Source organism: Coptis chinensis, chromosome 7, assembly GCF_015680905.1.
Source record: "Coptis chinensis isolate HL-2020 chromosome 7, ASM1568090v1, whole genome shotgun sequence".
Lineage (NCBI taxonomy): Eukaryota > Viridiplantae > Streptophyta > Magnoliopsida > Ranunculales > Ranunculaceae > Coptis > Coptis chinensis.
The window spans coordinates 21,802,263-21,874,351 of NC_141462.1; the positions used below are offsets into that span (position 1 = coordinate 21,802,263).

General features: G+C 37.9%; 2 protein-coding genes, 2 long non-coding RNA genes and 1 pseudogene across 7 annotated transcripts; 1 reads left to right on the top strand and 4 right to left on the bottom strand.

Moving 5' to 3' along the window:
- Positions 1-4,696: 4,696 nt before the first annotated feature.
- LOC147486607 (protein DA1-related 2-like) lies at positions 4,697-9,520 on the bottom strand. The gene is made up of 12 exons (XM_086572705.1): positions 9,349-9,520; positions 8,999-9,159; positions 8,717-8,798; positions 8,083-8,178; positions 7,677-7,822; positions 7,419-7,502; positions 6,808-6,927; positions 5,809-6,021; positions 5,662-5,724; positions 5,406-5,521; positions 5,262-5,320; positions 4,697-5,175 (listed from the first exon to the last, which is right to left on the bottom strand). Exons 1-12 carry the CDS (start codon positions 9,392-9,394, stop codon positions 4,853-4,855), a joined length of 1,509 nt encoding a protein of 502 aa, XP_086428831.1. The 5' UTR covers positions 9,395-9,520; the 3' UTR covers positions 4,697-4,852.
- Positions 9,521-22,855: 13,335 nt separating this feature from the next.
- Positions 22,856-26,582, bottom strand: LOC147486608 (endoribonuclease Dicer homolog 1 pseudogene; annotated as a pseudogene).
- Positions 26,583-36,057: 9,475 nt separating this feature from the next.
- LOC147486609 (uncharacterized) lies at positions 36,058-36,750 on the bottom strand. The gene has a single exon (XM_086573784.1). It carries the CDS (start codon positions 36,748-36,750, stop codon positions 36,058-36,060), a length of 693 nt encoding a protein of 230 aa, XP_086429910.1.
- A 3,428-nt stretch (positions 36,751-40,178) lies between these two features.
- LOC147486610 (uncharacterized) lies at positions 40,179-44,049 on the bottom strand. Of its 2 annotated transcripts, XR_015203007.1 has the most exons (5): positions 43,798-44,049; positions 43,641-43,724; positions 43,446-43,512; positions 43,255-43,337; positions 40,179-40,830 (listed from the first exon to the last, which is right to left on the bottom strand). It is a non-coding gene; the product is annotated as an uncharacterized LOC147486610 (long non-coding RNA). The 2 variants fall into 2 exon arrangements; XR_015203008.1 differs by lacking the exon at positions 43,446-43,512.
- Positions 40,830-42,890, top strand: LOC147486611 (uncharacterized). Of its 3 annotated transcripts, none has more exons than XR_015203010.1 (4): positions 40,830-41,272; positions 41,359-41,448; positions 41,548-41,629; positions 42,105-42,890. It is a non-coding gene; the product is annotated as an uncharacterized LOC147486611 (long non-coding RNA). The 3 variants fall into 3 exon arrangements; XR_015203011.1 differs by having other exon boundaries at positions 40,839-41,272; positions 41,548-41,654; XR_015203009.1 differs by having other exon boundaries at positions 40,839-41,272; positions 41,548-42,890.
- Positions 44,050-72,089: the final 28,040 nt, after the last annotated feature.

Genomic DNA, 72,089 nt, shown 5'->3' on the forward strand with positions numbered 1-72,089 from the left:
ATCCGTATCCCTTTCCTCCCTTTGCATAGCCCAAGAATATAGCTATCTTAGCTTTAGAATCAAGCTTAATATACTTCTTGTGATAGTAAACACTAGATCCAAACGCGCGCAAAGTATCATAAATCAGCTGGTTTCCCTGTCCACACCTCATAAGGTGTCTTGCAATCTATTGTCGGAACTAGTGATCTATTGTACAAGTAGCACACCATCGCCACTGCATCTGCCAAGAACTTTTTGCCAATATTGGCATTGGAGAGCAAACATCTCGCTCTTTCAAGCAACGTTCTATTCATCCGCTCTGCCATCCCATTCTGCTGCGGTGTTCCCCTCACTGTCTAGTGTCTAGCAATACCTTGTTGCTCACAGAACTCCTTGAAAGGACCATAGGTATACTCAATACCATTATCAGACCTCAAAGTCTTCACCTTTCTTTCTATGTGTTTCTCAATCATTGCTTTCCACCTTTTAAATGTCTCGAAAACTTCATCCTTGGACTTCAAGATATATACCCACACATAGCGTGTATAATTATCGATGAAAGAGACATAATACCGGTTACCTCCCTTAGAAGCCACTATAGAGGGTCCCCACACATCCGAATGCACATAATCCAAGATGCCTGTCGTCTTGTGCTTGCGTGTACCGAACTTGACTCTGTACTGCTTGTCATAGACACAATGCTCACATAATTTCATACTTAGTTTCTCCAAGTCTTTCAGTAGCCCTCGCTTGCATAACTCAAACAATCCCTTTTGACTCATATGCCCAAGGCGTATGTGCCACAATTTTGTGCACTAAGAATTATCACCACATGTACCCATTGCTACATTGCTTATCACTGTACTACCCAACAAAGTATACAAGTTTCTATATCTTTGACACTTCATAATGACTAAAAAGCCACTAATGATCTTTAGGACTCCACCATTTCCCACAAACTTGTTGCCTTTGGAATCCAAGGTACCAAGAGAAATGAGGTTCTTCTTTAATTCAGGAACATGACTCACATCGGTTAAAGTCCTCACCACACCATCATGCATCTTGACCCGTATAGTTCCAATTCCTACCGTCTTACATGCAACGTCATTACCCATCAAAACGAAACCTCCACTCAAGTTCTCATATGTAGTAAACCAGCCACTTTCTATTTGGACACATGTGGTAGGAACACCCAGAATCAAGAATCCACTTTTCGTTCATGTGGTCGTCTTATGTAGATACTGAAAGACTTACATTATCCCCATCAAAGCCGGAAGCAAGACTTGCTTCTCTCACGTCCTCATTTTCCAACTTACCACTTATCTTGTTACTCTTTTTCGAGATAGGGCAATCACTTAGATAATGTCTCTTTTACTTGCAATTATAGCACCGTACATGTTTTAAAGGCTTCTTAGAACTACCATTCCACTTGCTTTTGGAAGTCTTACAATTCGACCTCACTCTTGCCGTCAATTCTTGTGCTTATTTATCACACTTCTCTCCTTCAAACCTTGCATTTGACATCTTGGGAGCCATTTCTACAAGTTACACAAAACAACCCACAAGAAACTTCACTTTGGAATTTTATCAAACACCTTGTCTTCACAAACTTGAGCACTATGGAAGTTAACCCAAAACTCAAATTACAAGGTCGTAAACCTCGCTCTGATACCAATTGTTGCGACTAATGCGGAAGCTAACAACAACTTGATCACTACCCAAAGTTGTGATATTTCTATAGACAAAGTTATCCAACAACTCACCAAAACTGAGCTCAACAAATAATATCAACATAAACAAGCATAAAAAGACTATGTAAAGAACAAACATACACAAGATAATGATTTATCGTGGTTCGACAATGTGCCTACATCCACACGGCGAGATTGATGATTCCACTAGATGAAGAAGAAAGTTACAAGAGGAGTTACTTTGATTGTACACAACAATCAACTCTCAATCACTCACAAAGAACGAATCACTCACAAAGAATGCTCTCAACAAGTTTTCTCTCTTTCTCACTTTTTAGAAACCCTAGAAAAAGTTATCTCAAACTCTCTCACAAAGATTTTTTTTTTTTTTTTTTTTTTTTTTTTTTTTTTTTTTTTTTTTTTTTTTTTTCTCTCTCTCTTGATCCCTTATATAGTGGGTTACAAAGTTGACTTACGGGTCGATGATATATTATATGTATCATCCTGACATACATGATGATATATTGTATGTATCATCCTGACCAGCAATTCCAGTAACAATGGTGCGAACCAAGACATAATTGTGCCCAACAGGATGATACTTTGTGTGTATCATCCCAACATACTTCCACTATGCCATTCTGTTATAGGCTGACAATGAAATGTAAAGACCATTTTTAAGAGTACCATACTACCATCGGCCAATTAACACAATAACCATGCATGGTCAGGTATTAGAAAGAAACACCTTTTGTTTTCCAATAACCACCTCCATAGGCTCCATGTAGGGCCATTAGGATTTTACCTTATTGTAAAATAACTCATAAATAACTCTTCCAATGGAAAGAGTGTAAAAAAAGCCGATACCGTTGCAGTTAAAAAAAAAAAATTTTGTTTTCCATCCGAAGTTTTAAGTTAAACGACGTTACTAACTAAGTGCCTCTCTATTAGCTAATACACTATTACCTAGGCTACCCCAAGGTTTTTTGATATTTGAGGTGTAAAACAATTGGAGATGCCCTAATGGAACAATATTTGATTGCAATTGCAGAATGCGGATTTATTTGATAGATAACTAAGGAAGACTTATTGTAAAAGACGGAAGTATATGTTATTTTTCCATTTCAGAATAGCCCAGGGGCGGGGGCCATTACATTGTTCCAATTATACTCATGGCTATAGTTAGCACCAACCAGAGTCCTCAATAAAATAGAAGTCCTCAATAAAATAGATGAATGTTGTAAGAGTATTAATACAAGAATACAAAGTATACTCAGCAACTAATCATATCAAGGGAAGATGTTGAATAACAGAATATATTCTTCAAAGTTGGCCTATGGTCAGAGTGAAAGTAAAATTTAGATAAAAGTGATTTCGAGGGAGTTTGTTTGTGTTGCCAAAGTGCTTCACATATAGGATTTCATCTTAAGCAGTGGAGCAGCCCTGCCATCCATCCGTCTGCTAAAATTGGATGGAGTGCGCTTGTTTTGACTCGCGAAAGGCCTTATTAGTTGTCTGGATAAAAACAAGTTCTTATTGTTAAGGGTCGACATTTCTTCCTGTAATTTTTACTTGTGTATAGACTTGTCTGGTGTTTGGTCTGTACGTACTTCTCACTCATGTCTCCGTTAGGTGTCTTGCAACGCCTACAGGTATATCGTTCATTTGTAAAAGAAAATTCTCAAAAAATATCATGTTAAAGGGTGACAGCAATGAAATCATCTTTAAGATTGCCATCGGTTAATGTATATTCATAACTATTACCACTGCAGCTCTCCGTTGAAATGAATATAGTTATAAATTGCTCGCAGATTTGGAAGTGGGGAACATATAAACAAGAGTTATTGGTGTAAGATTGAAGTTAAATGTTCTTTTTCTAGTTTAGAATTCTGAAAGCATATAATGGCAGGGGGCCATTATAGTTTTTAATAAGACTAAAGGATCTCAGTTAGAATCAATAACAGTCAACAGCCCCCAGTAGGATAAATAAATGAGTAAAAGCTACTTATACACAGACAGAATCAACGCATTTGTAGATTGATAACATTCAAGCCAATGAAATTCAAAAATATAAAACCTGTATGGACATATACTGAAGTGCTTGAACAACTTGGTGGAATTTGTCCTTTATGTTATCTTAGCAATTGATGCTGCTACAGGCAAAATACCTGAAAAGCTTGATAACAGGTTCTACTATCTTCCAGGCTTCAAGCCCAATCTGATATTTGAACATATCAGGAGATCACGTATTGGTAGAAGCGAGTTCCAGCCTACAAAAGATGCCTCCTCACTAGACTTCCGACAGACTCTAGTAATGACACTGTTCACTATTTGTTTTTAAACCTAGGACCTACACCTACTGAATGTCGATATGATAAACGACTGGCCTTCGCCTCTGGTGGAAAGACACGTTCCACCCACTCTAGAGAGCTTATATTGAATAGAAAATACACTTCCTATCATGAAAGTTACTTTTTTGCTATAAAAGCAGCGTAGTTTTCATTTTCATTCTTGTCATAACACATTTCCAGGTCATGCCTGTTGTGAACCGTCTGAATGAGGCTATTGGATTTGCAAGTTCTTGCATACTTGGTATTGTTGATAAAAACTCCTGTAGTTGGTCGACAACGTGACTACCTATTCAGTGCCACAGGGAAGGCACAAAACCAGGCATTTCTAGTGAATTACAGGCAGTTTCAGTTCGACAGGTTGCTTCAAGATGCTTCTCCACCTTCTTCTGACAAAGACGCCCCCTTTGTGCAACCAGATGGAGGAGGCAATCACCACGGTGGCAGAGTCGAAAACCACCGTGGAATAGATCTTCAGGCATGGGACAAGCAGCACCCTAGGCCACCACCACCTTAAAACAAAGAAAACAAGTGCATAGGCTCCGTAAGTATTACAAGCCTTCTAGCCATGTTTGCATCCTCTGTCACTAGAATGATTGAACTAGTACAAGTCAAATGTAACAATGTAACAGAAAAAAATCAGCATAATTGTGGAAGTGTATATTGTTACAGCAGAACGCCATTAAAAGTCCCCAAAGGAGTCGCATAATATCAAAGAAGTTGATCCAAGCTTCTGTTAAAACTTGATTCTTACAAGGTGAAGCAAGGTATTAATTGTTGTTGAAACCATAATATAGTAGAAGAATCTCTAACAAATGAAATGAGTATCTTCTCCTACACTGGGAAGCTTCCAGTCAACCGTATATGATCCAGGGTCCTGCACAAGCTGTACTTATTGACAGCAACATTCGCATTTCTGAATCCTCTTCCGTAGGCTGTGGAGGTGTCATTAGCTATCTGATGCATGAAGAATTCCCCCAGCTTCTTTTCAAGATCAGAAATTCCACCCTTCTTAGATAACAACGATGATTGAGAGGAAGAAGCTGATGATGTAGATGGCATGCTTCTTGACCCAGAAATGACTTCTGACTCGAGCCACATGTGAGAGAGAACCTGGCAAATACCTTCCTCCACCTCGGGGTTTAAATTTTTGTAGCCTGCATCAATTACAAAACTAACCAGTGACAATGGCAAAGAACAAGATATTTCCAGAACAAACGCTTACAAATTTTTTATGATGTACCTTTAAGGCGTAAAAAACCATGCATTAGCTCATGTGCAAGAATAGAACCTGTCAATAATCTACATGCAATACCATCATCAAATAAACAAGGTATTTCGTTAGTAATGTTCGTTTCGTAGACAAACTGTGACCTACAACATTTACCTTGGCAGGCCATAAAGGACAAGTATGGCCGTAACCTCACACTTCCGGCTTAACTTCTGTGGATGCGTCCTCAAACCTACAAGTCGGTTTCCCCCAAATCTTGGCCTTCTAAGAATCTAAAATGATAAAATGAAATAACAAAAAAGACATTACACTTTATAGGCCGGTCAATCATGGATTGATGTTATTTATTTATTTATTATTTTGTGTTGTTGTATGAGTACCGAAAACAAATGGTGTAAATGTCGCATCTTACACTGCTGACAGTCTGCTCTTCAGAGAGACATAGTCCTCTTGTCTCGGGCATATGATGATGGCCCTGTAAAAATGTACTGATCCTGAATCAAGATAGAACTTCCATAAAGGCAGCAGATCTTACTACCATATGAGGAAACTATATTACCTTCTTCTCTCCTTGTATAGCTTCATTAAGCGCTTGTCTTTCAACCAAAAGCATGGGAATCTGCTGATCGAGTTTCATGTTCATTCCTTCATAGAAATCTCTGATGGCATGGTAAAGTGGTTGGCAGTCTCCAGTATCCATGATAGCAGATTCCATGCATTCTAAGCATAGGCTCCGTCCATCGCCCAAGGATACATATCTTGCATTCAATGACTTCAACAAAACGAATGAACAACAATAAGAAAACTTAAACTCTTTTTTTTTTTCGATAACCAGAAAACTTAAACTCAGTGACTACGTCATGATGTTCGAAAATATGTTGAACCAGTCTGCTGAAATATTATAACTGCTAAGGGACATATTAGACTTAACCACTTAAGTAGTTAAACACTGAGTATTTTGAAAGGCTGGTTCCACTATATGGTAAAACACGAACAGGGGAAATACTTTTAGATTGAGTTTCTGAAATTAATTTAACAGTGCATCAATCCAACTTTCTGAGACAATACAAATAAATAAAAGGTTCAATGGTATATGAAAGCCACCATAAAAAATAACACAAGTCGTTATATAAAAAAGTAATCACTTCAACAGAGAAAAAACTTCATTCTCATAGCCATTTATTTATTTTATTATTACTATTATTATTTTGTTTGTGTGTGTGTGTGTGTGTTTGTGTTTGTGTGTGTGTGTGTATTTTAAAAGGTGCTCTTAAATATTGTGTGAAGGAACCACTAGCATTCCATTATAACCAATACAGTGACCTTTTAAACATTCAATGCTAACATTCTATCGTGTAACAAGAGACTCCACTTAAATAAGTTTTCCACCTCAGACACCAAGCTGTGTAACCCACACCTAAATGTGGGCGTGCATCAAGCACACATGTGCCATCTCCCTCTCTTGTGCCCAAATTTGAAGCAAAATTCTGGAGAAACAATCACTACAATGATATATAACTCTATATTTACTTAACAAATGTCATGTAAGCCATCATACCTCTAGCCGTTCGCAACTGCAACATCGAGCTGTGTTGTCGTGCTCATGTGAAGGGCAATACTTTTGGCTCCAAAATGGGTGAGACCTATACTCGATTAAACCAGCATCATTTCTTGGGATCTGGAAAAAAATACAAATAAAGAGCAGGAATTTAAAAGTAAATTTTACGTTTAAAAATGCTTTCCAGTAATTTTAGCAGAAAGAATATGGCAAGATACAATGAATCTCAACAGAAGTTTTTCTGTATAAGGAAGTGAAAGTGAATATATAACAATCCAAATAAAACGGTTTTCTAGTGATATCAAAATGTATAGTTTACAAAATGCAATAGATGAAACTCAGCTAAGTACGTGTCTATGGGACTGTGTCAAGCATATGAAAAAAACCCAACTTTGGTAACAATATTATTGAATACTGATTGATATTTCCTTATTTTAACTGGTTGAACTAATTGAAAACTGAAACAACTGGAAAAGGACATAGAATCAATAGTGAAGCATGAATGTAGCATTAAGAACTTGATAGTGGGTTTGGTACTTTGGTTCAATTAATTAAGAACAAGTTATAACACATTACGGATCTAAATTATTTTAAGGTAGTGTTTGTCTTACAAATTGATGGCAGACTTCACATTTTGGATGGTGCAATTCTTTGAAACAGGATTCATGATACGGCTTCCTCCCTGACAAAGAAAACTTCATTCAACAGAAATATCCTGTAAGAGCTAGATGTAAGAATAAATTAGAAACTTGATTTCTGTACATAAATGATCCAATGAAGAACCCCGTGCAACAAGAAGCAATAAGCAACTTCAATATGAAAGAACTACAGAGATTGAAAAATCCCAAAATCCAGTTATAATATAGTACCTCATGCTCCATTATTTGTTGGCCACAAGAATGACAACAAAAGCACACAGGATGCCAAAATGCTCCCATACACGCTAAATAATTCCCATAGCCTATTTCACGGTTGCATCCATTGCAAAATCTGCACACATATGCATATGTATTATGGCAACATCAAGGCTAAGGTCAAAATTCATGAGTTTAAAATGATTCACCCTGACTACAAGATCTCAAGTAGAGATCCATACTTGATTGTATGATATTCTATTACATAAAAAATTGGAAAAACATTCTCCCATTTAGTTATGTTCAAATGCGCTAGAAGTTTGTAAAGGCAATCAGTAGATCTCTTTTTAGATATTTGAAAAATATTAAGAAGGCAGAGGAAGAAGGTGGTTGATAAGCAAACCTATTTTCTCTAGAAAAAACCGTCCAGGAGCATAAGGAGGATATGACGGCGTATTCAAGCTTTCTTGAAGTGATCTGGCAAAGTCTTCATCCATGTCTGTTGGCTCTCTTTGTCCTGCAAGAACCCAATCACTCCACCAGCAGTCATACAAATGAGATGTATGTAAAGGCAGTGTGAAAAAAATTCTCTCTATGCAACAACCAAACACGAGCACAAATCACAAGCTAATGACCCTGTTATCAAATTATGACATGGGACTCCTTTCGGGGATACTGGACTCGTGACATTCTGTTTTCCTATTTGGCAGACCTAAACTCCAAAACATGATGTTATTATATTGAACTTAAGTCTTAAGACCTTTTGTTGTTGAACTTCAACTTCCTGCATTCTCCCTCCTAAATGAAGGATCCAAAAAATGAAGTTCTCGACTTAGTACTATTTCTTGACCCGAAAGCTAGAATAAAAAACATGTTTAATGTGCAGGGCCACCAAAAGATTATTGGTTTTTTTAGGAAGGCATGAAGGAGATGATAGAAGCCATCTTTAAGATCCACTGAATATCACAGGAAACCTGTGGTAATGACAACATCTACATATTAAAAAGAACCTTCAAGCTATTTATCTGACTCATCATAATCAATTAAAAACTCACTACTTGGTTTCCTTAACTCTTCATCCAAAGAAAGTGCAATTGCATGATCCAATTCCTCATTCTCAGATCTAGATGGATGATCCTGAACAACAAGATACAATGAAAACTTAGGTGTACATTTTTGTTTGTGAAATAAAATGAAAAATAACTATTAGTAAATATCATTCATAGTTCATCATACTATTTACGTCAAATTTGTAACTAGGAAATTTCACTTATATTAGAACAAAATCAAGAAGCAAGACGATACAAAAGTCAACCAAGAAGTAAAAATGGAATTACCTTAGATGTACTGGGAGCTTCCCAAACAATGTTTTCCTCTTCAACAAGTTGAGGATGTCGTCGTCCACTCATTATCCTACGATTCGTACCTCTTTTGAATAATTTACTAAGCCATGTCATGAACCGCGATCTTTTGGCATCATAAGATGAACCCAAATGCCCTAGTATTCAAAACAATACGTACCAACTTAATAAAAAAACATGAATTACAATAAAAGCACAAAGTCTGAAATCATACAGCGTGACAGAACAACATAAATATACATCATTCTGGCATATTTTCAAACATATTAAAACCGCAAAAACCAAAACATTTCCACACATGATGATAGAGAAAAAAAAAAGTAAACCTGATATGCAGGACTTAGAGAGATGGTTTATCTCTGAAGAAGCCATGATGGTCGAAACTTGGCTCGAGGTTTTTGGTTGAATGAGGAAAATTAGATGAGAAGTAAGGAGTGAGAAAGAATAAGGAAGAAAGTTGAGAGTTGAGGAAGAATGGCATCATGAAAAGTGAGTGGAAAGCAAAGAGATAGAAAGTTGAAGATTGTCAATTTTTGAGATAAAGAATCTTGGTGTGTTGGACGGCTGAGATTAGATGCTTAAGGCGCACGCTTTTAGTTTTTGTTTATTCCATTTGAATCTTCTTTTTCCCGGGAGAATAACTGAAAGTTTTATAACCCTTTATGTTGGGTTTTTATTTAAATCTGGGCTACCACGAGGATATCTCAACGGTCCGAAAATCAAAAACAAAAAGGAAGAGAGAGAATATGGGTTTGTTTTTTATTTTCGGACCGTTAGATCTCGGATCCAACGGTCTCAGCTGGTGTCCCTATAGGGATATCCTCGTGGTAGACGAACTCTTTTATTTACGTAAATTGCCGCTACTAGTTCTATTGATATGGACTATCCTTAAATCTCTAATTATTTAAAGGTATTTGTTATTGACAGACTCCATATACAAAAAAAAAAAAATTATTACAAGTGTATCATTGGTCCCAAAAAATCTAAAAAAAACAAATATTACAAGTGTGTCATTGGTCCCAAAAAGTTGAATTCGAAAACCCAAACTTAAACAACCCGGTTAGGTCGTTCATTGTGCAAACCCAACGATATAGTCACATCGTTTGGATTAAGTCCCCAACGATGTGGCCACACCGGTCAAGAGGCCAAGAAACAGAATTTTATATTTTTTCAAAGTTCAAATCCCAAACGGTGTGGCCACACCGTTTGGACTAAGTCTCCAACAATATGGCCACACCGTTTGGACTAAGTTCCCAACGATATGGTCACACCGTTTGGGATTTGAACTTTGAAAAAATATAAAGTTCTGTTTTTTGGTCTCTTGACCGGTGTGGCTACACCGTTTGGACTAAGTCTCAAACGATATGGCCACAACGTTTGGACTTTGGCCATATCGTTGGGTTTGCACAATGAACGATCTAGCCGGCTCGTTTAAACTTGGGGTTTTCGAATTCAATTTTTTGAGACTAATGACATACTTGTAATAATTGTTTTTTTTTAGACTTTTTGGGACTAATGGCACACTTGTAATAATTGGTTTTTTTAGGGTATGCCCAACACAATATGGGTCCCTCAATAATAGAACTCTTATTTAAAATACGGTCTACGCTACCCTCCCAGGTCTAGACGGTATTTGAATTTTTTTAACATTCATCATTTCCTAGCTAGAAGGATTATATTTAGTAGACTCTAATACTCATGTCTCACACTCTGCTCAATCTATCGAATTAGCTGTACTTTGGAGCCAGATTTCTTTTGAGACATTTTTCTAGAAGTATATATTCAATGTTGTGCTTGACAGTAAATGTGGGAATTTGGCCCTAACGACCCTAACCCGGACCTGACCGACCTGCCCCAAAGCCCTATAAAGCCCTCACAACTAAAGCCCTCACAGAGTTTAGGGCAGGGCTGACCCGTCCCTAAGGCCTTCTAGGGCAGGGCTAGGGCTAAGGTTTTGAAACATAGGCCCGACCCTAATTCAGCCCTAACCAAGCCCTAGTTATAGTTTTACATTTTCACTATAAATACACGTACTATAATTGTCCAACTCTTTGTTAAATATTTTAATTAAAATAACATTGTCCTTTGTAATTTATCACTTACACCCAAGGATACTTCCAATAACTTATCTTATATAACAAAAACTTGTCAACCTATCTAGCAGCCATGAAGAACAATGAGCACTAGCCTAATAAAAAAATAAGACTTTATTCCTTTGATCATCAAATCAAAGTCTAAAACTTATTATTCTCACTTTATTTTCTCACCTACTTCTTATAAATTATATTTTTATTCACATCAAAGCCAAGTCTAGAACTAAAAGTTTCCGTCCACACCATTAAAGCAAAATACAAAGCAGACATTTGTAACACAGAAACCAAAAAAACAATCTTTGTCTGAAAAATGGCATTTGTAAAACGAAGAAAATATATAGGCCCGACCCTAAATCCCGGCCCTAAAGCCTTTAAAGAGGGCTTAGAATAGGGTCAGGGCTTGAGATTTAGACTTGTGACTCGGCCCGACCCGACCCTATGCTGACTTTAAGGCCGGGCCGACCTGGTCTTAATATCTAAAAGGCTTTTAAATGTTTAAGGTCGGGCTAGCCCGACTCGGCCTATTGCCCACCCCTACTTGAGAGGCGCTTTTCGTCTATAAGAATGCGTTTCTCATTAGGTTTCTTATTAGCAATATAACACGTATATATTCAACATCAAGAACATTCTTTATTGTTTTCAACAGCAAGAACTACGTCTAGGTGTAGTCATTACTCGATTTTGATTGGAACTCCTCAACTTCTTCTTTACGTGCACCTTGTGTAGTTGTGTTATATCATTATTTCAAGTTGTGAAGTGTTTAATTAACTTAAACAGTTTAACTGAGTTACAATAAAATGTCGAGAGCAAGTAATATGGATTAATATAATTATTTATTATTAATATTTTATTTATTTATTTTTGTTAGAATCAAGCTAGGAATAGCAGGCTCTCATGTATATTAGTATATATACTAGATTTTGGACCCGGGCATACGCTCGGGATCTATTAAATATTTTGTGTGCTGAAAAGGCTTTACAAAATGTCTCACACAAATTTTCGAATTAAAATATATTTTTATTAAAAATAAATAGAAATACGTTAATGACCAGCGATTATGGTGCATAAGTACTTGGAAATTAAGGGATCAAATTGAGATAGCATCTTCACTTTGTGGTTTAGGATATTAATCCATAATTTTCAAATAGAATTATCTTAAACTCTATCTAGCTTGTATAATAGTTTTCTTAGATTTATGGTGATTTAGCGACACATTTTCGAATAAGAATATATTTTTATTGAAAATAAACCGAAATACGTTAATGAGCAACGATTATAGTGCATAAGTACTTGGAAACTAAGGGATCAAATTGAGATAGCCTCTTCACATTGTGGTTTAGAATATTAACCCGTAATTTTCAAATAAAATTATTTTAAACTCGATCTAGCTTGTATAATAGTTTTATTAGATTTATGGTGATTTAGCGGTAAATCATCATCATTCGGCTTACGTAATGTGTACAAATCACTAAAACAGATTGATTGTTTCCATCCTCAAAGAATACACTACTCCCACTTGAAAAGATTTTTCACATGAACGTGTCCTACGAACGGGTGTCATTATATTAAATTATTCTAAAAAATATTAGCAACTATGGATAGCTATGAGATATGAAAATTATACTAATTACTCATTTAAATTTCTTGACCACTCTCTATAAAAAGGAAGCACCAAGTCTTGATAAAACTCATCGACTTCTTTTTATTGTTAGGTTTAATAATAGAAGTTTGATTAAAGTTTTGTGAAAATACCCAATATGACGAAGATAATATTGAAGCTACTTGAATAGCAAGACATTCCCAATTACAATAAAAGAATTATAATAAACACTATTTAAAATGCAAAACTATATTTGTTGAGATATTTATTCCCCCTACATATAATATAAATATGTTTTAGGATTATTAGTTCTATGCATTTGCATCAAGTTTTTTATTTTCCATTAATTATTCTTTGAGGTTAGTTTAATGTAGTACTATACGTTGCATCCAGTTTCCAATTTTTCATTAATTATTCTTTGAGGTTAGTTCAATGCAATTGCATCAAGTTTCCAATTTCCCGTTAATTATTATTTGAGGTTAGTTTAGTGCAATTGCATCTACTTATTTATGATTTCCCGTTAGTTATCCATTAAGGTTAATTCAGTACAGTTGCATCAAGTTTTCGATGTTTCGTTAATTAGTCTTTGAGATTAGTTCATTGCATTTGCATCCAGGTTCCAATCTCCCGTTAATTAATTTTTGAGGTTAGTTCAATACATCTGCATCCAGTTTATGATTTCCCGTTAATTGCTTTTCTAGGTTAGTTCGATAGTTTATAATTTGTTTGCATACATGTAAGAGTCTGTTTTTATAAACTCACTTTCGTTTTGGGTTCCTAATTACTCGTAATTGCTAATGTGAGAAGGCTAAAAAAGTGGACATTTATGCTTTGAGGTCAGTGCGATGCAGTTACATCCGACTTCCGATTTCTAGTTAACTATTTTTTTAAATTATTTCAATGCATTTGCATCCAATTTCTGATTTCCCGTTAGTTAAATTTTGATTTTAGTTTAATGCAATTTAATCCAGTTTTTGGTTTTCCGTTAATTATTTTTTGAGGTTAGTTCAATGCAGTTGCATCCAATTTCCGATTTTATGTTAATTGTTCTTTGAGGTTAGTTCAATGCATTTGTATCAAGTTTTTGATTTCTTGTTAATTATTTTTTGAGGTTAGTTCAATGCAGTTACATCAAATTTATAATTTACCATTAATTATTCATTTAGGTTAGTTCAGTGCAGTTTCATCCATTTTTCAATGTTTCATTAATTAGTCTTTGAGATTAGTTCATTGCATTTAGATCTAGTTTCCGATTTCCTGTTAATAACTCTTTAAGGTTAGTCCAATACATCTGCATCTAGTTTCTAATTATTTGAGGTTAGTTCGATACAATTATATTCGGTTTCTGATTTCCCGCTAACTATTCTTTAAAGTTATTTCAATGCATTTGCATTTAGTTTCCAATTTCCCACCAATTATTCTATGAGGTTAGTTCAATGCAGTTGCATTCGGTTTTTGATTTTATGTTAATTATTTTTTGAGTTAAGTTCAATGCATTTGCATCCAGTTTTCGGTTTCCCATTAATTATTATTTGAGGTTTGTTTGATGTATTTGCATACCGTTTCCGATTTTTCGTTAAATATTTTTCAAAGATTTGCATCCAATTTATAATTTCCCGTTAGTTATTCTCTGTCATTAGTTTAATGCAATTTGCATAAAGTTTTCGATTTCCCATTAATTACTCATTGAGCTCAGTTATGTATTTGAATCCAGTTTTCGATTTTCTTATAATTATCCAATGTGGTGTGTAATACAAACTTCTACTGATCCATCTGTAGTGTCCTTGCAAACATGACATAAAAAATAAATTATGCTTAATTTACTATGTGGGATCATCGAAGATTATCCAGTTCCCGATTTCCCGTTAAATATTTTTTAAATTATGCATGACTCATTATGTGAAATCTTCAAAGATTATCTACGAACGGGTGCTGTTATATTAATTATTCTAAAAAATATTTGCAAATATATAAAACTATTATATATTGATATTAAATTGATCACTCAACCAAATTTTTTATAACGTGAAAATCTCACTCTCCATTAAAAAAAACATAACTCGCCTTTGATAAAAACCCTTCAACTTCATTTTGTTGTTTAATAATTGAAGTTTAATTGAAGTTTTATAAGATTGCCTAATAAGAAGAAGTTCATATATATTGAAGCTACTCGAATAGCAAGGAGTTCTCAATCATACGGAAAGACATAATATAAACATCATTTTAAATGCAAAACTATACTTATCGAGATATTCCCATAACATATAACCCAACTATATTTTGAGGTTAGTTCAATGCATTTGCATACAGTTTTTGATTTTCCGTTATTTATATTTTGAGGTTAGTTCAATGCAGTTGCATCCAATTTTCTATTCCCATTATTTATTTTTTGAGATCAGTTCAATGCAGTTGCATCCAGTTTCTGATTTCTCGTTAATTATTCTTTTCGGTTAGTTCAATACATTTGCATCCAATTTCCTGTTAATTGTTCTTTGAGGTCAGTTCAATGCATTTGCATCCAATTTCTGATTTTTCGTTAACTATTCTGTGAGATTAGTTTAATGCATTTGCATCCAGTTTCCAATTTTTCGTTTATTATTTGATAAAGTTGCATATGCATATAGTTTCTGATTTCTTGTTAATTATTGTTTGAGGTTAGTTCAATGAATTTGCAACCAGTTTCCGATTTTCCGTTAATTATTTCTTGAGGTTTTGCATCCAGTGTATTTTTTGAGATTAGTTAAATACAATTGCATCCGGTTTCCGATTTCTCGTTAATTATTTTTTAAGATTAGTTCCACGCATTTGCATTATGTTTCCAATTTATAATTAATTTTTCTTTGAGGTTAGTTTAATGCAGTTGCATCTAGTTTCCGATTTCTCGTTAATTTAATCTTTGAGGGTTAGCTCAATGCATTTGCATCCAGTTTTCGATTTTCCGACAATTATTTTTTGATGTTAGTTTGATGTATTTGCATCCAAGTTTTGATTTTTTATTAATTATTATTTGAGGTTAGTTTAATGCAGTTGTATCCATATTTAGATTTTCTATTAATTACTTTTTAAGATTTGTTTAATGATTGCATTTGCATTCAGTTTTCGATTTTTCGTTAAATATTATTTGAGGTTAGTTCGATATATTTGCATCCAGTTTTCGGTTCCCCATTAATTGTTTTTTGATGTTAGTTTTATTCAGTATTATACATATTTTAAAATATTTGTCATTATTGTTTTGCCGTTATTATTATTATTATTATTTTCATTTTCTATTATATATTTTGTGATGTTATTTTTTGTATAATTGTTTTTAACTATGTTTTGATGCTGTGTTAAAGATATATTTGAAATAAGTCAGTGTTTTATCATAGACACTAAAATTGTATGATTTGTAATAGGGAATTAGTTTTTACAAATCACCTATTTTTTAGCAATTTTTTTTATTTGATCAAATATATAAGAATTGGAACACTAAAAGTGTTTGATTCGTAATAGGAAATTATTTTCTACAAATCATTTATTTTTTAGCAATTTTTTTTTTATTTGATAAAATATATAAGAATTGGAAATACACTCAAACTCTCCAAATATAAGAATTAGAAATACACTCAAACTCTCCAAAGAGGTTCCATGTACTTGGAATTGTAGGATATTAGAAAATACTATCTTTCATATTGCCACATAGGATAGAGAAAAGGCTAACTCTCATATTAGAGTGCCACATAGGAGAGAGAAAATCATCTTTTAAAGGTCTCTGCTTTAGTATATAGATAGTAGATTAATTGATAAACCTTAGGGCATCACCCTCAAAATAGAATGCCACGTCACCATTTTAAAGGTTTGGTTGGTATGAAGGAACTCTAATAAATCATGGGGTTCTACAACGCGACCTTTATAATCAATATTAAAATCCAAAGACACTGAACAATCCAACTTACAGTGGACTAGTGGCAAACTTTGGGACTAGAATAATCTGGAGGGTGGGCAGAGGGTGCAGGTTATTTATATGATTCCAGCCTTTATTAACTTAAATAATTTTAAAAAATTCAACAATGAGTGACTCTCAAGGACAAAACAACCAAAAAAGCAACTCTCAACACCATTTTTTTTAATCACTCACAAGGACCGGGTAGATGAAAGGTCAAGTATACTTTTGACGCGAAATAAAAAACGGTTTGAATAGATGAAAGGTAAATGTTTCGACCCCCACCTACGTGGTAACGTCTATTAGTAGGGGTCTCTATTTTATTCATTTAATCAATAGGGCTAAAGCCCAATTCGCAATATCATGGATCAATGTACAAGCCCATTAACTCATGTGTCTAAGGCTGAACCTTAGCCACATGGCTTGCCACTAATGTACATTGATTTATGTCCAGACTCATTTCTTATCAAAGAGATAATTATCAGTTGACAGTTATATTCTATCACAATTACTCAAGCAACAAGATTACTTGAGCTACAAGGACTCTCTACTCTACCTCTATAAATACCACATTATTTTTCATAAGGAACTACGTTCAAACTTGATCCCTAGAGAATAGATCTTGGGTACGTAGGCAGCCATTATTTGGTTCAGTTTCATCTCCCCCAACATCAAATTCCTCTATTTCTTAGTGCGTTCTTTACCATTGCTCGTTGTGTGTTGGCGGTTTTCTTGCCGAAAACATAATTGACGCCGTCTGTGGGGAATTTAGAATTCATTATCACGTGAAACAATCAAGATGGTAAGCACAAGAAGCAGACCAAATAGTCAACATATTCCTCCTGCTAATAGGAATTGCAACCCTCAAAATTCAAATCAGCCAATGCAAGAACCGTTGAACAATCAAGTTGCTCCTAGTGGTAAGATCAATTCTCAACATCCAACCGTAGCAGCGCCACTGCCACCACCACCACCACCGCCTCCGCTATCGCCACTCCTAATACGGTTGAGCGTGAGTTACGACGAGTCAAAAATTTAAAATAGGAACTTGAGAAGGAAGCTGGCAAAGAGGCAAAGGCCGGTGGACGAGGCTGCAAATTAAACAACATCAGGCGACCATGTAGGGATGCAGGCCATTCCAGTGTATGGGACCGTCTTGAAGATCCACTTCATCGTCCTCAACAACGTGTTATTTCTCAAACACAATCAACCAGTGCACACTTTAAGAGTAATGACCCTATTACCCCTACTTATGGGGAGAATCGGATTGGCAGGGATAACTACTACCCTAGACATGTCCGATCTCAAATGGAAGATTTACCTCTGAGAAGCAATTTCAGGGAAAACCGCCATCCGAGATATGTCCGACATGACTGGGAAGGCGGGCATCCCAGACAAGAGCAACAACACATGGAGAAGTGGTATAATTATACCGACCACCCGACCAAGGGTGACTACCGGCCTAGACAGACTGGTTCTGAGGGATAGACAAAGACAATCACCGGTCGAATGATCGTGCGTGCATCGCCAAAGATCTCTAACTCAATAAGAGATAATGGAAGGTATTCTTCTCCACATGGGCACGACGGGCGTCGGTTGTTCGAGCCAATACTTTAACTCTAACAGAACAACAGTTGAAAGAGTTGATTGCAAAATAACTTAACGATAGAGAGTCAAGGGATGTAAGAATGAAAAACTTGACAGTCAATGATGGCGTGCTTGATAAGTTTTATTTCGACATTCGGGGAAGCTTACCACCATCCCGACTTCAAACAACCCGATTTTGAACTTTATGATAAAGTGGAAGGAGATCCTGGCTTGCATGTTCTATCGTTCAAAAATAAGTTGGTGTTATGGGGTGGTGGAGATGATCCGTTCATGTGTAAGCTCTTTCCATCAACTCTAAAGGGAGAAGCATTACACTGGTTTAGTGAGTTGCCTTCAAGATCAATTCACCAATACAATGAACTAGAAAATCAGTTTGTTTATCGTTTCCGCCACAATTGCAAGACACCAAAGGATGTCGACTCACTTTTGAACATCAAGCAACAACGTGACGAAAAGTTACGTACTTTTGTTACTAGGTTCCGGAAAGCAGCAGCACCGCCGCCACCGCCGCAAACGGCGGTACAAACGCCTTCGAAAGAAGGCGTCGCGGAAGAAAGTATATGGAAACACTTCATCCAAGATTGGACCGACCTGACAGGGAAGGCCGACCTCGCAGATTTCCGGAAAATCGCCATCCTAGATAGGTCCGTCCGGCGAGGGAAAAGGCGTCCGCGGAAGAAAGTATAAGGAAAAACTTCATCCCAGACTGGACCGACTTGACAGGGAAGGCCGACCTCGCAGATTTGCGGAAAATCGCCATCCTAGACAGGTCCATCCATACAGGGAAAAAAGGCGTCACAGAAAAAAGTATAATGAAAACCTTCATCCTAGATTGGACCGACCTGACAGGGAAGGCCGACCTCGCAGATTTGAGAAAAAGCGCCATCCCGCCGAGTCCCGACCGGCGAGCAGGGGATGGAAGGTGTCACAGAGGTAACTAGAGGGAAGACCACAATCCCAGACAAACTACCGACCTAGATAGGTTGGTTACACGCAAAGAAAAAGACAATCTCTAGTTGGACCCAAAAGTGTGTACCGCCTAAAATCTCTAACTCTTGTAAGAGGTAATGACAGGTGTCATCTTCCACATAGGCTCGACCGGGGCGTCAATGCATTTTAAATCTTCCGGGTGAAATGGATTTTACTCTTCAATACAATTTTTTCGATCCGTTGGGAAAAATAATGGAGGCTTATATCGATGATATAGTCGTTAAATCGAACAATCGGGTGATCATCTTTCCGATCTTTAACTTGTTTTGATAGGCTTAACAAGTATAACATGATACTCAATCCCGCCAAATGTTCTTTTGGGCCTCTTTTTCTGGAAAATTTCGGGATACCTCATGATTTCGTAGAGGTATTGAGGCTAATCCTGATCAAATACGCGCCGTTATTGATATGCCATCACCCAAAAATAAGAAGGAAATTCAACGACTTACTGGTCGACTTGCCATTCTTCATAGATTTATTTCTAAATATTCCGATCGTTGTCATCCCTTCTTCCAAACTTTAAAGAGGGCGGCAACTTGGAACATTGATTGTGAGATGGCATTGCAACAACTGAAGAAATACTTGGTTAGTCCTCCTATATTAACAAGTCCTTCAACGAGTCAACCTAGTGGCATATAGCTGGCAGCTACATTGATGGAAAAATCTATGGAAGACATTCTGCCGCCACTAATTGGGGGCGACGAAGACCGACATGAAAACGCAATTCCTAATCCCATTGACATATAGATTGTTTACTCAGATGGCTCGCATAGTAAATCTGGGTCTAGAATTGGATGTGTTTTTGTTAAACCCGGCGGAGAAAAGATTGGGAAATCTGTGCGACTTGCTTTCGCTTCAAAATAACGGCCGAGTATGAGGCTGCCATTTGTGCCTTGAGAACAGCTTTGACACTGGGGGCGCGAAAGCTCCAGTTATACACGGATTCTCGCCTTGTTGCCAATCAGTTTGGTGGGTCTTTTGAAGCAAGAGATGAGTGTATGGCGGCTTATCTTAGTTTGATATGTAGTCTTGCTCGACAATTTGATAGCATCTCTATCACTCAAAGACCCCAAAATGACTTACGTCATGCAGATTCATTAGCTTATCTTTCCACCGCCGTTAGAAGCGAAGGGTCAAAACACATCACTTTTACAATCATCTTTTCGTCAGTCTAAGTTTGAACGTTTTTACGCTCGCTTAGTTCGTTACTATCATTACGAAAAAATCTGACGAAGTTGCCACGTTTAACTTCGTCAGTTTAAGTTTGAACGTTTTTACGCTCGCTTAGTTTATTACTATCATTACGAAAAAATCTGACGAAGTTACCACATTTAGCTTTGTCAGTCTAAGTTTGAACCCTTTTACTTCGGCTTAGCCATTACTATCGTTTCACGACAAAATCTGACTAAGTTACCACATTTAGCTTTGTCAGTCTAAGTTTGAACACTTTTTTTTCGTTTACTCATTACTATCGCTACGACAAAATCTGACAAAGTTACTACGTTTAACTTCGCTAGTCTAAGTTTGAACGTTTTTACGCTCACTTAATTCGTTAATATCGCTACGACAAAATCTGACGAAGTTATCGCATTTAACTTTGTCAGTCTAAGTTTGAACGCTTTTACGCTCGCTTAGTCCATTACTATCATTCCGACAAAATCTGACGAGGTTACCATGTTTAGCTTCGTCAGCCTAAGTTTGAACGCTTTTATGCTCGCTTAGCCTAATTTTGCAAAGTTAAGTACGCATTGGGGGCGTTTTTCTCTACATGGGGGCGTCTCGTTCTATTTCATTTCAACTACATAAATCAACAACATTGTCAATTTTCCACAGGTATGTTATCTGTCACAAAAACAACATTCAATAGCAAACACATACTTTATTTTTATTTATTTTTCATCAAAAGAAGTTTTAACTCTATGGTATTACATTCACACAATTACCTAATCCATTGTCTCAGTCAATTATCTTACGGTCGCTCGAGTAAATCTTCGTTTTCTTCTTCGAAATCTGCATTCGCTTCGCTTAGCACTTTCGGTTAACTATCTTCTGCATTGATTATTTTTTCTAAGGCATTGTGCCGATCTTTTTCTCTGAAAAAATTTTCCGAGCGAAAATTTTCGTCAACTTCATTAATTTTTCTAAGGCACTGTGCCGATCTTTCTACGAAAAATTTTCCGAGCGAAAATTTTCGTCAACTTCATTAATTTTTCTAAGGCACTGTGCCGATCTTTCTAATTAAAATTTTCCGAGCGAAAATTTTCGTCAGCGTCATTATTTTTTTTCTATGGCATCGCGTGCCGATCTTTTTACGAAAAATTTTCCGAGCGAAAATTTTCGTCAATGTCATTTTTTTTTTTTTCTATGGCATTGTGCCGATCTTTCTCCTAAAAATTTTCCGAGCGAAAATTTTCGTTATTATCATTATTTTTTCTAAGGCATTCTGCCGATCTTTCTACGAGAAATTTACCGACTGAAATTTTTTGACAGCTTCATTATTTTTTCTAAGGCATTAAGCCGAACTTTCTCGAGTTTAAACTTTCCGAGGCTCATTAACGGCTGTTGTTTCTCGGTCGCGGCAAAATTAAGCATTACGTTAACTTTCTAAGAGAAAACTTTATTCAGCTTCTTTATTATTATTTTTTCTACGGCATTGTGATCGTTCCGTTCGAAACTTTTCGTCAATATCTTTTGCTCGTAATTCCGTCGTTTCAACCTGCGACGCAAATACAAATTTTTTCGTAAGTCTTTCAGACTTAACCAAAATTTGAAGCTAACTGGAAAAAATAAAATAATTGACATACCTGTTTCATGCTGTCGAATTTTTTTGCCACCGCTTTGTCATATTCTCCGAACTTTTCTCCGTCTTCTTCGGCAGCTCAAAATAACTCAATAATTGCTCAATTTCTTTGATTAAATTGCACTCCCGCAACTTAATTGTGAGTAAGCCGTTACTACTTCATCTTCTTCGACTTTCGTTTCAAATTCGTACACTTCTTCCATTTCAAATTTCTCAAATCCTAGTATTTTATTTTTTATTTATTTATTTATTTATTTTTAATTTCCTTAAGCGACCATCGACGCGGTTTCAGGTAGTTGCTGTATCTGTCACCTTCTTTTCACCTCACCAAGACTGCGATCGTCATCGAATTTTCTTCTCGAGTATTTTTCGCCCGTATAGTACGGTAGTTACTACCTGAAAAAACAAGAAAAACGGGTCAGATGGGTCAAAAACCGGGTCAGCAAGCTCAAAAATCGGGTTCACGCGGGCCAAATCGGTTCAACGCAGTGCACGATTGCCTTTCCTTTACAGTGCGCCGCACCATATCATGTATGTTCTTGTAAGTTCGGATGCCCAGCCGTATTAAAGCAAAGAAGGTACGGTGCCCTTCCTTTGTGGGAGTTGCACCGTATCATGTTTTAGTTCAAAACTTAAAACTAGTTTTGATACTGGCGCCACCAGCTCGTACAACATCGTCAGATGTTATAGCGGCTTCCATGTTCACTTAGCTTGAGGATCGTTTCCTTCATTAGATGGTGCTATACCGTATAATGTTGGTGGAGACCGAAGGGAGTATGGATTTTGTTGGGTAAAGATAGTTGCCGCAGTTCTGAGTCAATTACTTTTGTGGGTTTTGAGCACTCCCAATCTGAAGACCATCAATGTAAACCTCCACCGCGGGGCAAGATTGCCATTTCGAAAGTGGCTTTGTATTCCAAGCCTTGACCGCTTTGTTGGCATCGTTCTTGAAGCTCCCTCACTTTGGATGCATCGGAAGTGTTTTGGGAGTAACCATTGGTAAAAGCGGTTGAAATACCCGCCGGACAACAAAGATGATACGACCAATTGTCCAAGAAAATTGCGCTAACAATGGATTCAAAAATGTCTCCAAGTACTTTAGGTGCTTTGCAATCTCCCAAACCAAAGGAATTAAACCACGGTTTCAATAATTCATCGAACTTCCTTTACAAACTCTCGAATCGTGCTTCAAGGGCACTTTGCTTAATCGCGACGACGAGCAAAGTTTTCATTGTTTACGGCAGCCGCTCTCTCAAGTCGGTCAAGCGACCGGGTGAGGTAGATCGTATGCGTAAAGAACATGTACCTTGTAATTAGATGATCCAAGCGGCGTCACCGACAAACTCCGGTCGTTGGTAACAGGAAACTCGGATGAAGGCCGTGAAGCATGAGTAATAGCTTCCACCAACAAACCCCTATCTCGAACTTTATATTCAAGGCACTTTCCATAGCATCAAAGTTAACACTCCTCAATATGCTCTCGGGACATTGCATGGCTTGTTTGTGCGTTCTATCTCTTTAGGATCAAACTCCACCTGAATTCCAATCCAATTCATGAGGTGGTGAAAAGCATTCTTCCCCTTCAACATAATAAACACCGATTAAGGCTTTCAACAACATCTGCAAGTGTCTTGCTAGATAGAACCCTATAGCAACTCAAATCACTCTCAACCTCCCCATCTTCCATATCATATTCGTCTCCATCATCACGGAGACCCTTTTCGATTCGTCTCTCCAGAGCGGCTTCCCTCACCAAATATGAATGTGTTCAAGGCCCTTAGTATCTTCATAAAAATGGGAAGTACTCCGGAGCAGCCCATCTAGATGGAGCAAATCGATCGGCTTGGATAAATGATTGAAGTCTTTTGTTCAGAGCAAACCGTACAGACCATGTTACTCACCATTTGTTGCCTCATTCTTGTAAGTTGACCCTCGTGTTTTGGGGGTATTTAAGAAAAAGAAATCTACTAACAACCCACTTCAGGTAAGCATCCCCAAGTAACTCTGCTCTTTCATAGCAGAACGCCTCTTGACACGATGCAGCAGTCAAGGCTTCTAAAATCTTGAAAGCAGGTAGAGGATAATTAATCATGTCCTTGAGCTGAACAGCAAGAAGCATACTTTCAACCCTCCTCATGATTGAAGGCAATCTCTGAGCACCTCGAACAAGTGAACCCGAAAGAGGATGAATAAAACATAACTCGGGAGGGAGGAAAACATAGTATGTTTTGTCAAGAGCGTCTTCGGATTCAGCTTCCTGATCTTCTGGATTCTCAAACCGAGGGGAGAGGAGGTTCTTGCAGTATGATACACCACGACCTCTTATAAGAGGCTGTTTCTTGTAGATCAGTTTCTAGTTTTTCATGGATTGGGAAAACCGGCAGCATAGCCACTATTTATATAGGGTTTCCGCGCTGGCTTTCCATTGCTACTGGAATTCTTCTCCAACTCCAACTTCATCTCTACTCTCAATTCTTATCTACTCTACATTCTTATCTAATCTGAAAACTTTGAATCCAATTCGTAGTTAAATTCCTTTTATTACTATTATTACTATATTGCCCCTATGTTTAATTTCAACGTTCACATCGTCGTATCGATATTCCGCTGGCACGCGTCGTCGACATCACTTTCGCGTTGTTACGTAATTCGTTCGGTACAGTGTTCGGCACTCAATTTCTTTTGAAATTTTATTTATGTGCATCTTTTATTTTATCTGTGCATTTTCGGCCATTTTTTATTTAACTACGTCCTTGCGTATCGTATACATTAATTTGAATTTTTTTCATTTCCGCTAATTCATGAATTTTTTCCGATTGTCCATTTTCTTATCGTTTACGTTTACACGACACTTTGTTATACACTCCGCTTACTCTTTTATTATTTCACGTTTTCCGTGATTTATCTTCTCTTCTTTGCCATATGAACTTTGTTCGCCTGACAAAGAGGGGGCGGTGTTTCGACCCCCACCTATGTGGCAAACGTCCATTAGTAGGGGTCTCTATTTTATTCATTTAATCAATAGGGCTAAAGCCCAATTCGCAATATCATGGATCAATGTACAAGCCCATTAACTCATGTGTCTAAGGCTGAACCTTAGCCACATGGCTTGCCACTAATGTACATTGATTTATGTCCAGACTCATTTCTTATCAAAGAGATAATTATCGGTGACGGTTATATTCTATCACAATTACTCAAACAACAAGATTACTTGAGCTACAAGGACTCTATACTCTACCTCTATAAATACCACATTATTTTTCATAAGGAACTACGTTGAAACTTGATCCCTAGAGAATAGATCTTGGGTACGTAGGCAGCCATTATTTGGTTCAGTTTCATCTCCCCCAACATCAAATTCCTCTATTTCTTAGTGCGTTCTTTACCATTGCTCTCGTTGTGTTGAAGCAGTTTACTGCCGAAACAGTAAAGTATACCCATAATAAATGACACGACCCAACCGAAACGACTTGGTGTATTTAGTATGAACAATCATTGGGTATGATGAACAATGATTATACTATTCATACCTCAATGAAATGTATGATCAGTAAGAACACTTATTGGGGTATGAACAATCACTATTCATACATCAACATTGTTCATACCTCAACACATGAGCTATGAACAATCAATGTTCGTACTTATTTGGAGTCATATCTCAACAAAATGTATGATTAGCAAGAACACCTATTGGAGTATGAACAATGATTGTTCATACTTATTCGGGGTAATACCTCAACATGAGCTATAAACAATCATTGTTCGTATGAACAATCAATGTTCATACTTTAACATGAGCTATGCACAATCATTGTTCATACCTCAACATGAGCTATGTACAATCACTGTTCATACCTCAACATAATGTATGATTAATAAGAACACCTATTGGAGTATGAACAATCATTATTCATACATCAACATAGTGTATAAAGTATGTTCACCTATTTGGGTTTGAACAATCACCAAATTTCTCTGCTTTATAAACATAACACAGAGGGGTGAAACTGATATTTAAAAAATAAATAAAAATTTCTATGCTTTATATCTATAATAACACAGAGGGGTAAAACTGGTATTTTTAAAAAGTCAAAAGGTCTAGCTAACTTATTTTGTCTTTGAGGGTTACTAAAGTTGAAATCGTGGGTTACTTAATGCTGGAATTTGTCCTTGTGAGTTACTAAAAAGAACGGTGCCCTCTAAAGTAGTTCCTCTCCCCACCCCAAATTCTCTAGAATTTTTTCTTGAAAATTGAAATTGCTAGGCAGGGGACTTTAACCCAGGAAATTGCTCATTCTAAGAACGCCTTATTGCCCATTGAAATGTTTATGGACGTATTTATCTTTATTTCGCTAAACGGATCGGGCACTCTATAAATGTGATAGAAAGAGAGATAGTTTTAAATGATGGTAACTATAGGGGGCCATATAGAGACTGCATTGGAAGCCCATTTTCGTATTATTCCTTTAAATTTGCAGATAGATGGCCATATAAAGGTCCCATTGGTGATGCCCTTACATAGTTTTTACCAGAGGGATCATCTTTTACAATATTAGAGCATCTCTAGGTGGTGGTAGTATACTCTTCATATTTGAAGAAAAATTTTGAAGAAGTTGGTCGCAAATTTCGACTGCAAAATTTATTGTAGACCCTACCCTGCACGACATTAGTATTGGCACATGCCAGTACTACTGTCGTGCACCATTGGTACTGTCGCGCGCCAGTACTAATGTCGCATGTTATGTTTGTTTAAATGTCGCGCGACAGTCGGACTTTTGTCATTTCACACATTTTTTTTCAACTTAGTTTCTCTAGTTCTAGCAAAAAAAATGAATTCTGATGATGAATACGTCTATAATAACCAAACAAGATGGAGTGGTGACGGTGAGGAAGAAGAAAATAGTGGTAATAGTGCATACATTTGGAACAATCCCATTGGTGATTTAGATGGTGAACCAAACACTTCTGGAGCTGGAAATCAAGGAGCTAAAGCTGATGATCCATTGTTGCTTCAGTATCAGCAAGTTGATTTTGAAATTTCTGCTGAGGTTATTGATTTCAGCCATCTTAGGCCGGTATCTATGAGGTTTCATGATAGGCATGTCTCAAGAGTTGTTCTTGAACAACAGATATGTATTTTAATTTCATATATTAGTAGTAGTAGTAGTTAAATACGTACATTTTTATTTTTATTTTCTTAATTTTAGTTTCATTTTGTGTACATCAGAGATGTGTTATGTATCGGATTCGGTACACTTAAGACGTGGTGGGATGATATTAAAAAAGTCGGTGCACTTGACCATGTTAGAGATACAATTTTAGCGACTCCCTTTGGTCATCTAGTTGACATACCTTACAATAAGATTGACATTCAGGGAGTTATTAATGGTTTAGTTGAAAGATGGTGGGATAGTACACATACTTTTCACTTCCCTCAGGAAAAGTTGGGCTTCACTCCACTAGATTTTTGCATGATATCTGGTTTGAGTATAGGATTAGGTAATCCGTTGAGATGTAGCACTGAATTCCAGAGTTGTGCCCAAATGATGACTTTCTTCCCTTGTCTAACTGAGGAGTCATATGACAGTGCTGGTGTTAGGATTTCTGGTATCAAGGCTGCATACATTACACCGTTGACTACTGATTTAGGGTTGCAGTCTTTAATAAATTATTTGCCACTTGATTCTAATGATGGTCAAGCACATATTGATGAGTATGTAAGAGCCTTCTGTATGTATTTTATGGGCGTCTTGTTTCTTCCTTCTGGCCATTCCACGATTAACTTGGGGTATCTAGCCAACTTTGAGCACTTGCATAAGTTGGGCGGTATTGATTTTGGTGGAGCCATATACTGTCATTTGTTGTGTTGTTTAGATAAGGCTTCTCGGCAGACTAGTGTTGTCAGTAGTCCCCATATGGGAGGGTTTGTCATTCTCTTAGAGGTATGGTTTTATGAGTATTTCTGTGCTGCAAATCTTATCCTCACAGAGTATACCGATAAGAGGCCTAGGCCCAGGGCTTGGCACGGACCTCGTCGAGCTTGTCTGACCAGTGAGATCAGTCATAACATAACTTCTGTTCGAACCCAGATCGAGCTTAGCACACAGGTTTCTATTGTTTGGAGGCCTTGGTGGACATCTGTGCACATCGGCGCGAATGACTGTAGAAACGCATTGTTCATTTCTCATAGGAGGATGGTATTCACTTGTGGGAGTGATATGGAGTGGTATTTAGGGGATAGATGTTACAGACAGCTCACACCATGCTTTGGTATCCCCCCTGATCCACCTACCCATGTATCAGAGGCTAAGGACATGACCATACAGCAAGTCATCGAGAGTAACGTGCATTGGAGTTGGCTAGTAGCTTCTGACCTAGTTACATTGCAGACTTATGAGCAATATTACCGTTATTGGTTGAAGGTATCTATTGGTCATTTGCTCCCAGCTGTGGGTCGTACAAGCAACATTCATACGGTTAACAGAATGGGTGTCAGACGTGGATTCCAGATTGGCCAGCTGTCACAGCCGACATTTTAGCATGGACCTGTACACACATTTGTTCCAGCGCTAGATCCCCCCTCAGTCAGAGTGGCCTTGGGTTTTCAGTTTGAGTGATCCGAGTGGCCAGACGATTTACCAGCCCATTTATTCTATTAATGACACTCACGTCGTACAGTTAGAGCCTGAACTTGGACATCTACCTCTGGTAATTATTTTTATTGGTTTTGGTTTATTATTAATGTTTATTATGAAAATGTCATAAATTATTAATGAATAATTATTTCAGGATGAGCTACGCATGAGATATGAGACATGCCTTCGTGTAAATGATGGCTTGCGCTCCTCGGTATTCGCCTACAGTGTTGAGAGAGAGAGAGAGTTATTTCGCAGGCTCATGTGGATTATGACGATTTTCAACGCCAGGTTGATGAGTTACAGGCTCAGATTGATCGCACAAGGGTGAGTTCATCACATAGACAGACGGAGAGTTTAGCACAAGGACAGTCGAGGAGGAGTTCACGGCAGAGGAGGCGTATGTAGGAAGTGAGGACTTGATGATTTATAAAATTAAGTTTGTTGTATGACGATTATTATTATGTTGTGTGATTTAGAATTGTTCATTTGATCATTTTGATAAGTTTTAATTTACTTCCTTTGATTTAGCAAATGAATTGCAATTTTTATTAATTGAACGACAACTAATACATGATTGCAAAAACATAAAATAAAAATAAATAAATAAAAGACAACTATTACATATCACCCTTATTACATACTACTAGAGTTACTCTAGTTATCAAGCCAGTCATCATTTTCTTCATCATTGGCTCCTTCGTCGTTGGAAGCTTCATTTGTACTACTTGATCCAGCCTTTTTTTTTTTTCATATATAGCTACAATTGCATCTTGTTTTAGCTCTAAAACCCTTTACAAACGAGAATTGACTTTGTCGAGTGATATTGCCAACAACTTAGTCTCATTTTCCTCCTCTCTAATATGGAGTTTTTCTTGCTTCAAAAATAACTTTTTTTTTGTCTTCTCTTGCTTCAATTTCATCATAGTTTGAAATTGCCCATTTAGAATCTCTTCTTTATTTCTTCGAATTTCTTTAAAAGCTTCAAGAAATTCATCCATATTTTTAGCAGTAGATGCAACATTACCCTCGACAGTAGAAGCAATTTTCTTGTTCTTCTCAATTTCTTTGCTCTGCTTTCTACCGACCGACCTTTCCAAAAAACCTTCGGCACTGTTAGGATCGTATTCCGAGTACAATGAATGTGAAGGGGTAGAGTGAGGCGTTGAAGGGGTTAGGGTTGAGGGTGAAGAATCGAAACCTTCAAGATCTCCGGATCTTGCTTTCTTCTTTGGTCTTGGAGCAAGCGTTTCGTTGCGTAACTGAGTTCTTGACCACTTTGGCGTATTTTTTACTAGATTATAACAATCTTGCCATATACATGGCTTCCCAGTAGTAGCCGCATAAGTTGTTGCCGCGTCTGAAAGCTACGTTTATTAAAAAAAAAATCAATATCAAGTAGTATATAAAACGAAGTATAAACGAATCTTACAATGTCTTCACATCCCCACCTGCTTGGAGCTTGTTCTTCAAGATTTCTTAGTATAGCATGATATTTGTTGAAGAACAGTAAAAGAATCGCCCAACATTGTGAGACTCCCTTCCACTTACGGTTGTGGTCAAAACCTTGAATTTGATTCATCCTAACCATAATTCGTTCCTAATAAACTTGTCCTGATTAATCATTCCCTACTATATGATCTTCTCAAATCTCAATCCATGCTCTAGTAAGAGCAATATTTTCTTCATTTGTCCAACTTGGACCCCTGCCTTGTTTTGGTTGTGACATTGAGAGTGTTGTGTGTGAAATGGTTGATTTGTTTGATAAGAATGTTTGAGTTGAGTGTATGTAAAATGAAGAAGGAGATGAATGTAGATATATGGATGTAGAAATCCGGGCATTTTTTGCCTGTTTTTTTTCCCGTTGGGGCACACGACATTGGCATTGGCGCGCGACAATACCACTGGCGCGTGTGGTGCTGGTCAAAGTAAAAAAAAAAAAGTGGGGCGACATTTGCAATGGCACACGACATTACCAATGTCGTTTCGCATCAGCATCCAAATTGCCAAATTTGCGAACAAGCAGGTGATGCGACCGGATTTGAGATCACCTAGAGATGGAATTCTGATAAATTTCGAACTTATCCTTCAAATTTGAAGAAAAACACAGATTATACTACCACCTAGAGATGCTGTTAACTAAAACTCCATCCAGATATCATAGGACAAGGGATCAAGAAAGGGAACCCCAAATAATCCGCAGCACGTATTGCGGGTTACTTAACCCCCTGGGTAACCCCCCAAAACTACAAAACTACGTAGCGTTTTGACTTAATCTTCCATTTTTAAAATCATTTGAGTTAGCCCCCCAATTGGGAGGGCTAATATTTTACTTAATGCCAACATTACCTTTCTTCTTCATCAACCATGGAAATAAATCCTACTACCAAAAAAAAAAAAAAAAAATTGTGATAAATTTCAAAACAGATTATGTATTATCCGTACAAACCCCGAATCAACTCAAAAATTGAATCCCCATCTTGTAATTGACTAATTGGTGTACAAAACATTTTTCTTAAAGAGAATATATATTTTTTATTTATTTTTTTTATTGTTATATCTTTGCGAAAAACACAAAACATGAAATTATAAGGGTTGTTTTTATTTATTGGGTGTATGAGTTGCCTTTTATCTTTAATTGTGTCTATTTTTGGGGATTGGATCGCCATTTTTTGGGAATTGATTTCCATTGTTGATGACTTGATAAAGAAAAAGGACAATATTTACTGGCATAATGGATATTAACTGTACTGGGTGGCTAAGTCAAATGATTTTAAAAATGGAGGTTAAGTCAAAAGGCTACATAAGCTTTTGCAATTTATGGAGCTAATTAGCCAACGGCCCAGCCCATTAGTTCCAACAGCTCAATTTTGGAGTTGGACTGAAAAATAGGTCTGATGATCTACAACAATCTCCAACCGCAACGGCTACTTTAAATCCCATGAAATATTTCGAGATTTCAAAGAAAAATGTAAATTACAAAACACGTCAGTCAAAATACCCGAGACACATAAGCAAATTTCAGGCGCCGAAATTTTACAATAACTCAATAGTCCAAAGTCCAAACTCCAAAATCTCTTCACTTCATTTCTTCAAACCCCCAAAAGAAAGTTTTTTTTTTTCTACAGCCTTGTATTAAAGCTGCAAATGTCTACTACAAATGACGAAGCAGAAGGCTTGTGTACCGTGGTAAGCCCTACATACTCTTCTCTCGCTTCATTTCTATGTATATGTTTGTTGGAATCCTAAAAAGTTCATTTTTTTGTCTCGCAGTAAAGACAGATTGTTAAGGTGGACAAGTTCACAACGAGAAATGGTTCAGTAATACCCACTGCGTTTATTCATGTTTTCGAGAAAGTTATTGTAGGAAATGATTAATGAAGTAAAGATTGAATTTTTAGCAGATTATGGATAGAGAAAATAGCTATTCTTTAGTACATACCCATGATTGCATTTCACTAGTTTTATGAGATGTAGGATTTTCTTGGTACAAAACAAATATTGATAGTGGTAGAAGTCATCTTTTATAGTGTTTTGAAGACATAACCATCTAGACACATTTTTTTGTTATATCTTTGTAGAATTTTTTTGCTTTGTACTAAGCATATATATTACCTTTAATTTACCAAGTTAAAATTCTGCTTTGTAAATTACTTACTGTGATGTCTAAGAACACTTTCTTACTTATGCTCTAAGATCACACAACAAAATGAATGAAGGGAACAGAATTAAAGAAGATGAAGTGAATATTTGTTTTATTAAAATGGCGATAACAGTTTACAATTTCTTTCTTTGTTCCTCTCTATTTCTCTCTCTTCTTTTCAATGATTTTTTGGATAATGAATGAATGAATCTCTTTTCTGATACTCTTCCAAGTCTTTATATAGTGTCCTGATTTGGCTTGGACCCAAGTCAATCTTTGACACGTGTCCCTTGTTTTTCTTTTCCGTTTTCCGCTTTCTACTTGCAACACAATTTAAACACACACGAGATTTACCGAGATATTGTCCTTTATCTCGAGTTTTAAAATACCGAAACGAACATGTTTATAAGTACGATATTTGCCCACTACACTTACTTTGAACTGTCTACCTTACTTCAATTCTAATTAGCTTGGTTTTTTCTCTATGAGATACAATAGTTTGAGGTTTTTCCAAACTAATAAGTAATAATGCTTGCTTTATTTGCTCACATAAGAAGGATTATTACACGGTTGAATTACTGGCTCAAAACGTATATGCCTATATCTCACATTACTTTCGTCAGAGTTAACTGCTTTAGTGGTAAACCTGTTGAACCAGTGGCTGAAAGTTGTAAATGCGCTGGTTGACTATAATCAATGATGCGACCCATTCTTTTTTTTTTTTTGCTAATACCATATATATTACTTAACCATCAAACCAAAACAGGGATTAACTTGTCCTGGAGGATACAAAGTGGAAGCTGGTCCCCTTGCTGCTTATGGATAGCCCATTGAGCTAGCAAGTGTGCTTCTCCATTAGACCTCCTATTAACCCAATTAAACTTACAGAAGGCAAAATTAGAGCTTAAAGTTAAGACATAGTCTCTCAAGCTCTCAAAATTCCAAGAGCATGGCTGGCCATTCAGAGCTTTAGTGACCTCTAAGCTGTCCCCTTCTATGTACACTGCAGTCCACCCATGATGCACTGCAAGTCCTAGAGCCACCTCAGCAGCCACCATCTCTGCTTCCTCTGCTGACTTTGCTCGGAATCTCATAGTACCTGCTCCTACTACTTTGCCTTCTGAGTCCCAAGCTATAGAAAAAAAAAATGTGCATCCCCTGACATAACCTGAAAGGCAGCATCATATCTAATGTTAATACACTCATTTGGGATCACAGGGAATAAAGAATCTAACTCAAAACAGTTTTGATTTAAGTAATTTTCAGAGAGGGTAGAGTTCTCATTCTGCGTTCTGGTAGTGGCAAATCCCTTGTAGCAGTTGCATGCCTCCATCTCACTTCTTCTGAGAGTCCTTTCCCTATTAGGGAGCCTTTGTTCAAACTTGGCTTCATTCCTAGTTTTCCAGATGTTGTATAGGAGATAGCAAGCCTGAATTCCTGCCTGAGCTAGATGTTGACTCTTATTATTGCTCCAACTTATGAATTTGGAGATCCAATCCTTAGTGTTGTTCCTCCCCTGAATCTCCATTCTTAACCCCAAGCTTGAAGTGAACCACAAATTCCTGGTCCAGTCACATTCAAAAAACAGGTGGTTGTCTGCTTCCAAACTATTGTTACACAGGGGGCAGGAGAAGTCCCCTTCCATTTTCCAAGAAGCCAGCCTATCACCCATAGGTAATGCTTTCATATAGGCTTTCCATATGAACATTTGAATGTTGGCTGGTATTTTGGTTTTCCAAATGAGCTTTACTGTTTTAGTATTAAAGCTTGAGCTCTGCCCATCACCCCTATCTTTGGCTAGGTACCTGTGAACAGATTTCACAGTCAATCTTCCAGACTTCTCTCCTTCCCATTTCAGCCTATCCTTGCCTAGACCCAGAGGTCTGATCATAATATCTTTGATTCTTGCCGCAAGGAAAGGCTGGAAAAACTCCTGTAGTTTTGCCTCATCCCAGCCTGTTCTGTCCTCCAGAAAGAGGTCAGCCACATGAAGGCCTTCTAGTCTGGGGTCTTCCACCCCTAACTCTCTCAGAGTTTGAGGTTTTCCATTGCAAACAACCCAAGGGTCATCTAACACAGAGATGGAGTTACCACTGTGAATGCTCCAGACTAGCCCCCCACTTATAAGGTTGAAAGTGTTGTGTATACCTTTCCAGAAGTAAGAGGCCTGCCCAGGAGGTTTCCAGACATCTCCTATCCAGTTTTTTTACTATATATACTAGCAAGAGTTTTGTCCAAACTCTTCAAGATATCTGCCGCAGCCTTTCCAAGGGAGCTTGGCTAGCATTGCAACATTTATATCCCTCATCTTTCTAAAACCCAACCCTCCCTCAGGTTTGGTTTTACATAACTTGTCCCACCCAATGGTATGGACACTGTTAGACTTTTCAACACCATGCCAGAAAAAATCTCTGCATGCTTTGTCTATCTTGTTACATGTAGATATGGGGAGCATATAGGTAGACATAGCATAGAGAGGAGTAGCTTGAACCACAGATTGGATCAGGGTAGCCCTTCCAGCCTGTGAAAGGACCTTAGCCTTCCAACCTTTTATTTTCTTGTGGATCTTGTCCACTAAAAAGTCAAAGTCCTCAGCCTTTTTTTGGGATAACATAATAGGTATGCCCAAATATTTGTCTTTTGGATCAAACAACCTCATCTTCCAGAACTTTTTCATCTTTACTTTATTGCGAAACTTGATGTTTCTGCTGAAAAAGATACTAGATTTATCAAAATTTATCAGCTGACCCGACGCAGCACAATAGTCTTGGAGGATATCTCTAAGATGGCCCCCATCCTCAAGATTACCTCTTGTGAAAAGAATCAGGTCATCTGCATACAAAAGATGGGAAATGGGAGGAGAGGCCCTCCGGATCTTAATCCCATGGACTTTCTCCTCCGCCTCAGCTTTTGCAATCATCCTGGAGAGGGCCTCAGCCATGATGATGAAAAGATAAGGTGATAGGGGGTCCCCCTGTCTAAGGCCTCTTTCAGGGATGATCTTATTTAGAGGACTCCCATTGAGAAGCACTTGAAAGGAAACAGTGGATATACACTGCTTTATTAAATTTCTCCACTTCTGGCTGAATCCCAATTTATCAAAGATGTTGTCCACCAGGGACCACTCCACTCTATCATAGGCTTTTGCCATATCCATCTTCAAAGCTACCCAGCCATGGTTTTTATCTTTCATGTTTTTCATGTGATGGAAAAGTTCACAAGCTAACCCTGTGTTATCTCCTATGTTTCTACCTTTAATGAAAGCCCCTTGGAAGGGAGATATTATTTTATTCAAATGTTGCTTGAGCCTATTAGCCAGGATTTTAGATATGACTTTATAACAAAAGTTACAGAGACTAATAGGCCTGAAGTGAGCCACAATCTCCGGATTATTTGTCTTGGGGATGAGAGCTATATAGGTCTCATTGAAAACAGGGTTCAGCTCCCCCTTATGGAAAAAATCCTTCACAAAAGCCAATACTGCTCCCCACAATCTCCCAGGTGTTTTGATAGAAACACCTTTGGAAACCATCAGCCCGGGGAGCCTTGGGGCTTCCCATCTTATAAACAACCCTCCAAATATCCTCGGAAGAAGGGATGGCAGTAAGCATCTCATTTTCCTTGTCCGTGATACAAGGAGTGAACAGATTGAGAATGCTTTCATTTTGAGGGGGTTGATCAGATTTGAAAAGAGCTTGGAAGTAGGAGTTAATGTTAACTCCCACTTCAGCTCTTCCTTTACTCCAACCCCCCCCCTGCCTTCTTCAGCCTCTCAATGCTGTTTTTCCTTCTTCGAAAAATGGTGGAAAGATGAAAAAACCTAGTGTTTTTCCCCCCATCCTTCAACCAGTGAATAGTAGACTTCTGTTTCCAGAAGCTTTCCTCCTTAACCAACCATTCAAGTAGCTCGGATTTAAGCCCTTTTGCTCTCTCATAGTTGGCTAAGGAGAAAGGTTTTGATAGGACATCTTCCAGCTCCTTGTTTACTTTTTTCAGATTTGTAAAGATATTGCCAAACACCTTTTTATTCCATATAGTAAGGTGTTGTTGAGTCATCTTGTGTTTTAAGTTCACATTAATGTCAGGCAAAGCATGATAGGTAGAGTTCCAGGCAGTTTCAATAACAGACATGCAGGCATTATCCGAGAGCCACATATTGTAAAAACGAAAGGGTTTTTCATGCATGGTTCTATTTTCCTCCTTCTCTTTTAGATGTATCATAAGAGACAGATGATCAGAACTAGCACTAACAACATTATACACATGCATGTTGGGAAAAAGGACAACCCAGGCATCCGTAGCCAGAGCTCTATCAAGTCTCTCCAGGATATGACTGTTAGGGGCTCTATTATTACTCCAAGTGTACATGGGGCCGTTAAAACCTAGGTCAATCAATCCTAGGTCGTTTATCAGCCCATTGAACTCAGCCATACTATTATTAAACATACTTCTTCCTCCTATTTTTTCATTTAGCGAGGTAATGGCGTTGAAGTCCCCAAACAGACACCACGGTCCTGGGATTAGGGTGGCCACATCCCTGAGCTCGGCCCAGACCCGATGTCTATTACAAGCAACATGCTCACCATAAACAAAAGAGAAGTACCAAGTTTCAGTGCAACAAAAATTATTTAGTTTACCTGTAACATGATTCCTTGTTGCTCCCATGATTTCCAGCTCCACCCCCTTCCTTTTTATGCTAGCCCCCACCGACCCTTTTCTTTGGAACACAAAAGCAACCCCTATAATTGACCTTTCTGCTAATACCTTTCATCCTATCTACACCAACCTTTGTTTCGGACAGACATATGATATCAGGATCAAACTTCCCTATTAAGTCCTTTAGATTTTGAATTGCCGTGGAGGAACCTATTCCTCGGCAATTCCAGGCTTGTATCATGGCTGGCGAGGCCGCTGTTGTGGGACAGCAGCCGCGAACCCCGGAGGAGAGAACAGACCCCCACTGTTTCCAGACTCATACCTACCACTACTGTGTCCACCCCCTGTGCTACATCCCCCATCCTGATCATTTGGTTGCCTTGAACTGTCCCCTCTATACTGTTGTTTAAACTTACCAGCTCTCATGCTCACCACTGTTGAGTCATCCACCGCTAAAGGCTTAGGGAATGGACTCATCACCTTCGAGATACTCTCCTCTGAGACATACCCCTCGTCTTCCAAACTGGCTTGAGCAAGATCCCCAGGCCCGTTTCCTATAGACACTTCCTCTGGCCTCCCCCCTTGCTGAACACCCATCTCATTACCCTCCTCTGCAGCTTGATAGTCTTCTCCCCATTCTGTAAACGCATCTGAAGGGATCTGATCTTCTGGAAATGAGTGACACGAGAGAGCATTACCCGAGTTAGATGGCTCAGTTGGGACCTTAGAGTCACTTGAGATGCTGATCACTGGAGCTTCTTCTGGAATGAGTAAGTGTCCTAGCCCTCTGTCCCTTAGAGCATCTGCCTCCCTTTTGGCTCGTTTTGATTCTCTAACTGCCTTCTTCAGACAATACTCCAGCCATTCATCATCATCCATGTTATCTGTCTTACTCCCAGATCTTGAGCTATTCTTCCTTTTCTTACCCACTTCAGCCCCTCTTCCTAACACTACTTTTTGTTTGGCTGTCCCTTGACGCCTTCCTCGAGACACCACCGTCTTAAACCCCCTTCCACGTGTTGGTAGACCAGAGAACCTAAATAAAGGGGAAGCTTTTCCAGCTGTTGTAGAGGATTGATGGATCTCATCTTTGTTGGTCTTCTCAGTGTTTTGTATGGTAGTATTAGAGACTGGTACGAGAGTTAAATGCAGAGGCTGCGCCTTTCCAGCTCTTTTCCTTGTTTCCAAGGAGTCTTCTCTCAGAGCTAGAGAATCTAGATCTTGTGTAGAGGCTTCCAGGTGTACCAAGCCATCCCCTTGGGTCGACCCATCCGTCTTAGGTCTTCTCATATTATCCAGGTCCATTTCCTTAGAGGCCAACCCCCAGACCACTAAGGCTTGCTCCTTATGTACCAGCCCTTGTCCTGATCCACAACTGTTTTCTTGGACTTCTATCCTCACAACCTTTTGGGCCTGGGCTTCTATCATATCCTGCTTTTGGGTTTGGTCCAACCCTTCCAAACTTTGACTCTCTTCAGCGTCCTGTTGGCCTGCCATTTCTGTGTCTCCAACAGCTACTGACTCTACGTTCATTCTGACTTCTGACACTTCAGACCGTTGCTTCTCTGCCTCCTTAGTCCTAGTCATCACCCTATCCTCCCCCCTAGCTTCTCTTGGCGGTGTAGTAAGGATCCCCACCCCTTGCCATGAACTTCTACCCAGCAAGCCCCTGTCCTTAGCTGGTATCTGATCAGCTCGAGGCTTTTTTGGCATCCCCGAAATGGTTATGATAGCCGGCGAAGAGGCAGCTAATCCGTTAAAGAACATATTGGCCCTTTGGAGGAAAGAGAAGTTATTCTTGATATCCCTAGGGGAGCCCCCCAAACTTCTCATCTCTACACAGGCTTTCTCTCTTAAGTTACAGTAGTACAAATCATGCCCTATACAGCCGCAGAAATAGCAAAAGATGTCCAATTTTTCATACTTGAATGTCACTGGAATAATTTCCCCCAGCTCTGTGCATAACTCTATTCCTTTAAGTAATCGTTCCTTGATGTCCATACGCACCCTAACCCTGGCCACTGGATTTTTGAACTTTGGAGAACAGCCAGTATCCACTCCCTTTACTTTGCCTAGATTCATCCCAATGGTGGTGATATTTGCCTCGTTTATCCTATCTCGTGGGAGGCCATGTATCTGGATCCAGAAATCCACATTGTCAAACTTCCGATTATCTTCCAGCAGATCAACATATTTTCCTTTTTTGATGGACAAAATGAAACCTTGTATCAACCAAGGCCCATTCTGTCTAACATAGTTGTATTCCTCTCCATCTTCAAACACCATCCTCTACATACTTTTTGCAATCATCTCTATACTTGTCTGACCTTTTGTTTGCCAAAGTCGATGTACCTCATCCGCAAACACGTGCAAAGGGATGTGTTTTCCCCCAAACAACTTCCCCACCAGTGTAGTATGCTCTTTATTGTCTACCTCTAAGTTCTTGCATTCTATCGCCACCAAATGTTTCTCTCTTGAACAGAACAGATGTTTCATATCAGCTTGTAGTTTTTCTATTTTTTGTTTTGTTTTATCCTGTTTTTCTGCTTCATTCTCCACCAGCCCATCTCCTTGTATCTCTTCCATCTCCTACCAAACTCAGACTCCCAGAAAACCAGATCTTTATGCTTGATAGGGCTAGGAAATTACAAGAAGGTGAAAGGAGGAGCAAGAAGAGAAGAGAAGACAAAAAGAAGACAGAAAAGGGTACACCCAGGGAAAAGAAAAAAAGAAGAAAAGGACTAATTGGAGGATGTTTTATCAAACTACTTTGTTGTATCATTCAAAATTCAAAAGGAAAAGAGGGGGAAAATGCAAGTCGGTGAAAGAAAAGAGAAAAGAAAAGAAGCTGCTTTCAGCCGCAGGAGAGCTCTCAAAGTCCAAAACTCTACATTCTAGACAGGTTGAAACCAAAGTAGCAATCTAATTAACTGAAGTAGATGCGAACGACCTGGCCTCTAGAAAAGTAATGGAATTCTGTTATAGAACTGAATGCCACTTTATAGCTCATACTCCCATTAAGGAATGTGTTTTATTGTTGGAGCAATTTCTACCCTACATAAAATACCAAAAAATAGTTTTAGGTGCAATGCTTCTGGAATTCCAGTTAATTTGTTAGCTAAGTTAAACATGCATTCTTTTTTTTTTGGATTCGTAGTTATATTTCATCCCAAGAAAATGTTACAAATTAGAAAGCCAGCACATAGCAAGATAGGCAACTACAATACCACGTGATTACCAAATACAAAATTTACAAAACCACAGTTCTGAGCTTTCTCATTAATGTATGCATCTTTAGTTACAAATCCCAGTATCAACAGTAAGGAACTTGCAAGAAAAATATTGAAGATTAATCTCTTACAATAAAAATATCCAACAAACAAATGAAAACCTACAACAAAAGTACCCAGCCAGAAAAAGGAAACATGTGCCAATCAATCCACATGACCACCCAAGCTCAGAGTGGTGGAAGTACATATGCAGTAGATGGTCAAACCAATGCGGCACATCCATATAAGTGTCGAGTAATCCAGAGCGGTATTTGCTATGATGTGAATAGCAATGGGGAAGGGAAGGAAGCTCATTTCGAGCCACCTATCGGAACACACATTAACCAGGTACATCCAAGTGATTTCTAGATGCATAAGGGAGCATCCTACTTCAGTTTTCTCAACCCAATGAGGAAACTTGACAATCTCACTTTTGTAAAACCGACCCAGGATGAGGAAAACCAGGGCAAAGGTAAGGCAAAGAATGCTCCTTTCAACTTCATCTCTGTATAGATTGGTACATTCCACAATTTGAGACGCGCAGTGCATCAGGAACAACAGTAGAAGAAAGTGTACAAGTTCCAACCTGCAAGATGAGAGATTCTTAATATCAGAGCTGTATTTCTATATGCTTTTTCAAATCATGTATTCTGCATTGCTTTTTCTCGATTTTTTTTATCAAATTTCCATATCCACAATTAAAGCAAAACTTAATCAAGGTCAACCAGACTTCTTAGCAGAGCACTTGTATGCCTCAATACAAACAGGATCAACCAAAAGACAAAATTCATCTACAGATAAAGGTTGAGGATTTTTTTACAGTTTTACTGGATACATAATCTTCTTCCAAAAAAAACAAATTTTTGAAAGCATGTTTCTTTCTTGCACTCAATTGAAGACAACTTAAATTTATTCTGACAACTTTTTGAATTGGTTCCTGATGATTGATACCGTTATCACCAAATCATGGCGAGTCCACAATTTGATTGACACTCTTTTAACGGGCTCCTTTGTATTTCCTCCAACTAGTAATCATTCTTGTCTTCTTTTTTCGATTTCTTAGTTTTTATTTTGGAAAAATTTCTTGAAGTCTGATGTTTTTGTGTGTTTATAGGGAGATAGGTTCGGTTTGATGGATATGAGCTGTGCCCAAACCTTATTGACAGCCAAACCATCAAAGTTAAATCCAGACTCACAGTTTAATGTTAGCTTGATGGTTTTTTGTTAGTTTTCTTGAATTGTTTGACATGGAGTTTCTATTTTCGACTATTTGATTTATGGGTATTTGTTTCTTTCTTTGTAGGAAGAGTGTTGAAGCCATTTAGGATGTTGGTACTTGGAGGAATGCGAGAATAGTCTTCAATATTTCAATGCAATGAAGCAAGGTGAGGAAGAGGTTCAGATTCAAATGTGAGTCTGACACTTGCTTAAGTACTTGAATTGCTTTTATTTCTTGTTCGTAGAATTAGTTCAGAGATAATGTTCTGGAAAATTTGAGGAGACAGTTTAGAACAGGTAAATAGGTCTGACACCTACCTTTAGACAGTTTAGGACCTTAGTATCACGGATAGGTGTGTCCGCGTCTGATAGGGAGACAAAGTGTCAAGGCAAAATATAAAAAGTTAAGGTATAAGTGTCCGACACATATTATTTTCAAAATATGGCGTGTCCATGTAACATAGTTTAGGACAGTGTAAATTTAGGAAGGCACAACGCACAACACTTCGAGAGTACTTCAAATGTTAGCTTACTGACTCACTCTGATGATTTAGTCTAATAAATCCACCATGAAATGTGGTCATACAAATCTATTTCTGGGTTTTCAGTTGGTCAAAACAAAATCTGAACTATTGGTTTCAGAGTGAGAGAACCAGCAGGCAACAGAGCAGTTATTCAGTAATCATGCTGCACGGTAATATATACTGCAACCATGGGAACAAATCTTTTCTCTCAATGAAGAAAATCCCCATCGTATCTTCGAGGGTGAAGCTCTTTTGAGAAGGACGAACAGGTAGGGTCTTTTGGATGAGAGCCAGAACAAGCTTGATTATGTCCTGGGGAACTTCCAGGAGCGTCATCTCCAGACACTTGTGTTCAATCCTGGAATGGCGAAATCCATCCAGGATGCTCGTGTGACGTGTGCTTATTAGACAGAAACACATCAGGGCTAGAAGGCAGGTGGTTAAACATCCCTTCATTCATGGTGAGGGTTGACTCACATAAACATATTGAAGAGTGAAGCGTGGAAACCGATAAAAAAAATGAAGCGTAGGAACCAAAAGGCTGCTGGTGGTGATTGAGACGAGGAGGATGAAGATTGAGAAGGCTGTTGCTGAGAAAGCTGGTGGTGTTGGTGTTGATAGAGAGAAGTTGCAGGTTGAGCCTTGTGTTCAAAACCTTCATTCAGTTGGAATGCTAGGGAAAGATATGCGTCTCTTTTCTTGTCTGTCTTGCTACTTTATGTAGTTTTGCAGACTATAAGATGACGGTATCTATGCTGGTTTAATGTTCGCAGTACAAATTCTGCTCAGTTTATGTTATAAGCTTTCTTGACTGGAGATTTTCATTCTATTGTGTTTTGAAGATTGAGTAATGTTATAGGGGGTAATAGGACAGTATAAAAAAAGAACAAAACATTTTGTTTTTTGTTTTATATTTTATATTTTTTCTTAATTATGAAATGAATTGGCTTCAAATTGAATGAAGCACTGGTTAAGGGTATCTAATTAGCTGATCACTTCATGTGCTTTCTGCCCAGTTCTTTACTTGATGGAAATCACTACTAACACTGAATAGGTAAATAGAAAAAACATAGCGTTGAAGACTAAACTGAATATTAATTATTATATCAAGCAGGCCGGTGGACATATATAATGTAATGTCGTAATTCGGTTCCAAACTGAGTAACTCGTTGGACTGATACAATTTTGACGGCTCAAAACTAATACTGCCTCAACCAACTAAGGAACTAGGAATTAGCTACTTTTAATTCCCAAAGACATAAAACTACCTGTAGAAGACCTCATCTGTCCAGTATCCAAATTCATCTGCCCAGTATCCAAATGCCATGATTCACTGAAATACCAAGAAAACCTGCAAAAAAAGATTCAAACAACCAAACCTTCACCGGCTAACATCCGAAGTATATACAGAGACCTACTTTCCAAGAAAAATGTTCATCTACTTTTCTAATCAATTTACCACACAAACAATTGTGTTTTTGAAAATCCAGAAAGAATGTAACAAGAAGTGAGTCTGTAAACTGAAACTGAAAGAAAAAAGTATAAGAAGAACTTCAAGTTACCCAATTAATGAAAAGAGTTGTACAAGAATTGATCAAAACTTGGGCAAAAACCAATCATAGAACGCGGTTATTCAACATGAAGAGAAACGCACCTGATTCTTTCAAGAATGACCAAAAACCAAACAGTTTGTTTCTTGCAAGAACTTAAACAAGAACAGAAATATGCGAGGCAAGAACTGAAAACTGTGATGCAAGAATCAGTAAACCAAAGTTAAGAGAAGAGTTTTCTTTTAAAGAAGAGAAACTAACCTCAAACGAAAATTGGTAGTTTTCTTGAAGCACCTTTTCTTCAAAGAACAAGCAAAAAGTTTCTTGCAAGAACGATAATGCAAGAAACAGGTTAAAGAATGAAAGCCAAGAAACAGTGAGAGAAAAATTGGGTGAAGACAGAGAGTGAAAGAGAGAAGGTTTCAGAGCTGATGGAGAAGGAGGGAGAGAGAGAGATTATTGAGTGAGAGCTCGAAACTTGAGAATGAGTGCAGAGCTCGAAACTACAGAGTAGTTATAACAACTTTGGGTTAATTTGCTTGGAGCCCTTACAAAGTTATTTCTTTTCGGGTATTTAGCTTTTGGGCCACTTTATAATGCATAATCTGCAGTTAGTCACCAATTGATCGTTTATTAGTTTTTGGGCCAAAATTTACGGTGATCCGTCTATATTTTCTAAATTGACACATTTACCCTTGCACGTGTATTACACATCATTGAAATAAACGGCTAAGATCAATGTTCTGTTCAAATCAATGGCCACCGTGAATATTGATCCCAACCATTTATTCGTAACACGTGTCATAATCTCTCCCGATAAAAAATCCTAACACTCTATTCAAAAACACAACTACTAATCATCATCGGTGTTCAACATTGAAGACAAACTAACCGACAAAACAACATCTCTTATATCAACAACAGTTTTAAACAAATCCAGCTGTTAAGAACAGAGTAACTGGAAATCCGAACTGGGTAAAACTAGCCGACTACTAGTATTCTCTATTCTTTGTACAAACTCAACTGCTGAACTAAGTAGTTGACGCTGCTTTACGTATAGTAGCTACAATTGCAAAAGCTGATGAAATTAAATTGTTTTTATTAGACGGGTTGCTTATTGTTTTTGATCTGTGTTTAGTAAAAAATTAACTTGGGTGTGATTATAGTGTGAGTGAGAGAGAATGAGAGAGGAGTTTTCGGGGTTGGGTCTATTGCGGAGAGGAACATACAAACTAATTAGAAAGAAGAAAAATATTTATTTATGAGTTAAAAAAAATTATTAATCTATTGCCAGGTTTATGTACGACCCGTTATGGACCGATTAGAGCTTTGGCGAGTTACCTTTTGGCGAATTAAATTGAGTTTGGAGATGGGATTTTTGGTTTGATAATTGGAGCTACTTGATTAATTAATGTTGTTGGGTTTTGAGTAGAGAGCAAAACCGAATGGTTTTGTTGGGATGATGGTGGTCGATTCGTAGTGGCTGATGGTGGAGACAGAGATGCTAGTGGAGAAGATGACCGAGAGCACGATCCAATGCTCCCGGCCTTGTTTAGTTACATAGATCTATGGAAATTTAATTTAGACCGTTGGATTTGATTTAAAATTTGATCATTACTTGCTCACTTTAAAAACTCACGTGTGCAAGGGTGTTTTAGTCATTATAAAAAACTCTTTTTGAGACCAACGATTAAATCACGGTCAATGCAAAGTCAACGCAGTCAACCGTCAATTTTGACCCAAAGACTAATAAACGATCAGTTAATGACCAACTGCAAATTATGCATTATAAAAGTGGCCCAAAAGCTAAATACCCCTTTATTTTAGTCTGGCTTCTTTTGACCCCTTAGGAACTTCAAGCTGACTTGTGCAACTTTAGAACAAAGAGTGAACGTACATTTTTTGTACTTTGCACGAACATTTGGGCTGCATGGTCTTTGCGGCAAGGTATTAGTTGATCAATAGTCACGTTCAGGGGTGTAAATCATTTTACCATTAGAGCATTTGCAATGCAAGTCAAAATAATCTCTCCCTTATTCACCTCCACGTAGGCACTTATTCCTCCTCATTTCACCAAAACGGTGAAAAGCAAAGTGAAGCTATGCAATGCAAAGGTGAAAAAAAATCTCGGACGGGATGTTAGATTCCGTCTGGAGGCTTTTTGATCGAGATGGAATGTAACATCCCGTCCAGTATTTTGTCTGAAGTTAAAAAAACCGAAAAAAAATCGAAAAAAACACGCGAGACGGAATGAAACATTCCGTCCGAAAAAAAAATCGTAAAAAACACACGAGACGGAATCCAACATCCCGTCCGAAGTTAACAAGTCAGCCACTATCTCAGTGGAAAGTTTCACCTTGATTTCAACTCGGGAAAATAATCACCTGCATTGCACACCTTTTTTCAACAAAACTGGTGACTATAGTCACAAACCCCCCTTATCCACCTGCATTGCAAATGCTCTTATCCTAAACCCAAATTTAACAGTTGACTTAGTCTTGTAGCCTGTTCTTCCCAGTTAGCCAATCAGGACATGAGGTACCCACATCGACGGGAGCTTGCTATGTGGGTAAGCTTGCCATGTTAACAATTATTAGTCACCGTCTAATTGTTTCAATCTAATGATTCAGATGGTGTTTGTGGATAGCACACAGTCTAAATGGTTTGGGACTTTGGGGTATTCATTAGTGATGCAATTCGACTGAGTCGAGCTCAGGTATATTTGCTCAAGCTCGACGAGCTCAGGTATATTTGGTCAAGCTCGACACATATTTTAAACAAATTCTTAATTGAGTACAGGCTCGACGCATTTCGTATGTTACAGGTTCTGGCGATTGGCGAGAAAGCTATAACCGAGCCGGGTAGCTCGGTTAAATATCACAGAGAATGGGCTTGAAGCCCAGTGTTTCAATTTAATTACGGAAAAAAGACACAGTTTTTTCTAATTATATCAAAAGCCCATCCGGTCCATTTGTTGGCAATATTACACAATTGTCCCTTAAACAAAAATCAAACTAGACAAATATGCAACATTCATGTTGCAGTCAACAACATATGCAAATTTCAAAACCCTAATTCCCCAAATTAAAGCTAAATTTTGAAACCCAAATCCTACTTCCCCAAATTAAACCCAAATTTTGAAACCCTAGTTCCCCCAAATTAAACCCAAATTAAACCCAAAAATGAAAACCCTAATTAAGAAAAAAGAAAAGATTCAAACGATAATGTGCAAGCAAACACAAGATCTACTACAAAAAAAAGAGAACAAGATGGCAAAAATGTTAGATACCAAATTTCATTGATAGTTTCACAATTTTGATATATTAGGATTTTCATTTTATGAAAAATTGGTTAAAGTGTGTTGAATGTATTCACTACAACATGAGTGTTGCATCGAATATACTTAGATTTTCATTTGCAATGTCACTTACCACTACAATATGAATGTTGCACTATCAAATCCCAATGCAACATGGATGTTGCAGTGTCAAATCCCACTTTAACATGAGTATTTTGGGTCGAATGCAACATGAGTGTTGTTTGAGGTTTAAATTGGTGATGTTTGTTTAAGTTTTGAGGCATGTTTTCCACTGAAACATCTATGTTGTAGTAAAAAAACACACTAAAATATTCATGTTGCAATCGTAATTGGTTGCAACAAGCTACTAATTCATTAGTTTTCTTTTCGGGTTACCGCACAAGGGAAGGCCGCTAAATCTAAACTGAGCCTTCCGAAACAAACTAAAGATGCAACTACCTCAACGAGCAAAAACCCAAAAACGAAAGGCAAAGAAAAGATAGAGGAGAAAGGTAAAGAAAATTTGGTGAAAAGCGAGTTGTTGAATTATAGGTCCAGTTTAAAGTCAATGATTGATATTATGGATTTGATTAGAGCTGATATAACGGAAGTGCATAAGGAAAAATGATGGATACACCGTTTGCAAATCTTTTTTTAGTGTCTTTATTGAAAATAGGGTGAATGTTAAGACCACAATAAAAGCAAATATTGATGTTTGGTCAGTTTTGAAGGCATACAAAATTCCTTATTAGTGCTATCAGTTTGATACCTCATCAGTTTCATTAATGATATCTTTGAGAAGTCTGGCTCGGGGAATCTTCAAGTCTTGCAAGGTACAACAAGAAGCCCACCATCACTTTCGGGGAGATTCGGACTCTTGTTCGTCTTGTTCTTCTTATTGAATTGGCTAAGCATGCGTTTTTCAAGGCACCAAGGCGGTTACCAAATTTACTAGTTCTTGAAGATGTTTGTTTAGGGTTTGTTTCAATGTTTCAATGTTTCTGTCTTTAGTATTTAGTATTAGAATGTTTCAATGTTAGTGGTGTCGATGTAATATATAGTTGTTTTGGAACCTATGAATTAGAGTTAGATCTTTTGTGAATGAAATTAGGGTTTCTGGTGTTCTCTATTTTGGTTGATTTCTTCATTCATTTTACCTAGTTCAGATCTGAGATGGTTTGATTACAATGCCAATCTGGTGTTATTGGCGTAAATTTCTGTAACCAGTTATAATTGATGATGGTTATGGATCTTGAATTGGAATGATGGCAGTTAAGAAAATGTTAGCATAATTGTAAAGTTTGGTTACTTTTTTATGCCTAAATTGATGAAAGGTTGTGGTACTGAGGCTTCTGTTTCGTCATTTCTTGAGAATTTGGTACTTCATAAATCCCATTTTGTGCTTAGGTTCATTCTTGTGAATTGTGATTGTTGTTATGAATGGTATCCTTGTCCAATAGGGGTTGCAATGTTTTGTTGTGTTGGTGGGCATCATAGTGAATGTGTAGTAAAGTTCAGACCCTATATAGGATGACCTACAATCCCCCCGCAATTTGTATCGATGAGGCGTTGAATGCCTCATTGACCCGGTTGCTCCATAAATTCCAAGTTTCTAATAAATGGGGTTAGCTTTGTCTACATTATGAGTACATGATTCCAAAGACAAAAACACCAAGTTTAAAAGGAAGCATCAAACTATGTAGTTGCAGTACATAGCATGGCACCTGTAAAATGAAGAAGTCTCCTTTAAAAGAGATGGGTTGATAAAAAGTCGCGACGCGACACGATTGCATGCAATATGAATGTTTCACTCTCAATTACAATTGCAACATAAATGTTGCACTCTCAAGTCTGACTACAACAGATCGCGGAACATGAATGTTGCACTCTCAATTACAACTGCAACATGAATGTTTCACTCTCAATTACGACTGCAACATGAATGGTGCACTATCAATTACAACTGCAACAAGAATGTTGCACTCTCAATTACGACTGCAACATGAATATTGCACTCTCAATTACGACTGCAACAGACTGCAACATGAATATTACCCGCATCAATTCGCCTGCAACATGAATAATTTTACTGGACTATAAATTTCATTATAACAAATGAAAAATAAAACAAACCGACTAGCGAATAATCTCAAATGAGTATCAACATTCCATAAAAGTATACAATGAATATCAATTTCTCATTAATAAATGTCAAAAGACCAAACTTAAAAATCTCAATTAAGACAACTAAAACATATGGTTTGCCGAGAATATCAAAACTGATCATAGACTAACGAATCACACGGTGCTTTCAATTCTTTTCTTCTTGGGTCTACCGGGACCAATCTTGGGACTACGGATAAACCTTAAAGAGAATCGGGCATCGTCTTGGCATAAAACCATTGAACGGCTTGATAGAATGTGAGTAGCATTGCACGAACGCGATCACCGTGTATATCCTTCATCAATGTAGCCATAAAAGGAATCACCCTTACTACCAATACGAGGCAATAGTATGTATGCAAGGGAAATCGTCGAAATCTCATTTTTGACATCGATAATTGAAGAAGGCGGACCAATACGACTCACGAGAGTCAAATTTTTGTAGGATATAACTCCAAGAACAATAAAATCCATCCTACAACACAAAATTGAAATGAAACTAAAAATTACAACAATTCCATTATCTCAAAAGAGTGCGAGGTTATATTATTCAATGAAAAAATGATCAAATCTGAGAGATGACGATAAGTTAAATTATCGAAGAGTCAATTTCCATCTTTTGCTTGCCCTAGATAACATAATAATAGAAGTATAGATGTAAATAAATGTATCTTAGTGGTGACAGTTCTAGAAAGTCCAGCAAAAGGAGAACAAAGAAGAAAAGAGAAAAGATGGTCTCAATTTCAGTCCAAAATCACGATATGAGAAATCACCATTGCCAATTGAGGAAGAAAGAAATTAAGTAACAACTTTCATATAAAAGGGTATGTAAGGTATTTTGAAAAAACAATAAAGGTACGGTTGGTTTTTTCTCACAAACTCACCGAAAACGAAACCTTTATTTTGCACTTTTACAGACCGGGTGGGCTTTAGACATAATTCAAAAAGTCAACGGGTTTTAGGCTAATAAAGACCCGAATCAGGGTTTTGAACCTAGTTTTATGTAAATATCATGGGCGGACTAATTTAGCTTCATCTGTCTGGTGACCCTGGTCTACTAAATGAGTTTTGGAGTTAGTTCGGGCCCAGGCCAATCCCAAGTAGCTCAATATGTTTAGTGGCCCTGCTAACAAATTAACAATGTCTTGATGCTGGCCAATATATATGGGCATTGGTGCATTACAATTTGGTAGCCGTTTAAGAATTCCTATAAAACTAGAAACTCGGTCCCAATCAAACTCCAAGTTCAAATTCTTCTTGGTTTGAGTTACTGTTTGCGATTGAAGTTTGTCTAAAGCTTATAAATAACACTAGTACATTAATTCTTCAGTTTAACTTTTCTTTTTGTTCTGTTGCACCAACGTGTCTATGGCTACGACCCTCACGAGTCCAAACTCAAGAAATACAATGCCTCGTTCTTCAACTCCAGTTTCTCTGACGCCATCTCAGAATAGGTTCTGTCTTGTCTGGGGATTTCTATTTGGTCTTTACATTTTCGTGATGAATATATGGGGTTATTTGACCAACAATAGCTAGTGGTTTGCAATGAAGTTAGGGATGCGCAAGAACTACTTGGGACGGTGTTGCTCCGTGTTGCAATGTGTGATGCTTACCTTATACTCCTGTTCATCTTCATAATATTAAACTCTACAACTCGATTCAGATACTTGAATTGGACGGGTTGTACTCTTTTTCTTTTCCAGACTTGTGTTTTTCGTTGGATAAGATATCAGTGGGTTCTTTTTATCCAAACAGACCAAACAGATTGGGGTTTGTCTGGTTTATACAACAGAGAGAAGATCTTGTGGGTTATGTTTGGCTTTGTTCCGTTTTACCTTGTCTTATTTTTTGCCACCGTTCCATTGTTCTTGTCACGACGGAAGAATGGAGCGGAAGTTGTCCATGATGCTGCAACAAAGGTGTGGGACCAAACCGACGTGGGCAATAATAACCATCTAAAGATCTGTTAAGTCATATGTATTGTCATTGTTTTCCTTGAGGACGGATTTTTCTGATCTTATATTCTTTAGAAGATTAGTTTTTGTGACGTAATTTTGTTCTTACTTTCGAACTTTCAAGCAAAGTTATGCAAGTATTTTAGCAGGCCAAGTATATATGAAGTTCTTTATTTGTTTGTATACTAGATTTTTGGACTTGTTCAACGAACAGGGACCGTTTTTATATAATTTTTTTAATTTTATTATTATGTATCAAAAATCTTACTTTCAAACTATATTAAAACTCATACAATAAATTAATTGATCAAAGTTTCCACCGCCAATTATTTGCTAGATTTCGTTCTAGACTTCAAACAATAAGAAAGATGATAAGCAATGAAGAATTATGCAAGACATTTATGCTTTAAGAGAGGTAGCTCTTGAGTCCACACTACAACAGTTGCTAATGATAAGTAATATAGCAGTAACTACTAAATAATTAAGCTCAGTGTAAACCAATAAAGTACTCTCACTGTACTAATCTACCCATATTATCCTCGTCTTGAACTTAGGCAAATGCTAGGGTGTAACAAAACTCCACGTCAATAGAAGAAAATGCCGGAGAAGAAGTAAGAAAAGAAAATTCAAACCCGAGGTTTATTATTTAGAAAGTATACTGAACCAAATATATGTCTACATGTTGTGAATAGGATAATACGGAAACAACGTTATCTAAAACAAATAGACCAACTCTACACAATGATTGATCCTTCTCACTAGGCAAGACTTCAACACCCTCCAAGTAATATCCCAACACTTCTCAATGTCAAATAAACAAGCAAATAAAGTAAAACAATTAATGTAAAGAGAACACACCACAAGACAAAGATATATCGTGGTTCGACAACTTGCCTACGTCCACACTGCGAGTTCCAAGCTTTACTAGATGTCTGGAGTAACAGATTACAAGAGCTCTCAATTCACTCACACAGAATGAACACTCAACTCACAAAGAATTGCTCTCTTACAATCTCTCTCTTTCTTGGTTTTGGTTAGGTTAAATTTTTACAGAAAAAACTTGTATTTATACTGTTTTCAAAAAACAATCGAAATCTGCCTGAAATACGGTGGGGCGCGGGCACGCCCTTGTCCAGGCAAAAGTGAGGGTGGGGCTCGCTCAATCGCCTGGAGGTTGACCAAGGCATGAGTGCAGTGTGCGCCCTTTGCCAGGCAAAATTGAGGGCGGGGCACGCTCGATACAAAAGAGAGAAAACGTCTTTTTCTCTACATTCTCCACCTCGGTGAGGTTTTAACACATAAAACCGGGCGAACACATCCAGCAAGAACACATCCAGTAGGAATACATCCAGCAAGCAAGACTCGGAGTCAACTGCCCCAAAGGGCCATGCCCACAAAGGGCTCTTTCAAACATGTAGGATTTGGAGCAAGTCCAAACAGTGTTGGAACTTAACTCCGGTGACAACCTTTGTCAGCATATCAGCAGGATTGCCATGGGTGTCCACTTTCTCAAGTGCTACATCACCATCTTCAGCGACATCCCATACAAAGTGTTAACGGACATCAATATGCTTGGTCCGAGCATGATGATCCTGGTTTTTCACCAAATGAATAACACTCTGACTATCACAATACAAAGCAACACTGTTCTGCTCAATACCCATATCATCCAGAAGACCTTGAAGCCATAGTGCCTTTTTTTTTTGCCCTGCCAGCGCCATATACTGCCCGCCATTAGTAGATAGAGCAGCTGTAGCCTGTAGCATATACCTCCAACTAACCGGTGCACCATGCATCATAAACACATAACCAGTAGTCGATCGTCATCTATTTAGATCACCTGTATAATTTGAATCCACATACCCACTGACATAACAAGTGCCTCTACCATAAGTTAATCCAACATCCAAGGTACCATTCATGTACCTCAATACCCATTTCACTGCTGATAAGCACCCAAAAGTGTATTATGAAACCCCATTGAGATATATAAATTTGGTTAACTATGTGTTTAACAATCATGAAATAAATATGTTTTCATACTTTTGCAGGTATTTGCAGTAAACATGGAAATATGGTTTAAACCTGCAATAAAGCACGAGGAACGACATATATATGAATTCTTCCAAATCCGCACAGAAGCATCAAACTTCCGAAGCTCCTACCTCTTGAACCAGGACTCCGAATGCGACAAGTGAGCTGCTCAGACAATTAGGGCGATGAACTCTACGCATAGGCGGGAAGTTATAAAATTACCCAAAGACCGGACCGCCACTGGACTACACATAGGACCCACTATGCGGGCCCATAAGATTGGATGAGTCATTAATCATGGAGCATGTCAAGACAAAAATGACAAATTATTGGTGCAAAGTTGACACCTTACATGTAATTAATTAGATTAGGTGTTAATAGTGAAAAAAAGGCAAGGTGTCATTTTGTTTTAATGTGGTGGATAAAAATGAAGTAAATGTGGTTTGATATTTCACATGGGAGGAAATGAGATGTCTCTCAAATGGAGAAGAAAACAAAACAAGGGGGACACTCCTTGACTTATTTTCCTTACCTTATATTATTTTAGTTCCTTAGCTATTTTTAGTTTTTAGTTTTAGTTTTTGTAAGAAAGCTTGTAATAGTTTTTAATGGAGGAAACCTTAGTTTTCTTCTAGAAAATGAAAAGCAAGTGAGTTTAATTGGTTTTTCTTCTTCTTCTTTCTCTCTCTTTTGTTCTTCTAGCTTGTAATTCATCATCCCAAGGATCATGAGCTAACTTCTCTTTTGGGGAGTTAATCCATCTCATGTGAGGGAGAATATTTGTGGTTGGCTTGGCAGGTTGTTAGGAAGAACAACTAGACCTGCATCCTATCCCAAAATGATAGTTGGTGTAGTGTCTAGTTAGGAATCAAAGTAATGAGCTTAGAGATAAGTCATTGCTTGGTTCCACTTGCTAGCATGTATGAACTCTTTAATGAGCCATACATGCTAGGGATCAAGTTTTCTTCCATTAGGGCTTGTGTATGAGTCTAGGAAGAATCAAATAAACCTTTTCAAATTAAAAACTAAATGTTAGTTTCACATGAGGAGGATTAGCTCTCCACCTTTTCTTTAGTAATTTGTATTTTGTATTAAGTGCATGATTTTAAACCTTAATGTTTTTTTATTGTTTGTGTAGGAAAGAAAACTAGCATTAGTATTATAACCTTACTCATTAGTTCCCTAAACTGTTACAACCAATTTGTAGTTGTCCTAGACTTTAGGTTGATTCGAATCCTTATTCCAACTTCACGAAAACGAAGATCGTGAGTAAGGAACTTTGAGTTGCTTTTATGCCAAATTAGAGAGTTCAATCTCTACATAGAAAAAGCTAATATCAAAATGGCGCCGCTGCTGTTCTAAAGCCATAGGACTTGTGCTACAGATCGGAAATTGCATCAAGGGGGAACCCCCATTCTCTTCCTTTCTTTCCTTTTCTTTCATTCTTACGTTTTTGTTACTTTTTTTTTTTTTTTTTTTGGATTTTGTCTCGCATTTGACTTGTTCCCTCACGGATTTTACGTTCCACTTCCAGGTACCAAAATTGCTTGTTTGCTGCCCCTGTTCAACCACCAGCATCTCCTGATCTACCTTGATCCATTTCCAGGCCTAACTATCTGGCCCTGTACCTGATAATTCGAATCTCTTTTGGGATTAATCGCATCAACAGATTGAAACGTCTGTTTCATTTCTTTGGCGGACTAGCGGGAAGCTACAGGTTCCATATTTTCAGTGTTATTTTTATTTTTCGTTTTTTCTGCATGAATGCCATGTATGTAGTATTAGGAAAAATTTATGGATTATTATTTACGTATTAGCATAGAATTATGCATGAATCATGTGAATATGCATGTGAATATATATATGCGGTTAATTGGTCATGAATTACATATTAATGTATATATATATATATACAAATGGAACTGTTTTGCATGGTTATCTATATATATATATATATATATATATATATATCAAAGTCACATGTTTAGCATATATATTACCAAATGAGTGATTATTTGCATGTTAGCATCTATAACTTAGGAGTTATACATAGTAATTAGGATGTGTTTTGGTATTTTGGCCATAACTTTGGCTACGGTTCTCTGAATCACACGTGTGAGCTCAATTCGGAAAGATCTCGACGGCGCGCACGCTGCCTCCACTGAGCTTAATTCGGAAAGATCTCGGTGGAGGTCATTTTCGAGGTCAAAATCAACTGTTTTCCCCTCCAAAATCATCATTTTAGAAAATGGTGTTGTTTAATAAGTCGATTTTGTCAAGAAAGAGGAGAACATTCCAACGAGGGTTAAAATCTGAGTTGGGTAAGTTGTTTCTAAACCCTACGGGGTAAAGCTGCTCTCTATATGACATTCGCAATCTCAATGAGTATTGTCGAAATCGAATTATTATGCAATACAAGAGTCGTATTTTAGTTTATGTATAATACTTTGCATGTTTAGTTTTGTCATTATTATTCTGCATTATGTATACTATATTAGCATGCTAATGTATTTAGATACATTATGAGTGATTCAAATTTTTTTATTCTTGTTGATATCGTTTACGTAATATCGATTTACAAATTAGCGTACATATACGTATTACTGATGTATATTTGCCTGTACGTATGGAAGTATTTATCGATGACACAAGTTTGCCTATTCGTATAGCTATACGTATGAGAAGAGTATCTTCACATGTTACTACACCTAGTATTGTATGAGTAGATCGTATTTGCATGTTTGTAATTTAACCCTTGCATAAATCTTTAAAAAAAAAAAAAAAAATAATAATACCGCCTTTGCATAAATTTTAATTCCATAAATCTTAATCATATTCCAATGGTGTCTAGGAAACTTGAAAGATTGAGGTTACTTAATTAGAACTGTGCTTGCACGGAAAGCCTCCCTCATATCTCTCTTGTGACCTGGCTGTTGGTTTATGCACACGTATTCCTAGCTTCATTGCTACGTTAGCAGCAGTTTAGGCATATGTTCTTCAACTCTAATGCTTAAGATAATAATAAAATTCGAGTCCTACTAAATTCTTTCTGTCAGTTAGATCTAATTTTATGCTTGCATGAGATTAAGGTCTGGTTCCACTAAAGAAATTGAACATACCTATCGTCGAAAAAAATACGATAAGCAATTGCGTAAGTTCTCACCTAAAAATTGTTCTTCTTCTGCTAATTACCTTCATCACAATCCTTCATTGCCATCAACTTCTGTCATTATGGCCGATGATCCTCCACCAGCAGAGAAGCCCCTCTCGGACTTCTATACTGCATTACAGGAAGGACTTTCTTCCTGCATCAAACTTGAGGACATTGTCGGTGATTTTCATATCCCACCAAACGTTTTCAGTTTGTTACCTATATATCATGGTTTGGAGCACGAAAAACCTTACAATCATCTTTGTAGGCTTCAACAAGTCGCAACAACATTTCACCATCCAGCAGTCTCTAAGGAACAACTCTTGCTTCGACTGTTTCCATTCACTTTAGCGGAAAAAGCATCAATCTGGCTAGCAGGACAACAACCACAGTCCATAGATACATGGAATAGACTAGTTCAAGCTTTCATGCTTCAGTTTTACACTCAGAAAAAAACAACTGAAATGCTTCAGAAAATTCAATTATTTCGTCAAAATCCTCATGAATCCTTTACAGAAGCATGGAGTCGTTTTACTGATCTTCTGTTAGAATGTCCTCATCACCAACTGGACAAAGCTGTCCTTGTTCGTTCATTCTTTAATGGTCTTTCTGATCATCAAAAAGAAACTCTTGATATAATGAACGGCGGTTGCTTCATGGACAAAGGAGCTACCGAAGCTTATACTTTTCTTGAAAAACAAGCGAAAAAAGGTACACCTTTGGGGTAACACGAAGTCGTCTTGGTCATCAAAGGACAATGTTACAAAGGTCACATCTATTTTTGAGGTAAAACCCGATCCCGAAATAAAAATTTGATAGAATCCCTAACTAAAAAGTAGATGCCCTTGCGTAGTTCAAGTAAGCGATCAACTACCAAAACCGGTCATGAAGCGTTGACCGCCCCATGTGTCCTTTGTCTTAGTCGACCATCGATGCATATTGTCCCTTGTTATATGCTTCCCTACTAAACAATCGGAGGAGGCATGTGCATTCAACATTCCAATGCACCGTGGAGACAACATCCGAATTCGGCTTGGCGCTAAAATAACCAACAAATGGGGGCTCCTCGGGTTTCTCTAATCCCTTTTTCGACCTACCAACAATTTTATTCCATACCGCCAAGGAAATAATCAACAATACCAACAAGGTCAATTTCAAAATAATTCCAATGCTAACTATCAAACCAACCGCAGCCTTGTTCCGGCCTAATCCGGATCCCAACTATAATCAACAACTTCACCGAATAGTCGTCGTGAACTACTACATTTGCACAACCTCGCAACCCGTTTGGATAGGTCAAAGCGAGACTTTCTTAGCCTACATGAACCAACGGTCTCAAATTTTAACGCGTCTATCCAACAATCACTTCAACAATTGGCGCAAGAAAAGAGTCGAAGGCGTGTTTCTGGACAAGCGGTTCCAAACCCTAAACCAGCAAACACGACCTTTGAACTTACTAATGCACTGGTACAAGCACCTCCAATCAAGGTGAGGTGCATGCAATCACTACTCTACGATCCGGAAAAAGGTAGACAATCAAATCATTATGCGGATGATCAACCAAAGGAATCCAAAGGTTCCAATGAACCTATTTCTAATAATGAACCTACGGACGATTCACGGATCAAACAAAGTCAACATCTCGAATTTAGGAAATAAGCAAGAAGACCCCTTTTCCAAATTCCATCCTAAGGCACCGTTCCTGCTGCGGCTTGGCAAAGAATAAACTTGATGAGAACTTTGCTGAAATTCAAGAGACTTTTAAAAATTTGACGATCAACTTGCCTTTTCTCGATGCCTTAAAACTATTACCAAAACATGCAAAATTTCTGAAAGATATGTGCACCACAAAAGGAGAACTAATGTTCCTCAACAAAGCGTTCCTCATTTGAGCAGTTTCCATCCATCACGAGAACACAATGGTATAGTCAAATACAAAGACCCCGGTAGACCAACGGTTCCATGCACCTTAGGTGACAAATATACGGCTACTGCGCTACCAGACCTAGGAGCTAGTGTGAACTTACTTCCATATTACTTATTTAAACAACTAGGTCTTCATGAGCTCAAACCTACCACCATGACTCTACAGTTAGCCAATCGTTCCATAAAGTATCCAAAAGGAATTGTGGAAAACGTCCTCGTAAAAGTCCAAAACTTCTTCTATCCTGTAGACTTTGTTATTTTGGATCTGAGAAGTTGCATGTGATTCCATTCCTATCATCTTAGGGCGTCCGTTCCTAGCAACTGCTAATGCTCTTATTAACTGTAGGGATGGTTCAATGACCATGTCCTTTGGAAATCTATCGGTAGAGGTAAATGTGTTCAAATTGATGAAACAAATTCGAGCGACATTGATGGTGAGGTGAATAGGGTTGATGACATTCCGCAAGAGTATTTAACAAACTCGTTTCGGAAGATGAAGTGTACCAATTTCTTTCATTTAAGCGAATCGAGTTTGAGGGGCGATGATTATACACAAGAAGTAAATGAGTTATTAGAGTCGATTACCATTATTTGACCCTACATTTGTAATGTCCAAGAACTTGGATGAACATCAATCTGTTTCTTGCATGGATGATGACTTTCCTCAAGAATCTTTAATACCCCTCCGCCCCACCCTTGATTTAAAACCTCTTCCTTCGAATTAAAATACGCATGCGACTTGATCCAAATGGTCGTCATCGAGTTATCATTTCTTCACAATTAACTGACGATCAGGAAGCTCGTTTAATTAATGTCATTCAACAACATCGTTCGCTATTGGATGGTCCCTCGATGACATTAAAGGGCATTGCCTATTGTGTGCACCCATTGCATACACCTTGAAGAAAATGCTAAGGCGTCGGCGTGTGACTGCAGCGTCGACTAAACCCTACCATGAAAGATGTGGTACGAGAGGAAGTTTTAAAATTACTCGATGCGGGTATTATTTACCCTATCTCTGATAGTGTTTGGGTAAGTCCAATACACGTTGTTCCCAAGAAATCTGGCATTACAGTTGTGAGAAATGATAAAGATGAATGCATTTCCGCTCGTATCCTAGTAAAATGGCGAATATACATTGATTATCACAAACTTAATGCCGTCACTCGTAAGGATCACTTTCCACTCCCATTCATCGATCGGATGCTTTCGAGCGTTTAGTCGGTCATGCATATTCTTGTTTTCTTGATGGTTATTCGGGTTATTTTCGGATAGTCATAGACCTGGCCGATCAAGACAAGACCACGCGTTCACTGTCCATTTGGTACATTTGCATATAAGCGAATGCCTTTTCGGCTTTTGTAATGCACCGGTACTTTCAACGCTGCATGCTTCACATTTTCAAATTGATATGGTTGAAGCGTTTTATGGAAGTGTTCATGGACGACTTCTCCATATATGGAGATTCTTTCGATAGTTGTCTATCAAATCTTGAAAAAGTCTTTACACGTTGTGAAGAGAAAAACCTTGTTCTTAATTGGGAAAAATGTCATTTCATGGTTACAAAAGGAATAGTTTTAGGACATATCGTTTCAAAGGACGGAATCGAAGTCGACAAAGCTAAGATAGAAAAAATTGCTTCACTTCCTATACCAAAATAAGTTCGAGACATTCGTGCATTTTTAGGACACGCAGGTTTCTATAGGAGATTTATTCAAGATTTCTCAAAGGTTGCTCGACCTTTAACCAATTTCCTGCTTAAAGATGCCGTTTTTTATTTCAGTTTCAATTGCAAACAAGCCTTTGAAATTTTAAAAAATGCATTAACTACCGCTCTCATAATTCAACCACCTGATTGGTCTAAACCTTTTGAATTAATGTGTGACGCGAGCGACTATGCTATTGGAGCTGTACTAGGGCAACGCCAAGAAGATAAGCCAGTTGTCATTTACTATGCGAGTAAAACCCTTAATGAAGCTCAACGTAACTATACCACCACTGAGAAAGAGTTTCTCGCCGTTGTATATGCTTTGGATAAGTTTCGTCCTTACCTAGTGGGTTCTCCAACTATTGTCTACACTGACCATGCGGCACTTCGTTATCTATTAGCGAAAAAAGATGCAAAACAAAGGTTGATCCGATGGATTCTCCTTTTGCAAGAGTTTACTCTAGAAATTAGAGATAAAAAAGGTTGTAAAAATGTGGTTACAGACCATTTATCACGACTTGTCAATGATGTTGATACTGATACAGAACCTATCTGTGATTCTTTTCCAGATGAACACTTGTACTCTATTTTTTCGTCTCCTTGGTACGCTGACATAGTAAATTACTTAGTTACCGAAAAAGTCCTTTCATCTTGGTCTCGTAATGATCGGAAAAAGTTCTTATCCACTGTGAAATTTTATTTCTGGGATGATCCCTACCTCTTCAAGTATTGTTCCGACCAACTAATCCGCTGTTGCATCCCCGATTGGGAACACAATGATGTGTTATCCTTCTGTCATGAACAATCTTGTGGTGGTCATTTTAGTGGTAAGAAAACTGTGGCCAAGGTCTTACAATGTGGATTCTATTGGCCAACATTGTTTAAAGATGCACATGAACATTGCAAAGCATGCAATCGCTGCCAGCAGCTAGGACGCATTACTCAACGCAATATGATGCCCTTAAATCCCATTTTAATTGTGGAAATCTTTGATGTATGGGGCATCGACTTCATGGTTCCATTTCCAAATTCACATGGCTTCCTATACATGCTAGTAGCAGTTGACTACGTGTCAAAATGGATTGAGGCATTGGCATGTTGTGCTAACGATCATAAAACGGTTGTTTTGTTCGTAAAAGAAAATATTTTCTCTCGATTTGGTGTTCCAAAAGCTATAATTAGTGATGGGGGAAAACATTTCTGCAGTAAAATTTTTGAATCATTAGTAAAGAAATATGGAGTCACGCACAAAGTGGCAACTCCGTATCATCCTCAAACCAAATTGGTCAAGTAGAAGTCTCTAATAGAGAGATCAAATCCATTTTGGAAAAAAGCGTCAATCCATCTAGAAAAGATCGGTCTCTACGATTATCGATGCCTTGTGGGCATCTGGAACAACTTTTAAGACACCTATAGGGATGTCTCCTTATCGCCTCGTTTTTTGGAAAACCTTGTCATCTCGCGGTTGAACTTGAGCACCGTGCTCTATGGGCCATCAAAAGCCCAATTATAATACTAACGCCGCAGAAAGAGAAAATTGCAGTTAAATGAGCTTGAGGAAATTCGGAGTGATGCCTATGATCTCTCGAAATCTTATAAAGCCAACATGAAAAGAGTGCATGACAAGCACATATTGAGAAAAGAATTCAAAGTGGGTCAAAAAGTTTTGTTGTACAGATCAAGATTACACATTTTTCCAAGAAAATTAAAGACTCAATGGTCTGGTCCTTTCACAGTCTCTGCTGTCACCCCTTATGGGGCTATTTCTTTGAAAAACGTAAATGATGACAGCGAATTTCAAGTAAATGGCCAATGCCTTAAACATTATCATGAGTTGCGCTCTCCAGATGTCGAAGAGACTCTTCTCAATGACCCAGTCTACATAGACTAATAGATTCGATGGTGTACTTCTTTCCATGTGTTTAAACAGAGAAAGTACGCCATTTGGGTAGCCGGGCCCTCTTCTATTTTCTTTTCTTTAAATCCCTAGAGTGTGTGGTTGCAAGCGCCAGAACCATAGTCCACAAAAACTCTACTTGAACCGAGTATAAATGTCTTACGATAATCGAGCAAGCGTGCCTCCCGGAAAACAATGGGTACCAAAATTTCAACTCTTTCTTTCTCCTCCCTTTTCTATTCTCTTCCTCGCGAACTCCAACTCATCATTTTGTCCAAATCTCACCCATCTCGAATAGGTAATGGTCGTAGTACTTTTGCTTTCGAAAAGCGGCGGGCAAAAGGATGGGTGGTGTATGAACTATCAAACTCCTTTTGTCGTGTCTTGATCTTCTATCCGAGATGAGCGGTATAAGGTATATTATTATCCGACACCAGCTCGGCGGGGATAAACTTCGTCGTCGTCCCGTTGTTCCCACAGGTTGGGATTCGTCTTAAGGATCTGACGTTAAAAGACTCACATTCGTCTTAAGGATCTGACGTTAAAAGACTCACATTCGTCTTGAGGATCTGACGTTAAACGACTCCTATTCGTCTTGAGGATCTGACGTTAAAAGACTCACATTCGTCTTGAGGATCTGACGTTAAAAGACTCAACATGTATATACTCGTTTTTCCCTTAGCATCAAGCATGGTGCCCAAAGAAAGTCGTGATATGCAACATCGGACATTTCCTAGTTCGTGCTGGCAATGGATTCCACCAGGCCAACCCCGATCGGTTTTCTATGTGACTGTATCAAGGGGCGGTTTGAGGCTATACCATATGTACTAAGGGTAATATTATTACTAGACCATTGCACATTGGTCGGGGGGATGGTACAAATCCGAACCCTAGGCCCCTATAACATAAAGGTTAAGCCACAGTCTGGCAGGATTGGGTTCGCCCCAGAGCCGACATGAAAGTTGCCTGAGTTAAGCTATTGTGATGTGTTGTTTGGATTTCCGGTGTTGTCTGACACGTTCCTTTCGTCTTGTACATTTGTATATAAAAGTGTAAATAAATAAAAATTAAATTAAATTAAATTAAAAAAAAAATGAGTTTGAATGTGATTATGTCATATTCCAGTGGATGGAATTTTTAATGCCGATCGTTTTAATATCTCATTGGTTCAATTTGGAGTTAAACCGAATCGAAATTCCAAGTTTGAAATTTCGGAACAATTCGGGGCATAAGGGAAAGTTCTGGAAATCATTTGGGCTTGGGCAAAAATATTGGACCTAACCCAAAATAATGGATTCCTACTATATTAGTTGTCCCTTGATGCATTGGGCCTACTCTCAAAGCCAAACGGTCAGAACCAAACAAACTGATTCCAACGGTCAGATGCCCAACGGTCAGAAATCAAGTTATAAATACAACTCTCCTTTTCCACTTTCACTCATTCCCTTCTCTCCCTCTTCACAAATTCTCAATTTCTTGAACATATTGAATCAAATAGAGCGATGGGAAAAGGAGCAACGCGAATGGGCTATCACAGTATTCGTGATAACAGTGTTTATCATTATTCTCTTGTTACTCATGCATAACATGATCCAGAACATCTAGATCTATGTAACCGTCTCTTTTTCTGATTTTCATTTTGTATATTAGTATGGTGTGTTAAATAATTCTCACACATTTGTACGGGTTACGTATTAAATGGAGAAGTTCCGTATTAAATATTTGTGTATATTAGTTGTCTTTTCCTCTCTAAAAAAAATAATAAAAAAAAAAAAAAATAAGTAAATAAATAAACAAACCATAACAAAGAAAGGCCATCCAAAACTCACCAAAATAATTAATGGATACACATGGTGTTCAGAGAAAATCGCGCACGCTACAAGGTACGCATAACACTTGTCACACATGCAGCTTGATTATTCTATCCATATTCTATTACTGAGTTATGATCATCATTTCTGAAATTACGTGTAAGTCTAACTACCCTGTGAAACTTTCCTCCGTATTTTCTAACATTAAACCATCTCATTAATTATATTTAGATATCTGACATGACAACGACTTGGACTACCCTGTGGATCCCCTATGATGTTGTTCATAATCACATGGGTCATTAACTACACTTGGACTCCAGATTGGTACAGACTCATAGATTGGCTATAAATCTCTTCTTTTTCAGCCATTCTTATTCAAACAATTTTCCCTATCCTTCCCTCAGTAATGCTACCAATGGATCAACCACGAAAAATAACGGCAGAGAAAGACTACTTGACAACTTTCGAAGATAGCTGGTTTTCTCCTTATTTTGACACCGAAATCATACGTCGGGGATGGACGCCTCTTCTATATCATTCAGCAGCTGGTTATTCCCGAGAATTGGTTTTGATGTTCTACCAATTTAGCGGATCTGAAAATGGAAAATTCTACTTCAATGCCTATGGACAACGTTCGGAATTGACTAAGGAAATGATCTCCGACATACTTCAAATCCCAGTGAATACCCAGGGGTCTCTTTTTCAAGAGTCATCATTTGATTCCGCCAAAACTTTACTACGAGTTACCGTATCTCATGACGAAGTCGGAAATACACATCACATTGTTCTTCAACGCTCTTTGAAACAGAATCAACGTGTTGTGCTCCACTGGTTGGGACACAATGTGGTAGGTACATCACACCAATCAGAAGTCACAAAGCCTCAACTTCACCTACTTTGGATTTTGCAGACTCAAAGAGATGACTTTTGTCTAATCCAACACCTCTGGAACATAATCACCAAGAAAACAAGAAGGTCAGCACCCCTACCCACTTTAGTAACACAGATTATGATGTGTTGGGGTTATCTAGTAATTTCTCCAGAGACACCCCTTCAAAGAGCACAAATAAAAGTACTCCAAATAGATTACTCCGTTGGTTTTTGGACTCCTGATACTCTGATAGAGGAACAGAACGACCCAAACTCAAATTCTGACCATTTATTTGATGAAAATGCCATGCTGAACATTATTAATCCCATGGAAGGCATTAAACTTCTTCATCAGGGTTTGAGGGAACTACACGCTTCGTCGAATATCATCATCACAACTCTTGGATTTCCAAGATCGTCAAGCAACACATGATGTTGAGCGAGGAGGAGATCTTGGAAATTCATTCTCGATCCTTGCAAAATCGCGCTCTCCTAATGGAAAATCAAAGCGTACTCTCTGCCTTAAAGGGGCATTCAGATGCAACTTCGGCCAACAAATGGAAGAACTAAAGCGATGCGGTGCCGCGATATCGTCTCCAAGATCAACATAACAATCCATAATTTTCTACTATTACTAAGTCCATAAAAAAATACTCATATATGTTATTACATTTTTTCGTCGTATTATGCATTTTGTCTTACTTTTGTGTCTTCTTTTGTATGAAATGCTTAATAGGATTGTCATCATTTGCGTTGTGACTAATATAATTTAACATGTGCTTACAGGAGGGTCTATTCTCTTACATACTCATTTATCCATCCGGTTTGCCTTTGTCGTTACCTATTTCTCTACTTTATCCACTATGACATCTTCATCAATTGCATCTTCATCAAACGTGGTACCTCCCAAACTCATTCCTGAGCAATCCTTTCAGTCTATGATGAATTCCAATACCTATGGTCATCTCTTTCGTGACTACATTACAAACATCGGATGGTCTTCCCTACTTCTTCAACCTGACAAACTTATTCTCCGAGTTTGGCTGCATACTTTTATGCTAATATGGAAGACACACCAGCATTCAACCATGCGCATGGTTTCTACTTAGACGGGTTCACAATCCAAGTTGGTGACACACCTCATATCTTTTCTGAACAACAACTTGCAATAACTTTGGATCTTCCATATCACGATCCTGTTTCATCATGGCATTACATCTATCATAATTCTTACCATTCCTTTCAGTGGCAAGCGTTTCGTGAAACTTACGGTGATGGTCTTGAGATTAAACGAGAAGGAAATGGCCATGTGGCATGGCGTGACGTCACCATTCCCTTGGCAAGCATGACCATGAACATGGGGACTATGATGTTATTTGTACTCCTGAACATTATGGGAGATTGACATTTTTCTACTGCCAATGAGGCTGCTTGCGTTGTATTCGGTGCCCTAGCTCAAGGTCATACATTATTTAACATCATAGGTTGTGTTATCTCCAACCTAAAACGAGCTCGCACATTTCAGGATTAGTATATACTCTTACCGGTCACCGCTTGTCGAATCATGAAGACACATTTCCCACAGTTTGCAGGTACTTTTCATGATTGGGTCAAGGTAGATTCTATGTGCCCAGCAAACAGAATCATTCGTTCATTGAGGTTTATGCAATGGAAGGCGTCCATTTCGGTACACGAGGCATGTTCGTTGTTACCCGAAGGATGAAACTATGAAGACACATTTGAGGAAAGCTCGAAACGAAGAATGGGCAGAAATTTGGCAGACTATTATCTTTTGGCGTGATGCTAAGGAAATGCATTTCCTTCAAGAGGGGCCTTGAGAACTTCATATCCCTTTGGATGGTAAACTTGAGTTTGCCATTGTACATATATCTAGCTAAACCTTATGTTTGGTGTGCTATTGTTTTTCATGTTTCGTATGCTATTGTTTTTTATTTCGTGTGCTATGTTTAGTGTGCTATTGAACATTTTCTTGTTCTTTCTGAATATTATACTATGTTCTCCAACCTTTCGTTCGACAATCTAGCCCTAATTTTTGCTCACGGTTCTCGTGTACTTTCTCTCTTTAATTATTGATGCCGAGGGACTAAGCATCATTACATTTGGGGGTGCTTTAAACCCTCAGAAAGCAAATATTAAGCGAATTGTAACCTGTATATAGTTTTTATTTTCATGATAATAATTGTACTTAGTGACAAAGTCTTGTTTCCTTTTCAATGATGAAAATTGTCTAGAAATCTCACATTGGTATCCGAATTAGGAGTTGTTTTAAGAAACTTAAGATAATATGTATGCAATAGTTTATACATCTTTTCATGAACATTCATGTAATTGAGTATCATCGATTGTACATAGCAGTAAGTTTCTGGAACCAACGGTTAGTTACTTAAACTATAAATCCTGTGAGAATCTAACCAAAAACCTTGACATGAGTGATTTGTGTGTGATGACACAGAGGAGTAGTTTTCCCGATTAGAGAAAATCACACATTTACTTACTTGATCACCACCCGAACCCTAGGCGAGAATTTAGGCCATCTTTGGATCGACATAGCTAAAAATTCTTACCTATTACAAATTTTACCGCTAGTCACTCCACTGAACCTTTCACTTTCACCAAAAAAATTCCTTACCCATCTATTAAACCAAATAAAAGAACCTACCTAAGTGATGAGTATGAGAAATAGGATGAAATGTGGAAAGAATAAAGAGAAAGACTTGTCCCAAATAAAAGTCTGTTATTTGCTTCAGGAAAGAAAAATAGAATCATGTTCTTAAGCCAGTTAAAAAAAAAAAAAAAAAAAAAAATCCCATTAGAGGCTTAAGAACAAGGTTGGAAAACTCAGTGAGAAGAAGGAAAGAAAACAAAGATTTCTCTAGTGTAAATATATGAAGACCCTATTCTCTCATACTCGTAAATTTTAATTATCCATTTCCATTTTCTTGTACACTATCACCTAAGCCCCACAATACCTAATAAAGACCTCTAGCTCAATTAGGAGTAGGGTGGTGTGATAATAAGTAGTAGACGTGATTGATCCACATCGGCTCCTCTGACTGTCATTGAGATGTGAGGAAACATGTGCCCACTGTACACTGGAGTTAAGAAAACCTGAGTGAAAAAATTTTTGAGTGAAATTGTGTTTTGACACATACCTATGAGAACCCATTTAGGTACATTCTCCAAAAGATTCAGAAACAACCCTGCTAGTACATTTCAATGAAAAGTTCACTGCATGCATGATTATATGTAGATATTTTAATTATTGAATACATATTAACTTGAGTTTTAAAGAAATCAATCCTCGTTCCCTACTAAGGAGATGTATGGATATCTGAGATTAATTTAGGAAACGAGTTTCTGTCACTGAGTCGTTGTAGTATAAATGAAGTTTGTGAGTATCTTCTCTGGAAAACTCTCATGAGGCTATAACTCGTCCACTAGGGAATTCCTAGTGGTTTAAGGCCTTGTTGCATATGGTCAATGCAACCGTACTCTGCGAAACGAGAATTAGTTAGGACTACACATTTTTGGCCACTTATTTGTTTTAATGTCTCTTCTTTGCTTGAGGACAAGCAAAGTCTTTGTTGGGGGTAGTGTGATAAGCACCCAAAAGTGTATTATGAAACCCCGTTGAGACATATAAATTTGATTAACTATGTGTTTAACAATCATGAAATAAATATGTTTTCATACTTTTGCAGGTATTTGCAATAAACATGGAAATATGGTTTAAACCTGCAATAAAGCATGAGGAACGACATATATATGAATTCTTCAAAACCAAGACGAAGCATCAAACTTCCGAAGCTCCTACCTCTTGAACCGGGACTCGAATGAGACAAGTGAGCTGCTTTCGGACAATCGAGGCGATGAACTCTACTACGATAGGCGGAAGTTGTAAAATTGCCCAAAAACCCGGACTGCCAATGGACTACACATAGGACCCACTATGCCGGCCCACAAGATTGGATGAGTCATCAATCATGGAGCATGTCAAGACAAAAATGACAAATTATTGGTGCAAAGTTGACACCTTGCATGTAATTAATTAGATTAGGTGTTAATAGTGAAAAAAAAGGCAAGGTGTCACTTTGTTTTAATGTGGTGGATAAAAATGAAGTAAATGTGGTTTGATGTTTCACATGGGAGGAAATGAGATGTCTCTCAAATGGAGAAGAAAACAAAACAAGGGGGGACACTCCATTTACTCCCTTGACTTATTTTCCTTACCTTGTATTATTTTAGTTCCTTAGCTATTTTTAGTTTTTAGTTTTAGTTTTTGTAAGAAAGCTTGTAATAGTTTTTAATGGAGGAAACCTTAGTTTTCTTCTAGAAAATGAAAAGCAAGTGAGTTTAATTGGTTTTTCTTCTTCTTCTTTCTCTCTCTTTTGTTCTTCTAGCTTGTAATTCATCATCCTAAGTATCATGAGCTAACTTCTCTTTTGGGGAGTTAATCCATCACATGTGAGGGAGAATATTTATGGTTGGCTTGGCAGGTTGTTAGGAAGAACAACTAGACCTGCATCCTATCCCAAAATGATAGTTGGTGTAATGTCTAGTTAGGAATCAAAGTAATGAGCTTAGAGATAAGTCATTGCTTGGTTCCACTTGCTAGCATGTATGAACTCTTTAATGAGCCATACATGCTAGGGATCAAGTTTTCTTCCATTAGGGCTTGTCTATGAGTTTAGGAAGAATCAAATAAACCTTTTCAAATCAAAAACTAAATGTTAGTTTCACATGAGGAGGATTAGAGAGAAATGATAACCTTAATGTTTTTTGTATTTTGTATTAAGTGCATGATTTTAAACCTTAATGTTTTTTTTATTGTTTGTGTAGGAAAGAAACCTAGCATTAGTATTATAACCTTACTCATTAGTTCCCTAAACTGTTACAACCAATTTGTAGTTGTCCTAGACTTTAGGTTGGTTCGAATCCTTATTCCAACTTCACGAAAACGAAGATCGTGAGTAAGGAACTTTGAGTTGCTTTTATGCCAAATTAGAGAGTTCAATCTCTACATAGAAAAAGCTAATATCAACTGCCTCCCAATGATGCTTCCCTGAATTTGCCATGTACCTGCTTACAACACGGACTACTTGTGAAATGTCTGGGCATGTGCACACTAGAGCATACATCAAACTGCCCACTGCACTAGCATAAGGAAGATGAGCCATATGCTTTTGTTCCTCCACCGAACTAGGAGAGAACTTAGCTGAAAGCCTAAAGGAGTAGAAACCGACTTTGCATTCTCTATACCAAAATGAGAAATTACTTTATGAAGGTATTTCTTCTGAGATACAACTATCCGTCGTTTCTTCCTATCTCTATCAATCTCCATGCCTAGTATCTTCTTGGCTCCACCTAAGTCTTTCATCTCAAACTCAGAGCTAAGTTGAGATTTCAACTTGTCTATCTCCACCATGCTTTTGGAAGCAATAAGCATGTCATCCACATAAAGCAGGAGATGGATGAAGTCATTACCACAAAGCCTATAAAAGTAGACACAACAGTCATACTTACTTCGGGTGTACTCATGTTGCATCATGAACGTGTCAAAACGCTTGTACCATTGCCTAGGCGATTGCTTTAACCCATACAGTGACCGATTCAATTTGCACACATGATCTTCTTTCTTATCAACAACAAAACCTTCAGGTTGTCTCATATAGATCTCTTCCTCCAAGTCCCCATGCAAGAAAGTAGTTTTAACATCAAGTTGCTCTAACTCCAAGTCGAAGTAAGCAACTAAACTCAATAACACACGAATGGAAGTATGTTTGACCAACGGGGAAAATACCTCATTGTAGTCGACTCCTTCCTTCTGTGAGAAACCCTTTGCTACCACTCTTGCCTTGTACAAAGTAGTGTCGGACTCAGGAAGGACCTCTTTCTTTCTGAACACATATTTACTGCTGATAGTCCTTTTGCCCTTTGGAAAAATAACTAGGTCCCATGTGTGATTTTTATCAAGAGATTCTATCTCTTCTTGAACCAATCTCTATAATGAGCATCTCTAACAGCTTCCTTGAAGCTATCTGGCTCATCATCTTCGATATTCAATGCATATGCCACTAAATCCACCTGACCATAGTGTTTCACCGGCTTATTGTGCCCATACTTGAGCACTTCTTTAACTTGTCTATTTGGCCTAGGGTCAGCCAATACAAGTTGAGGATGCTTATGCTCTTCTTCCTGTTGTTGGGTGGTTCCATGATTTGGTACCTCATCATGAACCAACCAGTCATCTGCTGTATCAGACAACTCAAGCTCAATAGCTTGAACTTCTATAAACTCACCATTCTGCCCAGCTTTTTTTGGCTTACTGAAAGATAACATGGAAGTCTCATCAAAGGTAACATCTTTACTAACCAAGAACTTGTGGTCTTCCAGACACCACAATCTATATCCCTTTACCCCATTTGCGAAGGCTAAGAATATGGCCTTCTTAGCTCTAGGATCTAGTTTGTTTTCCCTCACATGGTAGTAAGCAGTCGATTCAAACACTTGCAAAATACTATAATCAGCTGGGTTACCTGACCACACCTCATAAGGTGTCTTGCAATCTATAGCTAGAACTGGCGACTTATTGTACAGGTAACACGCCATGAACACTGCATCTGCCCAATACTCTTTGCCTAGACTAGCATTAGACAACAAACATCTCGCTCTTTCAAGCAAGGTTCTATTCATCCTCTTTGCCATTCCATTCTACTGAGGCATGCCCCTGACTGTCCAGTGTCTGACAATTCCCTATTGCGCACAAAACTCTTGGAAAGGCCCATAGGTATACTCAGTACCATTCTCAGACCATAGTGTCTTTACCTTCCTATCTGTGCGACTCAAACACTTCATTTTTTGTTTTCATCATATACACCCACACATAGCGGGTATGATCATCAATGAATGAGATATAATAATGGTTACCGCCTTTTGAAGCCACTTTGGAGGGTCCCCAAATATTCGTATGCACATAATCAAGGATGCCTGTTGTCGTGTGCTTGCTTAAACTGAACTTGACTCTGCACTGCTTCCCATAGACACAATGCTCACAGAATACTTGGTTTCTTCAAGTCCTTCAAGAACTCTCGCTTGCACAACTCAGACAAACCCTTTTCAGTCATACGCCCTAGTCGCATATGCCACAACTTAGTGCACTCATAATCATCACTACACCCACTGCTACATCGCCTATTATCATACTACCTATCAAAGTATACAAGGCTCCATGTCTCTGACCTTTCATAACAACAAAAGAGCCATTAACAATCTTTAAGACTCCACCTTCCCCCACAAACTTGTGGCCTTTAGAATCCAAGGTACCAAGAGAAATAAGGTTTTTCTTTAGCTTAGGAACATGCCTCACATCAGTTAAAGTCCTCACTACACCATCATGCATCTTGACCCGTATAGTTCCAATTCCTACCGTCTTACAAGCAACGTCATTACCCATCAAAACGGAACCACCATCAATACTCTCATAAGAAGTAAACCACTTTCTATTCAGGCACATATGGTAGGAACATCCGGAATCAAGAATCCACCTTTCGGCCATATATTCTTATGTGGACACACAGAGACTCAACTCGTCCCCTTCAGAGCCTGAAGCATAATTTGCCTCAATTTTAGCCTTACCTTTCTTCTTACCATCTCTCTTGTTCTCTTTCTTTTGGTGAGGACAATTACTTGCGTAATGTCCCTTTTCATCGCAATTGT

Excerpts from the sequence above, each read along its gene's own strand:
- LOC147486607 (XM_086572705.1), bottom strand. The coding sequence starts at position 9,394 with ATGGCTTCTTCAGAGATAAACCATCTCTCTAAGTCCTGCATATCAG. Across the intron at positions 5,321-5,405 it reads GTCCTTTATGGCCTGCCAAG|ATTATTGACAGGTTCTATTC; the intron begins GTAAATGTTGTA and ends TATTGCATGTAG. Across the intron at positions 5,176-5,261 it reads TGGTTTTTTACGCCTTAAAG|GCTACAAAAATTTAAACCCC; the intron begins GTACATCATAAA and ends TAATTGATGCAG.
- LOC147486609 (XM_086573784.1), bottom strand. The coding sequence starts at position 36,750 with ATGGCTGAGTTCAATGGGCTGATAAACGACCTAGGATTGATTGACCTA.